This window comes from Vigna radiata, chromosome 6, assembly GCF_000741045.1.
Source record: "Vigna radiata var. radiata cultivar VC1973A chromosome 6, Vradiata_ver6, whole genome shotgun sequence".
NCBI lineage: Eukaryota > Viridiplantae > Streptophyta > Magnoliopsida > Fabales > Fabaceae > Vigna > Vigna radiata.
In genome coordinates, this window is record NC_028356.1 from 37,223,646 (window position 1) to 37,295,734 (window position 72,089).

General features: G+C 29.1%; 5 protein-coding genes across 5 annotated transcripts in view; 3 read left to right on the top strand and 2 right to left on the bottom strand.

The window, feature by feature from the left end:
* Nucleotides 1-19,476: 19,476 nt before the first annotated feature.
* On the top strand, nt 19,477-22,385 carry LOC106763804 (protein SHI RELATED SEQUENCE 5-like). The gene is made up of 2 exons (XM_014647955.2): nt 19,477-21,196; nt 21,664-22,385. The coding sequence occupies exons 1-2, from the start codon at nt 20,563-20,565 to the stop codon at nt 22,011-22,013; spliced, it is 984 nt and encodes a 327-aa protein (XP_014503441.1). The 5' UTR covers nt 19,477-20,562; the 3' UTR covers nt 22,014-22,385.
* A 6,453-nt stretch (nt 22,386-28,838) lies between these two features.
* LOC106765046 (cysteine proteinase 15A) lies at nt 28,839-31,487 on the bottom strand. The gene is made up of 4 exons (XM_014649532.2): nt 30,997-31,487; nt 30,776-30,895; nt 29,563-29,806; nt 28,839-29,377 (listed from the first exon to the last, which is right to left on the bottom strand). Exons 1-4 carry the CDS (start codon nt 31,447-31,449, stop codon nt 29,100-29,102), a joined length of 1,095 nt encoding a protein of 364 aa, XP_014505018.1. The 5' UTR covers nt 31,450-31,487; the 3' UTR covers nt 28,839-29,099.
* Nucleotides 31,488-57,179: 25,692 nt separating this feature from the next.
* LOC106765245 (protein WALLS ARE THIN 1) lies at nt 57,180-60,574 on the top strand. Its single transcript, XM_014649798.2, has 6 exons — nt 57,180-57,538; nt 57,817-57,879; nt 58,008-58,124; nt 58,327-58,762; nt 59,334-59,485; nt 60,109-60,574. The coding sequence occupies exons 1-6, from the start codon at nt 57,318-57,320 to the stop codon at nt 60,296-60,298; spliced, it is 1,179 nt and encodes a 392-aa protein (XP_014505284.1). The 5' UTR covers nt 57,180-57,317; the 3' UTR covers nt 60,299-60,574.
* A 5,431-nt stretch (nt 60,575-66,005) lies between these two features.
* LOC106763805 lies at nt 66,006-66,932 on the bottom strand. Its single transcript, XM_014647957.1, has one exon. It carries the CDS (start codon nt 66,930-66,932, stop codon nt 66,006-66,008), a length of 927 nt encoding a protein of 308 aa, XP_014503443.1.
* Nucleotides 66,933-70,752: 3,820 nt separating this feature from the next.
* The window catches only part of LOC106762899 (elongator complex protein 3), a 3,761-nt gene continuing 2,424 nt past the window's right edge, over nt 70,753-72,089 (top strand). Inside the window, exons 1-4 of the mRNA XM_014647017.2 lie at nt 70,753-70,865; nt 71,010-71,522; nt 71,625-71,694; nt 71,799-71,971. Coding sequence (XP_014502503.1) covers nt 71,053-71,522; nt 71,625-71,694; nt 71,799-71,971 — 713 coding nt within the window. The 5' untranslated portion in view covers nt 70,753-70,865; nt 71,010-71,052. The remainder of the gene's footprint in view (nt 70,866-71,009; nt 71,523-71,624; nt 71,695-71,798; nt 71,972-72,089) is intronic.

Consider the following 72,089-nt stretch of genomic DNA (forward strand, 5'->3'; position numbering starts at 1 on the left):
CTTTAATTTAAAAAGCCAACCTTAAGATCAACTATGCATTTTTAGTCATTTATAATATTTTAAAAGCTCATTGTTTGTTTGAATTATCTTACTTAATAAACATATATTATGATGCTTTTCTAGTATTAATGTTTGTTTGGATTCCCAGTTAAATTGTTTAGTTTTGTAAGATTTGTAAGTTTGGGTGTAGAAAATATATTTCAATGCTGAAAAATGACATTATTTATCGATGAATATTAGTCGTAGTAATGTCTTGTACCTGAGTCATGTCATTAGTGATAGACATGTCTGTCAGTAATTAACAAGAGATATATTTATCGAGAGATATATTCGTCGTTAATTGTCGGTAATTATCCAAAAGATATATTTGTCTTATAAAAACCTATATTCATCAGTAATGTTACAGACAATACTTTTATCGACAGATTTTTATTTATTGGAAACCATCGATTATTGATGAATTTTACAGTTTTTAATATATATTGACTGTTGGTAAATTCAAGTTTTTTTTATAGTGAGTGTGATAAGATTATTAGAGTTTTAAAAGTATAATATGTAGGAATAGTAATATGGGTTGACTCATACCGCTTTGGTCCATCTTCCATGTAAAAAGTAGATTAATTTCTTTGATTCGTCGTGTATATATATATATATATATATATATATATATATATATATATATATATATATATATATAACATTTGACGTAATAAGTTTGTAAGTCAACTGAAATAAATTTGTAAGTCGACTGGAATGAAGAGTTATTTATTTTAATTTTTTTCCTTGATTATAACATGTAATTATTAGGGTTCAAATTTTTTATAACCTTGTTTTAATTTAATTAAATTGGTAAAAAAAATTCATAAGTCTATTTTTTAAAATAAGTAATATTCATACTTTTATAATTTTTAATTTTTAAATACATGTTTATATAAAAGAAAATCACAAGAGACTTATGTAATTAAAACAAAAATCAAAACAAAATTTCAAGTAACTAAAGTTATGAAACAAAACTAAGAACTCATAAAGAATCAATCAAAACTAAACCTAATTAATTACAAATCCATACAATAATCATATTAGTGAACACGTTATATAAACATACTTTGAAAAAAATTCACACAATATAAGTTATGTAAACTAACTTGTTCGACTCTGTTATTGATTCAGATACAGCAAATTATGCGAGTAGGTCTAAACAGGTTAATGGATCAAAATACTAAACATACTCACTTTTTTTTTACCATCTCTACTTATGTGCTAAATTTATTTCGCAAATTGTTGAAAATTATCATGCATAATATATCATTAATAAAATAATACATTTAATTATTGACATAGAGCTATAAATATATTGCAACAGAAGTTATTCTCATCTCAAAAATTTTTTATTAAATATTTTGTAATTTATTATATTCTTTTATCGTACATTTAAGTATACATTCAAGTGTTGCCTTATCATATGTTCCATAACACAAATATTACACTTAAAGTAATTTAAATTAATGTGCATAATTTATATTGTATTGGAAAAACATATCTTTTGAAAAACTCCTTCTGAGCTACTTTTGTAATTAGGCACACAAATTATTAAAGTATTTATTTTTTAGGAAATTTCGATCATGCATATAAGATGTACAAAAGATAGACTCTAATAAATCTTGGCAATTATCAAACATAACATATATTGCAAAACAAGATAGATATGATATGTTTCTCAAAAAGAATAAATACACGAAGAAACAACACCACATAAAAGTTTCATATCAAATTTAAATAAAATCGATTTTATTACAGCAAAGTTGTGTTTTCTTTAAGCCGTTAAAATGGATCACAACCCACAAGTCAACTTGACTCACCACGGATTCGAGCTAGGTTAGTTTGAAAAAATTCATTTTTTTTTATGCGGATCAGATTTCAACCCGGCTCATTTAAACCTGACTCGTGCGGATTGAACCCATGATGGACCGGGTTGGCCCGCCAACCCACCTACCTAATTTTATTTTTTAATTTATTATTTTATTTATGAAACATTAAAAAATAAAATACTCTCTTCACTCATTGCGTATACCAAAAAAGTAACATCTGTTCTCACAAATCACTTTCACGGATCTTGCTCTCATTTACGGTGTTGTCACTCTCACTTCTTCACTGAAATTCTTCAAAGAACAGGTTTTTTGTATGTTTTTTTGTGTTTGTTTTTTATGACATTTGGATTATATTGTACTTTTTATTATTATTTTGAATTGTGTTCAGTTTAACATCATTTTTAGGGTTAAAATTAGTTTAATTTTGAATATAGAAAGTTTGTAATTTTTTTTATTTAAAAGAAACTCTAATTAAATGGACTAGTGAGCCAACACGTTTATCCACCAATCCGTGGTGGGTCGAACCGGGTTCAGATTTTTCTGGATCGCTAATAAATGAGCCGGATTGGGTGGACTCACTAAGTGACTAACTCGTAGTAGACCGAGCCAAGTCGAACCGGGTTACTCGTTTTCATAGCTATAGTTTTTTTTAGGACACATTAGTATTGTTAAGCAAAATTAATTACATACCAATATTCATCACCACATTAATAATCTATAATTTTGAAATTAAAAAAAAATTAACTTAGGAACAAACAAATAAACAATATTCTTTGATGACATTGACTACACTAGCTTCTTCACTTGTTGCAATATTGAAAATGAATAGGTTCTTCCTAGTTTATACGCATTATACATATCCATCAATTCCATTGTTCTGGTTCTTCCATCACTATCTTTTATCTGAATTCTTCAATCATAAAATTCAAACATCAGACACTATACTATGCCTCGGATAATGTTTTTTTTTTACACTTTACGACACAAAGCATCCTTCAACTTGCCCACTCTTGCCAGGGTGTCTCTAATTATCCTCTTTTTACACTTTTCATAAAACAATATTAAATATAAAAAAACCACCGCCATTACTTTTAATTATGGTATTAAATATTTCTATCATTCTTTTCTATAATCTTGTCTCCAAAATCACTTGCAAAATGCAATTAGTTCAATGATACCCTTTACCTCCATTTCTCTTTCTCTCTTACATAACCTAATTTTTTATACCAATAATTGAGTGCTTGCCACAACCAACACTTAACAAAAGCGTTGACCGTAGAAAATGATCCCTCGTAAATTTTTGTGATAGCAACAACTAATCATTGTATATACTAATACTCTCTCACTCCAAATATGTGAAATGAAACTCATTTATGAGAATTCATAAATAATAATAAAATTTAAACTAAATTCATATTAATTTTTAATCCAAAATCTTAAAAATAATAGATTTATAGATTTTTTCTCTTATATAATGTTTAAATATTTAACTTAGATTCTTTATAATCACCAAAAAATCAAGTAGTTCAATATTCCTTATTCGATGGCGGGGTTTAGTTTTCTTTCCCCTTCAAATTTCCTCTCTTGCATATAGGAATATTAACTAGAAACCAAGTTGGATTGTAGTCTACGCAATAGAAGTTCGGGTTGATCAAGAATATCTTTTTTTTCTTCTGAGAAATATTCATTAGATGAAATTTTAACAATTACAATGATTTGATTTGTTCCATAAATGCTTGAAAGTTATAGATGGATGGGTTAGAATTAGTGCACAGACTCGTAATAAATTTCAAGGATCAGATAGAGGAATGGGAAGACATGCTTTTTCATGAAGGTGGTCTAATAGCACAGTGAACAACATATCTGATCCTCTCCACCATACCCTTATTTAATACATAGATAGACCATTTTAGAGTCACCCTACACTATTTTCTCTTTATGATTAGGGTTTCATACTTATATTTGTGAGGTTTTGGTAAAGACGGTTGCAAATTCTACATAGATTAGAGGTAACGGTTGGAACTTTTACATAAATTAGAGGAAGATAATTTTATAATATAAATTTTATCTTATAAGTTAGTTTTATAATATTGAATTAAATTTAAAATTCATATATCATTGTCATGAGTTAAAGTTTATCATAATTTTTGTTTTATCTATTGTGTTATTAGTTTTCAGACCATTTAGTATTTGTTGAGTATATTGTTTTATATGTTATTAGATTGTTATCATACTATATATTAATGTCTAATTTAACACTTAAGATATATATATTGTTGGAAGTCCTACATCAACTACAGATAAAATTAATTTATAATATATAAGTGAGATGCAAACCTCACCTTATAAATCGGTTTTGTAAAAATGAGTTAAGCTTAAAACCCACTTTCATATATATATATATATATATATAAAAGACTTTGTATAAAAAATGATATATAATTGTTGTATAAAATTTCTTATTAAATCTCGATTACTCTATATCAATGGTCTCATAGATGTTTTATCGCAATGATAACCTTAATTTTATGGACAAATTCATATTCATTGATGAAGGTAATGATTTTAAACCTATATTTGTAGGTCTAGATATTTTGTTATATATTAAGGGTTAGAGTGCCTATCCAATTTTTTGTATAAAAGCTAAATTTGTAATACACAAAACAAACTGGGGACAACGCTAACAAAGGAACAGTTTTTTTTTTTTTTTGTGTGTGTGACAAAGTTAGCACCGATGATTGGGCCTCAATTTAGTCAATTCTGACATGTCTGTAAGGTCCAAAAGATTGGTCTTTCTGACCATCAGCCACAAATTCAAAATGTGCTACCTTCAATTTTGGACAGATGTGAGTAATGACAGAAGATGCTAATGGTTTGTGCAACCATGCCAAATTACAAGAAGTCAAATTTTTAGGCAGTTACCAAACTTGGCAATTAATCAGGTTTGATAAAATCTCAATTGAAAAGGGTTTTTCTTTTTAATTTTCTTACCAATTAAATATTTGTATTTATTTCTTTATTTCCACTTTGTTTCGTTTTAATATTTTTTTTTATTTGTTTCTTTTTCACTCTTTATCGAGCTAAAGATTTTTTCTTACAAGATATTATCCGAATCGACCTAATTAATTAATATGAAATTAGAAGCTTAAACAGATATTTGCAGTTTGCATGTGAAAGTAAAAAGGAGAAGGCTAAGGAATAATGACAAAAGAAGGAGAACAAGAAATAATGACAAAGAATAGAAAAGGAAATAAAGGAAGAGAGAATAGTAAAAAGAGGAAAATGCAAAGATGCAATCAACCCAAAAGTTTAAGCTATTAGGCGTGAGCTTAGAAATTGCTTTTAGTCACATCTCAAACACCATTTCTTGCCACAAAAATCCTTTCGACTTGAGGCGTGAATAAAGCAGAAGCTCACCAATACTGTGCTTTAACTTCATTTTTAAAGCAAGAATGATGCTAAATATCAAACAATCATTTGAACAATGAAGCCTCATGTCAAGAAACAATCATCCCTACAACACCTAAGAAATAGAATTTTTCAATTTATATAACATATTAGTATGTATATTTAGTTTTAATGCTAACATGATTATTTCATTTCCATGTAATTCTAGTATGTTAGTGTTCGGTCTATCTAGAAGGAGGTTTACTGGAAAGAATGAGTCTAATCAGATAAGGGATTGATACCACTATTTACCTAAAATCTTAAAGCAATGAGTTAATGAGTCTTTCACCTTTATATAGTACTTTATTTTTTTTTTATTTCTATCTAACGTGAGACTTGACATACACTTAGATTTTCAACCATTAGTTATGTTGGATATCTCTCGGTGTTGAGTTATCTTTAAAATAGTCATATCAGCAAAATCTATAACAAGAAGAATGCGACATAACATTATAAGCAACCCTACCAAGCAGAATAAGGCATTAAATTCTGTGCATGGATAAATAATATACATCGAATATAGCTTTTCTTCTCAGAGAAATGTTATTACCAAAAGCAAGGCACTTATGATAGAGATGGATCATCATGCATATTACAGTTCTAAACTTAAAAATGAAAATGTTTGTAACCTAGAAAGTGCTCCTGATTAGTATCATCATAGCAGAAAGAAAATATCATTAATACACTAACTGCATTGAACAGCATAATAACAGCTCTAGTTGTAATCAAGCAATAGATTATAGATGAAAAAAATGCACATGCATGACAAGAATTTCTTTCTCTGGCAAAAGTAAAGCATGTCTGGTTTTAACCTTAATTCATCCTTCTGGTCCAACACACATTGCATGTTAGAAAGACAACAGGGAGCATTGGTAATCGTGAACATGTTACTGAATCAGTAATAGAATTTCATCAGCTACATATATAAACATCAAATCTAATTCTTATACAAATCAGAGAGTTAAATTTTAGTTTTCGTTGGAAAATATGTAACAGCATCTCTGCTGTATCTATCTTTTTTCTTTTCTAATGTACATTTAGTGTTTTAAGGAATTATTTGAGCTTGTAATCTATCTTGTCCATTCAATAAGTTTATAATCAAATTTTACAATAATTCGCATTTTTAAATATATATATATATATATATATATATATATATATATATATATATATAATTATTTGTGTGTTACAACATAAAAATAAATTATTTACATTTACGATAAATAATGTAAATTGTAATATAAATTTGTTCTAATAATTATTGATATTTTGAAATATTAAAATTAGTATAGAAATATAGTTTTAAACCGACAAGAGAATTTCTTTCTTTTTTACTTTTGGTACAGAAATATGAATGCAGCTCTAATGTTCAATGAATTATAAATGAAGTAAAAAGGAAATAAATAACAATACAGAAATAAAAAAACGAAAAAAAACTTGTGTTCGAATATATATGGTTTGGAAAAGACAGTAGAAACACATAAATTATATGAAAATATTTTTTTTTCAACCTAAAAAATATTTTTACTCTAATATTTTTATTAAAACTTTCGTCTTTATTTATGTATTTTAATTATAATTATTTACGTTTAATGATTCATTTTATACTCATTAACAATTTCTTGTTTATCACTAATTGTCTTGAAATGACACGACTCATAGCATAAACACCACAATTCATTAGGTCATCGATGAAATCAAATAGAAAATTTTAAGGACATCACATACTACAAAAATCTCAGCTCATTAGGCTAAATTTGGGTTTATTCATTTTCTCCCACACTGACACAAAAATAGCTTTAACAGTATTTTATTTTAGGCTTTTGACATCCGACATCATAATAGAAAACATTAAAATCGACGTTTGTTGTCTTTGAACAGACGTGAATTCACGTATGTTGCATTTATAACAAAACATTAATAGACGTTAATTTATGGGCTTTTTTTAACAAAAAAAATTGTCGTCGTGAAGGTGAAGGAGTATACAGGTGCCGCTATGAGGGTGAGGAGAAAAATGTGCACAATAACGGTTCAAAAATCGTTGTCGTAGTTGTCCTAGAATGCACACAAGAATCCATTTTTGTGCTACTTTTGAGATATTTTCGCAGCTTATTGACGTTTGGGGAAGGGGATCTGACGTCTAATGTGTATTAGAGGTCGACCCCTTCTACGTTCGACATCTAATGTCTGCAAAAGTAACCTTTCAATTCTGATTGTGCAGCTTTTGAAAAGGATTTGATGTTTGATCTAGGGGACACCAACGTTTATTTTCGAACCTTTTTAACGTCTGATATAGGGGGCCCAACGTCTAAAGAAGAATTTGACATCTGGTTTGGGGGCCCGACATCTATGTCGTAAAAAAATTAATATTGATGCTTTAAATGAGATATTTTTAGATATTTTTAACGTTTGATTTGGGGGAGTCTGACATCTAAAGAAGGATTTGACGTCTAATTTGGGAAACCGACATCTATGTTGTAAAAAAATAAATATTGGCTCTTAAAATGAGATATTTTTAGACTTTTTTGACATTTAATCTAGGAGACTGACGTTTAAAGGAGAATTTGATGTTTAACCATGGAAGAACCGATTTCTATAATGACATTTTATTTAAAAAAAAAGTCACCAATTTTTTTTATGTTGGATGTTTGGTGATGTTTTCAACTTTATTAAACTCATTTTTATATGAGTTGTGATAAACTTTATATTATAATATATATGCAGAATTCTTAACATAACTTAGTGTACACAGCACTTGAACATAAATCAAAAGGGTGAAAAAAGAATATTTTATTTTGTTCTTCTTTCTTCTTCTGTCGTGAATGATAACGTAAGGAAGACATAAGAAAATGTTTATTTTGAGTATTTTTTTAACTAAAATAAAATAAAAAAAGGAAAAGGAAAAAGAGAGAAAAGACATTGTGAGTAAAGTTTTGTGTTACCTTGGTTGAGACATGATGACAATTTATCGGCTGAGAGGCCAACGATCGTACACTTTCGATAATATTCTTATTTTTCTTTCACTTTTTTCCCTTTAATTACATCACATCACATATTATCATATTATTTATTCATTTATTCACACTAAAAAAATAGTGTGTAACAATAATTTTGCTATAATCTATGTTCTCATGTACCATCATTTGAGTCACATGCAAGGTAATTTGGATTTTGGACCAACCCTATAACATAACTATAACTATATCTATTCGAACATGGGGACCATCCAACGTCAAATTTCTATATAACATTACATATATTATATAAAAAATTATTTTTCTTTTATATATGTTTATGTGAATTTGAGTACTTTTTCATCACGTTTTTAAGGGAGTTTTGAAAGAAATTAAAATTAAAAAAAGAAAAAAAAAACATGTGATAAGATATGAGTGATGCATGGATGTGATGATAAAGTTGGAGCATAGCATCTGAAGTTTGAATGGAAGAAAAGAAGCGCAAGGCTCGAGAGAGAGGAAAACGGGATTCTGCGATGGGACACGTTTGGATTCTTCAAAAGGATAACATTACTACAAATCGTAAGGATAACGTTTCTACTTCAAAATACTATATTAATAAAGAAACATAAAGACAAAATTATTTATTACTTTTTTTTTTTTATCAAAGTTATTTAGATTTTAGAAAGTAAAAAAATAATAAAATAAGACATCTCCCCTCCCTAATTCATGTAAATTCGATGACAATTTCTATAAAAGGCAAACAAATTTTATTTCCTTTGCCATATAAATACTGAAAAACTTTATACAAATTTAAAATTTTATTTTTATTTAAAAATTTAATACATTTTAATTTTCAAACTTTAAAACCAAATAAATATAATCTTTCAAATCTAAGAATGTTACATTAATATATTTTTTCTAATTTAACAATGTTATTTTTTTTACTTGTTAGACGATATTCCAAATTAACAATAAGGTTATTTACATTATCTAATACATTCTAATTCAAATGTTAATTTAAAATATCATTTATACACGTAAAATAGTTAATGACATTAAACTAGGAAGACTATATCATTTGTTTATAAAATTTAGTAAATTTAGAACATAAATAAATTTCTTTATCCCTTTAATGATTTGTTTATGATCAATTTGATATCACAACGTCTTTAGTATTATCATTTTAATACTAATTTACAATTTACATTTGATAGATTTTTTCTTACATAATCTTAAAATATTTGTAATACAATAAATAAATACTATTTTACTTGTAATTCAATAAATAAATACTATTTCTCATATAAAAGCTTTAATTTTGTTAGTTTTAGTTGAATTTTTTTGATAATCATTAAGGTAATTGATCTATGTATTTTTATTTATAATAATTATCGTGGTGTTTATAAGGAGAAAATTAAAATCAATATATAATTAACTTTGAAATTTACTCTTGTTATACTTTTTACATCTTGTTTTATAAAATTTAGAATTCAACCATTTGATATGCCATATAAAATAAATTCAATAAAAGGAATTTGCATATTTTTTTTCTTTTTCTTAATTTAAAACTCAAGATATTTTTCCACCAATTTTAAATTCTCAATAATTTGAATTTTTAATTAGAGAGAGTATAAGATAAGGAAACTTCTTAATTTTCTTAACTGGTTTATGATTAATATAAATATATATATATATATATATATATATATATATATATATATATATATATATATTATGGCAAAAGAAAAATTTAATAATTAGTTAAATATGTTTTTAATATTTAAATTTTGAGGTGAAATTAAAATTTATCAATGTTTTGGTAGAAATTTATTTCTAAATTTTAAAAAGAAATAGATATAGTCCTTTTAAGTCAATTGTATTATATTTGTTTTTTCATGTTAAGTGATGTTTCAAATTGATATTTGAATTGTTTACATTAGACATATGTAAGTTTAAATCTATGTATGTTATTTAACATCTAAAGAAAAATTTAACATTCTTAGATTAGATAGACTATATCAATTCATTTTTGAAATTTTTGAGACAAAAAATATAAGTTTGAGACATGTGAATTCTAATATTACAATCAAGTTTAGAATCTGTAAAAATGTTTAACATTTTAATAATTTGTCTAGGTTAAAATGTAAACCCATGTATCTCAATTCTAGTAAGGAAGGATTGGATTGGAATCAGATTTTGAGTGATTGAGTGAATTTGTAAATTTGAGAATAATATTTTTTTTTTGTTTATTTGAGTGAATTTGGAAGTAAACGATAGTGAATGTTAAAGTAAATTTTTTTTTAATTTGTCATATAAACTAAATCCTACACTAATTCTCACAAACTTTATTTCAAAATTCACTCTCGTTTACCTCCAAATTCACTCAAATAAACAACAACAAAAATTACTCCCAAATCTACTCAATCACTCTTTCCCAATCATTTCTAATCATCCCCAAGTGAACACACCCTAAAAAATTGAAATTTTTGATGCTATTCTTAAAATTTTTTCTGACTAACAAAGTAAAATGTAGAAACAAAAGCAAAAGAGCATAATAATTTTGTACTGGTTCGACTCTCAACTGAGTCTATATCTAGTCATCTTCTAATTCACTATTTTATAACAGTAAAAAATACAAATTTTTTTCAATGTATCCTTACCTCATTGTAATACACAAAAATTCTAATCTGGAGAGATTATAGGCACACTCTCTTGTAGCCTTACCTACCTAGCTAAAGTAAACACAAATATTATATAGAAATTATAAAACCTCGGTTCACCAATACATGCAGAGTTCACAAATACAAACACATCAACTTTCTTTGTTGATTATTCTTCCTTTTTTGAAGTCATGGAGACCTTGCACTTCTTCAAAACTATGATTGATGCCTCCAAGATTGTTTCATGACAATTCTTGATGTGTTATTGCTTCAATTTGGTCAAAAAGAGAATTTTTTTGTGCCTGAAAATGATTTAGAACACACACACAATATTAGCCTAGGTACAAATATGATACATTTAATCTATTATATTATTTTTATAATTGATTAAAGTGTACGTATTATTTTAATTTATTAGATTAATTCTTTAATCGATTAAAATAGAAAACATTTGCTTGATGTGTCTCTAACATATTTTAATCGAAATATACTTAATCAATCAAGACAGTAGTATAATATCAGATTTAAGCAATTTTGAGTCTAAGATCATATTTCGTATTCTATCCAATAAAAAATCTATTTCACATGATTTTTCATAGAATTTAACCTAATCTAACAATCTAATCATCCAAGAAAAAACATTAACAAGTTCATCATAAAAAAACTTTACCAATATAAGAGAACTCCCCTCTGGACATGAACAATTTGATATCACAATTTATAATTTTAATTTGAATTTACAACTCACATATAATTAAAATAGTACTTGATATCGAAAATAGTGTATAATAACTATGATGATTTTTCACCAATTAATATCAATAGTCTAAATGTTTCATTTTGAATATCCCTCAATAATCACATACAAATAAAACAGGTCCTGGAATGCAAAAAAAAAAAAAAATATTGTTCCAGTGAAATATTTTGAGAAATATTCTATAATCATATAGAATTTGCTCACAATGTTCTTCACATTGGAAGGATGAGTGACCACTAGGATAATACTCTTTTTTAAATAATTTTATCACCTTCATAACTAAAATCAAACTTTCAAATTCATATCTTGTCTGAGAGAGATATGAAAAATGAATCTAACATGCACAACCCATCATAATTCATATCATTACTCCCAATTCAATAATTTTTTTTTTTTACAAAATGTTTGACACCAACAATTAAATTTAAATATAGTTTTAAATTTAAAATTTCATATGTAATATGTAATGAACAAACCATACAAATTCTGTGTCTTTTGTTTATTTTAGTGTAAAATTATGTACAAGGTTGTTTGTGGAACTGTTCTCGTTGATTAATAAATTACTTGACTGATTTATAATATTATTTATTTAAAATAAAAAATAGTAAAAAAGTCATATTATTACCTCATAACATTTTTTTTAGAATGTCAAATAAAGTTCTAAATAAAAAGAGTTCTTGGATCTAAACATTACATTCTTGTTTAAATATTTGAGGTATGTGATACTTATATTATTATTATTATATTATTATTATGTATATAGAATATTGAAATATACATACTATTATTTATGATTTTAAGAGTAATGTGAAGTATTAATGATGAGTTAATTTCGATTGGTAGGTGGATAAACTATCTGTCTTGTAATAAAAAATTGAAGTTGGCTTTATCAGTAATATTTTAGATGAATCCAGTGTTAATTTCTTATAAATATGTTTAATATTCCTATGAATATTTACTTAAATTATTTCATTGTACTTATTGTATCAACAATATTAAAATCACACTTTCTAGAATTTGAACTTACAACACCAAAACTTTATAGAGAGCCAAAGTTCTTCTGAACTGAACTAAAATTATTTTGTTTTTTCATAAACTAATATATATAATATAGAATTTGATCGATTAATTGCTTTATCAACTCTTTGTCTAATTAGGGTTTTCAGAATAAATAAATGAAAAAAAAAGTGGCATATAAGCAAATAAAAGAGATAATAAAACCCTTTATGAAAAGTAAGAATGGTAAAACAGGAAACTAGCTAGGGTGAGTAACTAGACTTGTCAGCATCGTCATCCCTTATGTGTAATTCACAACTTAAATATATGTCTTTAAAATTAAACCCATACAAAAAAAAAATAATGAAATACCACTAATAAAAAAATGGAAAATGATGAAAATTAATTTAAGGAAATTCGATTCAAAATTTGGTTTGAAAATGTACAGCATAATCAAACCGTTTATTATATTTAAATATAATATTTATACGTATTATATTAATTAAAAAATCATTTATATGATAATTAGTATTTACACTTATTAAAATTAAATTAAAATAAAACTAAACATTACTACATGTGAATTATATGCTTATTATTAGAAAATGAAACCAAGTTGAATGGCTATCACTATTAGTTTGATGAGAACAAAAGACATGAAGAATGATGGCTACTTAAATAAGTTATCTTGTTGGGCCAGCCCAAACCGACCTTCAAAACGGTCTATAATTCAATCATGATATACACTAAATCGGGAAGATGAAGTTTGCAACATACAGAAAGAGGAAAGTTACATCGAAACCCTAAATAAACCTTCTTCTCCATTCTTTATACCTCTTTTCACCTTCTGCCAATAACATGCATCATAATACTTTTCCACCTTACATAACTTTTAATTACTAAATCAAATTAAAAATATAATAATAAAAAATAATAATTTAAAATCTAATTCAATTTAATATAAATAAACTATAAAAACATATCACTCGATATATTTTAAAACATTATAAGTCATAATTTTGTGAGAAATGAATTTTAAATCTAATTTAACCTTACAAAATGAGTAAAATAAGGTTTGCATTTATTTATATACTCTAAATTAGTTTTATTTCTAATCGATGTATGACTTTCAACAATATTATCGGATATTTTGAAGCGTATAACTAAGAGTGATTAGTGATAATTGAAGGAGTGATTGAGATTAATTAAGGAAGTTTTGTTTAGAGGGTATAATTTGCATAGTATGATTATGGTGTGTTTGTAAAAAAAGGTATTGTTGAGGTGTTTGAGATTGAGAGCAGCATTTTGAATTGGGGCACTAATTAGTCTAATGATAATTATATTGATTAAAGAGTGTTGGTCTGCATCTTTAATGCCGCAGAGAGAAGAAAGAAACAAAAAGAAAAGAACGAAAAGTTAGTAAAAGAGAAAGACTGCAAAGTTACTTGAGAGTGCGAGAATGTGACATAGTGGACAAAGGGGGCGGCCAAATAATGGTAGTAGTAATAGTTGGTGAAAAAAAGATCATTTCTTTCCTCGGGCCCCTAATAACAATTCTATTTATAATGCTAACTTTGCCTTTCCTAATCATATATAATACTCCTACTAAATTACCATTCGTTAACTCTAAACTAATTTTTATGCTTCTCCATTATTTACTTTTCATTGCTTTTTAACACAGTTACTATTCAAAAAAAAAAAAATCTTTTATTACACTTCTTTTTATCCCTATTTCATTTCTCTTTTGGTTGAATTGGTCGAAGATCGATCGTTCTTTTTTACTCTGTTCAACGTCAGATATCTTTTTCAAAGAGGTCTTTTGTTTTATTATAATAGATCAAGGTCATTTTATAGGGCTTATAGCAATTAAACACATTCATTAACTATTAACGCAGTATATTTTTAGACAATCAAACTCAATAATCAATTATTAATACTTTCTATTTGTAGAGCGTAAGACAATTTGACCCATTAATACCCGTTAATATACTTGCTAACAGTCCATAAATAACCATTAATTCCATTCCATATATTTCATATAGTATAATTTCATTCCAACACTTCAAGTTTTTCAAACATTCACCCTTTATCACAACAATAATGGGAATGAGCATTATAATTCTTCATCAAAAAATAGTATTTAAATTTAACCATTGTTAGAAGTTTCAATTTCGTTAGAAAGAAAGTCAATTTACAATAATAATCGTAAATTTAATCCTATAAATTAGTTTTACAAAATCAAAATAGATTTACAGTGAGAATTTATCTTAACAAAATTTATATTTTATAAGATATATATTGTTTAACATGCACATTAATATATAATAAAATATATTTTTAACTTCATTTCAACTATTGTTGGAAGTGAGATAAGATCAATTTAAACTTTACTTTACTAAATTGAGTTAGACTTAAAGTTTACTTCTTAATAGTTATATAAAATTAATTTGTTATATATATAAATATATATTTCACCTTATAAGTAAATATTATAGAATTGAATTTACTCTTTTATAAATAATGTACCTGTGATATGAAAGGATAACCATAACCAGCATTTTGTCTTCATTCTAGAATCTGGTTTAAATTTGGGAGTCTAGTTAAAACTTCTTAAACGTTTTCAAACCCTAGCATTGAATAGGAATGCATATAATTTACAGAATGTTAATTAGGAGGATGAATGATATGATAAATGTTAAAGTAATTTTTTGATTTTGAAGAGAAGTAAAAGGGAATAGAAAGATGAGATGAAAAGGAATTAGCGTACGGCAGTGCAACGCAGGCGATGAGACACTGTCCTTTGTTGTTGTTACATGGTCCAGTTATATAATTGAAGGCAATTATTTGTGGTCTTAAATTAATTACGGTTTGGGGGCGGTTCACGTGCTACTGAATCATTTTGAAAGATGATTTTAATTTTCATTTGATTTCTGAGACCCGTGGACAGCTCCAACACAACACTGTTAATTACTGCTATAGCTACTTCCCTTTGTCTCTAATCACAAAACAACCTTTTTAATTTGGATGTTTGGTTTTGAACTGTGTGTTGTGTTGTGTTGTGTTAGTGGCTCTCGCTTTCTACAAGTGACAAGTAGCTGAGCATAGCTAGCTGAGCATGAGGCTGCTTCATCCTTACAAATTGACCAATTCCAAATTTTCTTTCTTCTCAATCTTTCTGTTACTTGACTTTCCTTTACTACTATTGCACCATTTTTCTTTCTAGAAATTCGGTGACAAACTATATCTCACCAGCTATGCACACTGTACCCTATATGTGACCACAGACTCATGCCACATCACATCACCATACAAATTCATGCTGTTCAGTTTCAAAAGGGAAACTCTTTCTCCCCAACATTTTCTTTCCTAATAATACCTCACTGCAATATCACTTTTTTTACCATCCATATATACTATAATAATATAAACTTTTCAAAAAATTACATTATCACACACTATATATTATTCCATTAATCATTTTTCCCATTTCAAATCACATAATATATATATATATAATATTGTATTTGAAAGTACGTACGCATATGCATTGTCTATTCACAATGTCTAATTTTATACAACAGTAGTACTGATATATATATATATATATATATCTCCTTTCCTTGGTAATCAGATTGATGAAACATATTAAAATATTATAATGTAATTAAGAAAGAGTTCCATTATTTAACGTTGTGTGTGAGTTTTAGAAGGGTAGCTGAGAGAGTATAGGAAAGTTTTATTGGCATTTACTTACATGCATGTATGTCAACCCACATGAAATGACAAATTCTGCATTATTTAAAGACATTAAAGATGGTTTAAGAAGTGTGATAGCATTGAAAAAGGCATTTCATTGCATTTAACTTTTTCTCGAGCTTTAATATTATGTAGGTAGGTCTTCGCATAACGCGTCAAGTAACGTGTGTTACGTTACGCGTTAACTAGGTCAGACTCTTCTTCTTTCTTTCTTTCTTTCTTTCCATCACTCTCATAATGATCATGGTTGATGCTTTAAAAGACAAATAAATAGGATTTCAAAACCATGAATTTACCCGACTTGTGGAAGTGATGGAAGCAACAACAACAACAATGTCAATGAGATTCCTTAAAAAAAGATAAAACAAAAACCATGTATATATATCCACCGCCCAACATATATGTTCGAGGTTTATGCGTGATGCATCTTCCACAATGGAAGGCCTATAATTCAAGTTTCAGTTTAACTAAAGCAGATTAGGTTTTCCAAGTACACTGATCAAAAAGTGGAATCTCATCACTAATTTCAACTAAAGCAGATTAGGTTTTCAAAGACCCAGTTCTCACTTTATCTTGCAGTGAGTTTTAATCCTTTTTTTTTTCTTAATTAATCATCTGTAAAATTATATTTTATTTATATTTGTATCTGTTTCGATCATTTTGTAAATTCATTATCATTGATTGTTTTCAATGCAAAAGTTATAATTTTATTTCAATATTTTCTATAAATATTTATTTGAACTATTTCATTATTAGTGTAATATAGAAAGATGTATGTAGTTATTATGTCTTTAATGACACAACAATTATGTATAATAAAATTGAGAAAAATGTAACGCAAGCTGATCAATCTTTATTGAGTAAATGTAAGAGCATTTTAGTAATCTTATTTATTAATTAATTAATTTTTTCTTAATATGTCTGGTATTATTATAATGTGAAGTTGAGTGTCAATCATATAATCATTACGCCAAGAATTTTGAGTTGAAAACGAGGTTGGATTTGAATTGTTGATATTATTAATCTGAAAATGATTTTTTTTAATAATTTTTTAATAATAAGTCACGTGTTATTATTTTATTAATTTATTTAAATTTATTTTAAAAAATTATTTAAAACAGATGAATAATAAGTTATTATATATCTATTATAAAAAACAACATTTTCTTATGATTTAACCAAAAAGTACACAAGTAATTAGTGACATCACAGATAAACTTTTTAAAGCTTTTTTTTTTTTTTCACTTCAATCAATGATATCATTCCCTTTTAAATTCTTGGCTTATTGCGTTTTTTCTTCCAATTATCTTTTAATTTGTCTCCTAGTTTTTAACATGTTGCTGTTTTAGTGATACACTTTTACCTTTGGCTTTCACCATTTTAACCAGATCGACAATATGGTTCGCATTAGCTCAAAATTACATATATATTGCTATTTGTTGTAATTAAAATATTTTCGTCTTAATAATATATAATGTATTTAATAAAATGTAAATTATTAAAAATATTAAACTTGATTTAGAGCTATCAAAATTTAGCGATTTTTAAAAAGGAAGGATAATATCATAATACGTACGAAGAATTTGGAAATTGAAATCCCAAAAGATATTAAATTAATACAAAAAGTGCATTTTTTTTAAACTTGAGTTTGAAAGGAATGCTCCACGCACATAAAATGAATCCACTGGATTGTGTAGTATTAGTACTAAATATTATATTGAATTTAGTGATATATAACTATATTTTAAACTGAAATTAATTATTATATAATTTTAAGCTAATTATAGCAAATAAAATCAATCGAAACATCTTTAATTTGGCTGGTCCTCTTCACCTTAAGTCTAAGTTAAACGTAATTGACTTTGAATCGTTGAATATAATTATAATATATGTCAAATTCATTTTAATTATATATATATATATATATATATATATATATATATATATTTGAAAATTTAAAATTGTTTTTCCAACTTTAAAATAGGGACTTAAATGATTATAAAGTTATTGTTTTTTTTATTATTTATAAAACTTTTTATATGGTTAACATCTTCTCATATAATTCAAAGTCGTTGTTAATTCTAAATATTTTAACTATATACGAGATTTCATTCCTTATAATTCTATATAGTTGTATTTAATAATTTTCACTTACTTTACGTGATCAAATTCACAATTTCACAAAGGTTTTAAAAAACAAATTTACAAAAAGTGGGTGATATCGTGCATCAACATCTTATCTATTATCAACAACCAAAATAGTTAGTTTATATTATTGTCTCTTAACATATTCAGGAAATAATTATGTAAATGGGTGTAAAAATATAAATTGCTTAGTAAACTCTATATACCTTAACATCGATTTCATAATAACAAGATGATTTTATGAAGCTTCACTATATAGAATGCAATTGTCACAATTTTTTACTTAAAATACTAAACTGTCACGAATACATCCCAATAACTACTTGATAATTAACCCACAAAAAATATCTAAAAAAAAGTAAAGTCGTTAAAAAGTCAGCATTAACAATTAATTTTTAAATTTTTGCACTTAATTACTTATTTTTTAGAAGGCTTAAAATCTCTTTTCAACCTTTCTTATTTTAGGATAATTATTTAAATGGAAGAAGATTTACCACTTGAGAAAAATTTTCAAGATAAGAATTAAGACAAGATTAGAGAATTCTCAAGACTTTCATCCAATCTTAAAAAATAGGGTTTGACTTTTTTTTTATGAGCATATACCGATTTTGAAGAGGAAAAAACACACATCAAATGTTTAGAAACATTAGAACATCAAAATGTAAGCTAAATTTAACCCAACTGATTTTATGTTTTTAATATTCGATTAACTTCTAATCAATCCTAACATATAAATAGTTGCTTAAATTAGGAAGGTACTTGTTAGTTTCAGAGGCACGTACACTGTTTATTAAAAAAAAAAAAGATTTTATTGTTTATTAATAATGAGTTAATCTTGAAAAAAAAAAAAATATTTGATTTTATGGATGATGATGATGAGATATGAGAATATGGAAAAAGAATATGATGTGGGAGAGGCGTCTGATGGGGAAGTGGAGAAAGAATTGAGCGGTGATGGGGACGTGTGAGGAAGGTAAGTGCATGTGCGTGACGCAGCGTATTGGGTTTCCTCTGGTGTCATGTGTAGAATATCATATGTGGTCGCTTCAGACCATAAATATCGCAAGAAAACAATCTTAATTATGGCCACGCTCAGACAAAGTACCACCGGGTTTTCCGCTGCAAGGACGAATAAGAAAAACCCAGTGAGGCGACACGTGGAGAATCCTGGACCCTCGGATGGTCGAAATTCCCGCAGATGTATCGAATTCCAGACTCAGAACTTGGCAGTCCCAGATTTTGTTGTTCCCCCGTCTCACATCAGAAACACCAACACCAACACAACAAACACTCTCAGTTTGAGTCTGAGTCTGTGAAGCACAAACACAACAAACAACATTTCTTTCATTTCTTATAATTCTGAGCTGCTTCCACTTCTCATGGCGGCGTAGCAGACACTCTAATTCCCTGCCATTATTGCGCCACACAATTTCTTTCATTTTCTCTCTTTTTCAATACCACTTTTCCTCAAAACCTGCAAAACCATCTTTAAATTTTACTCTTTTAAATATCTCACCTTGCGCCTTCATAAAACAAACAAAATTCATGGTCATTATAGTTTTTACGGTTTAAAAACCAAAGTAATGGGAATTTAGAAATTTGGGATGTGCACCTAATTTCTGATTTAGTCAGAAAAAAAGGGAAGAGATCAGAAGATCATAGTTGAGACGCCCCCACACGGTCTGGGCACAGTGACAGAGTGAGAGTCAACAAGACCCACAGAAGAGAAAAATTTTTTTTAAAAAAAAAAAAGAAAAAAAGGTTTGAGTGGGTGGAAAATTAATAAGTATTAGTATCGGTCAGAAAATTTATTAAAGATGCACTTTATATGTAAACCAAAAATATTAGTATTACAGTTGCGGGGTGTATGTCTGATAATATATAAACCTGTGAAGAACTGTTTAAAGATTCGCGAAGGTTCTTCTTTCTGATATGGATATTATCTCTGAATTGGGGATCGTAGAGTGCAACAGAGCATGGCTGGGTTCTTCTCTCTAGGAGGAAGGCATAACAAAGCAGAAGACGAGGAGGATCACAGACAAAACAACAACAACAATAACAGTCAATTTTTGTTCAGAAACGTTAACGACGAGATCTACAACACCAACAAGGGCTTTGAGATATGGCCACAATCCTCGTACCACCACAACTTCACCAACTACTACTCCTTCGGTGTGGGCCCTAGTCGCAGAAACAACACCGCCAACAACAGCTCCTCCAACAACGTAAACGACGACGTTTCTGTCTCTTTCTCGGATGACTCCAACCGCTTCGGCTTCACGGTCATGAGGTCCGGAGGCGGCGTGGGAGGCGGCGGAGGCGCCGGCATGAACTGTCAGGACTGTGGTAACCAGGCCAAGAAAGACTGTTCGCACCTCAGATGCAGAACCTGCTGCAAGAGTCGAGGGTTTCAGTGCCAAACTCACGTTAAGAGCACTTGGGTTCCCGCCGCCAAACGCCGTGAACGACAGCAACAACTCGCTGCCTTGCAGCAACAGAATCAACCACCACAGTTTCGTGGAGATCACTCCAAACGACACAGGGAAAGTATCGAAGCTGTTGCAGCCGGTGGTTCCCTCGCTTGTGCTCCAGTTCCTATCACCACCACAGGTAAAAAAAGAAATTACGATGAAACACCATATATACACACATACGATAGAAAAGTTCATAAAATGAAAATCCTTCTTCGTGTTGTTAAACTATATAGGTATTTGAGTCTATTGGATGAGATATTATTGCTAGAGAGATCAAGATACAGTGAGATCTCAAGCAAGTATAGCCTTCTATGTCTGATACCTAACATCTATGGTCCATATCACTTCACTCTGAAAGTGAAATTCTCTTCCATAGTTACCCATCACCACCTTGCTTTTTTTTTTTTTTCTTCCCACTCTCTCTCTTTCTCTCTCTTTGTTATTCCATTACTGTTAATAAGTTAATCTAATTCCATGTGATCCGTTAGAGGGAGAGAAGAAATTGGAGCTAGCTAGCTAGCTACTAGCTTCTTTGATTTACATGAACGGTTTAATTTGATTTGTGGTTCTGATGAATCTGTGGGTTGGTTGGTTATTGGTTAGGGTTGGAGGTGGGTCAATTTCCACCGGAGCTGAACTCGCCAGCGGTGTTTCGATGCGTCAAAGTGAGTGCAATGGATGCACCGGACGAGCGTTACGCGTATCAAACCGCCGTGAACATAGGAGGGCACGTGTTCAAGGGAATTCTCTACGATCAAGGAGTGGACGGTCCTTACGCCAGTGCAGGTTGCGAGGGTTCCTCCGGTGGCGGCGGTGAAGCTCGGCCACTCGCTCTCATGGCCGCCACAACCACAACAACAACAGCTGGAAACCCTTTTGACGCTTCACTCTACCCCGCTCCGATGAATGCTTTCATGGCTGGTACGCAATTCTTCCCACCCCCAAGATCCTAAGGACGTTTCTCTCTCTCTCTCTCTCTCTCTCTCACACTCTCTCACTCTCTCTCCTCTCTAGCTAATAATGATTGAAAGTTGAAACCGGGTATTTGTTTTTCATGGACTCTTATAATTAAGGTTAAGGTTGTTGGGTGTTATATGTGCATCGATCTTAAGTTCTTAACATCATCAGCTGAAGTAGCTGCTACTAGCTAGACTAGTTAAGAGTTCGTCACAAATGATTACGTCGAAGATGATGATTCACGAAATTAAAGGGAGCCTGTTTATTTTGTTTAGTTTTGTCCGAATCTCAGTTCAGATTTTCATGTTGTTTCGTTGTTATCGAAATACTCACTTCTCATTCTCGATCAATTCCAGTGCACATCATACACTCTAATCTAATCTACTACATACTATATATTTTCATTCGGAGCTGGCAGCATTTGGATGTGTGCTTTCTTCTTCTTCTTCTTATTATTATCTTTATTATAATTATTATTACTGTGTGATTAATTTGATCTGATTTGTTTATAGTATTTTCGTTATTGTGGATTAATAATAAGAGTGTGGTTGGTGCTGAACTCGAAGCTGCTTTTCTTTTCCCCCGTTTATCCGTTGGTTTGCCGGATCAAAATGGAACGAAATAGGTTTCGTGTTTGGTTAAGCATAGAATTTTAAAAGCATATATTCTTTTTAACTCTTGGCACGATTTCTGGGAGAAACAGGTGCGTCTTTTCTTTGTCTCCCATGCATTTGGCCATTCGCAAACTTGGCCTAGTGCAGACCAGTCCCTAAAGTGAAACCACTTGCATATGCAATTCAATCACCTTTTTTTTTCTTTTTTTTTTTCCTTTTTTTCTTCTCCCGATCCATCTACATTTATATATATGTTGCATAATGTATTATTACGTATAAATGGAGAATTACAAGCAGCATTTACACCAACTACTTCTCTGAACACACAATAAAATTGGGCACTGGAATAGACATCCATCATCCATGGACGTCTATTCCTTATGCTAGAGATGGAAAAGCATTCTTCTTTGGCACAAAATGTTTAATGCTTCTCAAAGTATGTGCATGTGAGGTGTGTTCATATTGCATACAAGTGGCTACTGCCACCAATGATATAGGTCAAGGTACATATGATATGATAGGGTTAATGATACTTCCGTAGACTGCTGGTTTTAGTTCATAAGGAAGAACCAGAAAACTTTTCGAAAATTTCCCTTGTTTTGTAATAACTGACCCATAACATGTGCTGCACAACCTTCAGCTGATTGAGACCATAGCGGTCTCTTTCTTCTTCATCTATACTTTTGTTCTTTTGTATTTATAATAACCAACCTCTTTCTTTCAATGCCTTCTGGATTCTTTTTATCAGTCTTCTTCATCTTCATCTACCAACACACACCTGCATCTCTTCTCACCCTTTCTCAAATCAAAATTTTGTTCTCTTCTGCTCTCTCTCTCTCTCTCTCTCTCTCTCTCTCTCACACACACACACACACATTACTCTTTATGATTATATTAATATTAAGCTTTAAAATTGCCTCAGTTTCGTGGCTTTTGTAGGAGACATACAGACAAGGGCATAAAAAAGAGTTATAGCCTTTATTTCCTGTGAGCACTCCCAAAGAAGAAACAAAAATTGTTAAATTGCAATGTTTGTGATGATAAATGGCTTAAATCTCGTATTTTCGATCGCAATCTAATAGTAATGCATCAAAATATATAAATCCTCTCAAAACACTCAAGTAATAATAACCTGCAAACAGTTATGCAGCACATGCACAAACTCTGTAAGATAGCAATGAGTTTAATATAACAAAATCATTGTTGGTGAATAGTGAAACAAAACTTAATGCAATTAAAAGCTTATGGTGGTAATTGTTTATTGAAATTCAAGTGAACATATATATAACTATAGTTGGACTCAAGCTAGATGATTGTTAATTTTCACAAGCTTTCTCAAGAATGTTGATCGTGCCTTTTTCAACTTATTCTGAGTGAAAATATCATGTTATATATTTATTGTTATCTCTGTGTTATGACATGAGAACACTTTTTCTCTCACAAGCTTCACTCCATATTCTAAACATTTATGATAAAACCGAGTGATATTAAGTGTGCCATGGTGCATTATATCTGATAAAGAACTAAAAACATTGTCATTATGCAATTTTTAATATCAGTTCTTCATCATAAGAAGTTTTACTTGATACATTCTTATGACAATATTATCATGAGTTAGAGTGTGTTTTACGTATTAATTATAATGTGATAGGATTTTATATTTAAACTAATTAGAAGAGATAAAACAGTTGCTTATATTATACATACTTATTTGAAACCAAGTGGTCCATCAATTCACGGTGGGTTTATTTAACTAGTGTATCTGTGATTGAAAAACTCAGAATAATAAACAAGAGATATAGTGATATATATAGATATATATGGTGTGTGTGTGTGTGTGTGTTAATCATCATCGTCTGGAAAATAATGAAGAGCATATATATATATGAAACGATCTGTTATTAGGAAATTGGTTTATAGTTATAAAAGGATTATTCATTGTTGTCACAGTAGCTAGGGCAAAGATTTAGTTTGTGATTGCGCTGATAAATAGGAACCTTTTCATGGCTAGACGACATGCTGTCTAGTCAAATGCCTAGTCATACAATTGTATATTCCTTTCTTTTTTGGGTGCAAAATCCTGTGCTTCGAAAAATATAGTTCCCCATGCCTGCAACGCTTTATACCCTGATTTATTTTATGCAAAAGGTAATTGCTGAGTCATTATTCATCACGGCAAAAAAGGAAATTTAATCGAATATATCATCCCTTTATACTTTCTAAAATTGATTTTCTTCAAAAGAAATTAATATATTTTTGTACAACGAGACAACAAGGGGTCTGCTTACAGAAAAACTATACACAGAAACATTTGAATTTTTTTATTTTTCATTTTTTTGTTAATGCAGACAGAGAGAGAAAGAAAAAAAGAAAGAGAGAGTTTGGTTTTGAAATGAAAGAATGTGATATTTGGGTATTAAATTGTTTGAATGTGTGCTTTGCTGTCTTTGAGTTGGGGTCAACAATTATTTGATAGGACACGACCTACCATTGTCCACATGAAATTGACTTCCATCGTGCCAAATTTAATGTAGTTGAGAATATTAATTATTATGCAGCAATGACAAGAAATGGTATATATATTATATGTCCTAAGATTGCGGTAGCCATAACATATATACAGTAGCGATAAACAAATCAAGGTGATAAATCAATCACTGTTGACGTGAATTAAGGTTTTGAAAGATTTAACCAGAGCATAGAGGAAAAGCCCAAATTAAGGTTGTTGTTGTTGATTTGAGCATGATTAATTACTGACATTAACGTGAAAAGTAACGAAGAAGAGTACAGAATTCACGGGAGGAGCTTGGTCTGAATCCGGACAATGGATGTCGGAAGAAGGGTTATTATTGAAAGTGTGTTTTGAATAATAATAAGAATAATAATAATAATAATGGTGGAAAAATTGAGGAAGAGAGAATAGCTAGGGTTTGATATGATGGTCACGGGCTAGGGTTTGTGCAATGAATAGAAGGGAATATAGGTCATAGCGCGGGGCATAGCAGGAAGGTGTTTTTCCCTGTGTTTGATATCTGTTCAGCTACACAGTGGTCCAAACACACTCAGCTACACTGCACCAAGCTTGCATGTGACATGTGAATATGGGAGAGATGCAAATGTTCAACAACTCCTTCTGGAAAAACACTAGCCCTACCTATTCATTTTTTCCACCATTTATATCTTCTTCATTAATTAATACACATTTATACAATAAATAAATAACAAATTCTAAAGTTTTAGGTTGAATATGCAATGAATATTTTGGTGAGTGATTAGAGGGAGTGCTAGGTATCTGTCACCCACGCTCATCTCATCAGTTTGGCAAAACCATACTTTGACTAAACTGTTGCAGGAAATGCTTCTGTTAATAGGGATGGGCTTTTCAAAGTACATCATGAAATGACACACCAATAATAAAACTTATGGATCAAAATCTATGCATAAGATATTCAATTTTATGTTTAGATATTATTCGACCATATATCATATAATAAAACTTAATTTTTTTAACAGGTATAGTTTTATTAAACTAAGATTTTTCAAGATTTAAAAGAGTCTCAAACAAGAGTACACAAGAACACGACAAGAAAATAAATGTCAAAAATAGGGATAAAAAGTTATTTACTATATAATATATATCCCCAAGTTAATTTAAGTTTTCATTTTTTTTTTCTTTATGCTGTTCATTTTGAGAATGTTAATAAATAATCATTAAACATCAATATTTCACAGTTAAGAGGCTAAATATAGAAGTTATTCTTTACAATGATCTTTACAATGTTGAAATTTATATAGAAGTAAAGAGGAGAGTAATTGATGAAAACATAGAATAAGTTAAGAAACCTACATATTGTAATAATGACAAAAAAGTATTTTAATCTATGAAGATATTATAATTTATATAATGAGAATAAAAAAAACTAATAAAATTCAATATAAAAATTTAAAAAAAATAAATTACATATATTAGTATAATACCCAAAGTTTAATAATGATATTTTAAGTTAACCATCAACTATAAGAAAATACGGACATTTAATATAGTTAATATAAAAATTAACATTTTTTTTATTGCATTGATTAATTTATCATTAACATATCAAATATTATATATATATATATATATATATATATATATATATATATATATATATTATTTTTTTAATATACTTGTTTCACTTTTTATATTTCAAATATATTATTATTGCATTTTAAAAATTAACTTTATATTTACAAATTCTTATTTGAGATTATTACTATAATCATAACTTGAATACAAATTTTAATGAAATATTTAATATTATTAATATATTCTTTATGTATATATACAAAATTTTATATTTTATTAATTAGATAGTCTAATATTTTATTTTATTATATTTAAATTAATATTTTTATGTTATATTTATTATTATACTATTAAATAAAATATATAATATATAGTATAATATTGGTTATAATATATTTTTTAATTTTATCAATTTAGAGAAGAAAATTTATAACATTTTTCAACTATAGAAATATGGAATCTAGTCAAAATATTGAGAATATTAATTAATTATTATAAAAAACATATTAATCTTTTTTATAATTACTAAATATATATTTATTATAAAAAATAAATAATATATAGAGTTTAAATATAAATTTATGTCTTAAAAAAATATATATAATAAAAAAATTCATAAATTATCATTCATATATTCATTATTTTAAACTGAGATATTTTATTTAATTTGAATTCAAATTTCAATAAAATTTTCGCATACGAAAATTAAATAACTTTGGTATATACTTTAAAAATATGTTTAATTAATAAAAATATAAAAAAAATTAACTAGAAGAATCATTTAATTTATTTTATTTTAATTGTCATTCAAAACGAATGATGTTAGCTTTGTACAGATTTTTCTACTTTCTAGAAAATGGTATTGATAAATTTATTAAAAATAGAAAATATAATTTAGACTTACAAAACAAAGAAAGTAACAGAAGAAGTAAGAGTATTAGTAAAATAATACTGTAAGAAGATTTAATTATTGTTTAGAAATATACTACACTTGACAGGTTTCTGAACTCTAATGGTGTATAACTACTTGTTTCACCAACATAATATTTTTTCCATTATATGTGTTCAAAATCTCATGCTTTTTCTTTGATCATCTTATTATTTGTGTTGAAATTGCTACCTGAAATTTTAATCTCCTCTGTCAGTGGAATTTCAACTAAAAATTTTAACAAACACCAACTTCATTCTACAGAAACAGAAACATTATTTTTATTGGAAACAAAAGTGTGGAACTCCTAAAACCTTGCAGATTTATCTGACTAATGATGTGCACATTTTCTTTGATTTCTTATAGAACTGAGATTAATGTCATTTGGAAATTTATGAGAGGATATATATTTACTATTTTTATTTGTAGTTTAAGATTATTGTGTAATCACAAACTTTTGAAATGCATTTTCCAGTTTATTTATTATATACTTCAGTTTTTTCTTGTTTCAGTCATCATTCATATTTGTCAAATCTTTTCTGACAAAGTGCTTCTTGTATAACAAAAAGTTATACTGACTTTAATAGATGGGCCTTGAACTCATATCTTTCCTCAAAGAAATTCATGTCTTGATGCATCATATTTACTTTGAATTTCTTCTTCACTTTTACTGCATGTTTAGATTTGTCCAGCGTTTTTCTTTCACAGAGAGCTAATCATTCAATTATTTTATTCAGTAAGATCTGTTTGATGTTTTCCTTCACAAAGTGCTACTCATTTGCTATGTTACAGTTCAGATTTTTAGATGGGCCTCCAAGTAATGTCCAATTTGAGTTCCTTCTTGTATGATTTGAGGTCTCTTTCTCAAGATAATATTAGAAAATGTGTTAATTTTCTTTAAAACCTGGCTTTTGATCTGATCAACTCCAACAATTAGAGAAGTCCAAACCTGACAATTGTACAGAAAACATAGAACACTAATATTAATGTCCCAAGTGTCAAAAGCTTTTACTGTTTTCTATGATCGTGAATGCAAACTTTTATAAGTGTTTACATGATCATATAAAGCACCATTTGAGGTCCACAGGTATCCCCTTCATCACCCTTCAGTGTATCTTTTCAATCTTTCAAATAGTTTCCAGTCTCATGTATGGCATTCAATAAACCGAGAAATCATTTTATAACCTGAATCCCTGCCCAATTAGCGTAATATTTCAAAAGATACAATGCAAATTAATAAGTAAAAAGATTTTACACTGAAGTATTTCCAATTCATTTACTCTGCCAAGTTGCCATAACAAAGAACATAGGCACTGGACTGACAAGCATACAGAATTACATACTGCATAAACAACATGATCTTAGAAGTTTACAGATCCAAACGATAGAGTTCATAACATAAATATTTATACAAACTATCCTAGTCCAGTATCACATCACACAACCAGAATGAGATATTATATCCTAGTGTTTACTGCCTGGATGTATGTATAGCACCTACAGTTGAGACCATGGAATCTACTCCACATACATTTCGACCTCTGCAGATCTTGTAGTATCCATTCTCTCCCCAGCTCTCGCCCCACGAATTCTTAATGATCCAGTAAGGCTTTTCCTTAAAACGAATGGGAGCATATGCACCTTCACCATAACCCACTAAAAGAACCCCATGATCCAAACGCTTCCCACAGATGTATGGACATGAGACACCACCAATGTATGTCTGCATATAAACTGCATTGATGGCAACTGTACCAAGCAAAACAAAGGTCAGTATTTCTATAATTCCCCATTAAATATGTGTCTCGTAATTTTTTTTTGTAACAAAAAAAGTAAAGATCAAACAGATATGTCTACATAATTCCTTTATGGAGCAGGAAGGGGTAGGAGTAAGGGTGCCAAATCTTTTTTTTTAATGAGAACAAAAAAGGTACCTGCAAGAGGGCCATTCTTCACAAGATTTGCAGCAATTTGATCTTCATCAAGGGAAATCACACTGTAATTAGCTACAGAAGCTGCAATTTTGCTTTTATCAAATTTGCAGGAGCTATCTCTTCCAGTGTATGGATAGTCCTCTTCTCTCTGTACTCCCCCAGCCCCAAGTATGTACTCAAATGCGTTGTTCATCAAACCACCATTACAGCCTGCGTCACACGCTCCATATTCTTCTGGATCACACTGCAAGATTCACAGCCGTTAATTCATCATTATATATCAGAGTGGTGGCAAATTTTAGTACTTTACTGTCTCACCAACTACCAAGGTACACATGTGATCTAGACACAAATGACATATTACACTAACAAAGGATTCTAATAACTTTGAAATTATAGAGTATAAGTGGATAGCATGGTTACTTTAAAACTTCTACAGACACCATAAAATTAGCAAGAAAAAAATACAAAACATCAACTGGAAAAGAAGATCGATGTTCGAAAAGTTAGAATACACGTCACATTCATCAATGTTCCATCACATAACACCATTACATAAATATAGTAGAATTTTCATTCTTATTAATATAACAGTTGAAAATAAAGTAAAATAGTAAAACACAGTAAATATCATCTGAAATTTCCAATCTGAAATTATGTCTAACATGGACATGGCTATTATTTCGAAGTGTGTTAGCTTATGGTCGGGAAAATCATGTCTTGATCGCATTACTGAGCATCAGGATTATGTTATTGTGATCAAAACAGTTTTTAAAGTCGCGGAAATATTTATAAAACCAAAATGAAACAATTATTTACTATAACCTATGATTTTCCTTTACAACCATACACCGTAAAATAGCGTATCATAAACACACTCAAATCAGATGCAATAATGTTCCGATACACTTTATATTATACAAAATCACGTTGATATATCAGTTAAACCGACTTTAAATGTTCAAAAGTCTTTGATCTCACTGGAAAAAATGCATTCGAGTCCAAAATTGATTTTGACTCGAAACAATCGCAGACAACTTTTGCTAGAAATTAAAAGAAATTTTCTTAAAAACACTTGACTTCAAAAATTAATTTGAACCCCATCAATTTTACAAACACTATGCGATCATACTGCAAACACCAAAAGGCAAGATCGAAATCCAAAAGGGGCTAAAAAAAGAAGAGGAAAAGACACAAAGAGACAGAAACGAACCACGTGGTCGCAATCCACAAGCTGTTGCTCACTAAGACTCACGAGCTCACCAGTAGCCAAAAAGTGAGCTCCTTCCAATGCCCCCGTGGTACTGAAAGACCAACACGATCCACACGCACCCTAAACACATAACACAAATTCAATTTCACGCCAAATAAAAAACCCATCAAATAATACTAATAAAATAACAATTAATTTATTAGTATTAATATGATAATTACTTGGTCCTTGACGTTAGTGACGGCTCCTTTGTCTCTCCAATCGAAATCTTTTGGGAGATTGTTGGTGGGGAGGATGGGGGCCTTCTGCGCGTTCGCCGGCAAGCGGAGCGGTTTGAGACCGAGGAACTGGCGATGGAACTCCGCCGGAGTGAGATCGGAGAATTTGGTGACGCCGTGGACGGCGGAGGGGTCGAGTTGCGCGTGAAGCCTCGCCCTGCGCAGGTTTGACTTGAATACTCCGAAGCGATGATCGTGCTCCTCCTTCGTCGCGTAGGTTTTCCCGAACTTCGCCTTGAAGTTCGAGAAGTGGTGCTCCGCGTTCAGCAGGTGGTCCTCCACCTCGCCCTCTGGCACCACCTGACGGATCAGGATGTCGTCGGCGTCGGTGTTGGCGCCAGCGGCGACGGCCACGGCGGCGAAGAGGAGGAGAGCGCAGAGTGAGTAGCGAGCCATGGGGAAGTCAAAAGGGAATGGATTGGGCGAAGAAAGAACTGGTGGACATTTAAGAGAAGCGCGGCCAATGGAATTTTGACACGTTTCAAGGGCGTCGTTTTCTAAAACTTGGGAGTGCACTCCTCGTCTAACACTATCCCCTAATAATCCATTAAATACGTGTTCGTGTGATATACGCAAAACGTATATCCTTTGTTTTGTTTATTATACATCATTAAGCTAATATTTTATGTTATAATGATTATATTACTAACTAATCAAACAAATTAAGTAATTTAAGTGTTTTCTTTGGCTTTTTTATCTCGATTTAATTTATATATGATCTAACATTAACATTTATAAGAATTTTACCACCTACTAATTTTATTTATACGATTTAGATTAATACTAGTAATTATAACATCGATTTTAGCTACTTATGCCAAACAAATACTCTGCAATATCCGCATTGGACGTCCATTTTCTTTTTATTATTGTGCACACATATTATTTATTATTACATGCCCAATTTGTATCCATACCTAGAATACGTATACTCATAAAATACAGTATACATGCAACATGATCAATACAAACAGCATGAAGTCATTGATTAATGCTTTCCCGCAAGGTTTCTACATCATGGCAAAGTTATTCAAATTTTCATCCAAAACCCAATCAGCCAGAAACAATTCCCACACTTTTCCATTTACCTTTTATACATTATTAAATATAAAGAAGTAATTTATTCAACAAAATGATTGAAACAATATCAAATATTAAATAAGTAATGAACAAAATCTTTATATATAGTTTTCACAATATTCAACATGGTATCAGAGTCAGGTTCTTTTGAGAAAATTCTTGTTGTTGTCTCTATTACTACACCCGATGTTGTCGAAGGTGGTGTCATTTACCATTGTCGACAATATCGTCATTTATCGTTGTCGTCTACTCCTACCACTACTAAAGTTCTAGTTTCGACCAACTATCACACAATTTTGATCATCTCAGTTAGGTAACCACCGTATCGTCAATGATTCCTTCTCCTACGTGCTTTCAGAACATCAATGTTGCTTTTTTTTCTCTTTCGGGTCTTGATTGGAGAATCTTGGATTTTTAAGATTTCTCTCTCATGTTCATCAATGGATTCTTCCATTGTTGTCTCTTCTGACTTCCATTTTGTCACCATTGCGTTTCATTGGTCCATGTATGCTTTTTCTCCCTAGTAAAAATAATTTTTGTTAGTTTATTTATAGCCTTTGTGGTTCTTCAACAATGATTTTTTTTATCCACTAGATGTCAATAATACATTCCTCAACAACGATTTGCAAGAAGAGATTTACATGGAGCAACCTTATAGATTTGTTATTTACGGGAAGTCTTCTGAGTTGGTACTTCATCTTCTATGTCATTGTTGCTAGATTTAGGAATAACTCTAGCTAAACATATTTTCAATGTACATGTGGTGGTCTTGAACAAATTTAAGTAGATATGGTTTCCATTATGTTTTTTTTTTATGGTTTTGTATGATTTCTTCTCTCAAAATTGCGACCAGTTTCTTCTTTCTAATCCTCTACAACCAAATGGAAATGTTTTTCTTTTTATTCTCCAAAAAGAAGCTCGACGTGAAATTCTTGATACAAATTCAACTTTTTCTCCTTCTAATAACTTAGTTTTCTATGTTAATTCTTTTAAAAAATTCCAATCTAATAACAATAAATATAAAAGTATCAAGAAGTCAAAACCTAAACGTAGTCATTGTGACGTGTTTGGTCACACAAAAGATAAATGTTATAAGATTGTTGATTATCTCCCAAACTATTTCAAGAGTTTTACAATTATGTACATCATGTTGTTACTCAACCTAATAGTTCTTCAACTTCTTTATCTATTTTAACTCCTGCTGGTGCCAAAATTGATTCATTTTCTCACTACAAAAATGTCTAGTGATACTACTTAGAGTGATATTTCTACCATTGTAATAGATAATGACATGAATATTGATGTGCATTTTATACATCAAAATTTCTCAATTTTTGTAATAGTACCACTAATGAAACTTGACATAAACGCTTATGTCACACACTTATTATTGCTAATTAAACTCGTTTAAGTTTGATTGAGTCCACGTATTGTTGTAGCACTTCCTTCTTTCTAAGCAAAAAGACAACCTTTTCATAATCATAATAATTTTAATTCTTTTATTTCATTCATTTTGATATATATATAAGGACTTTAAACATCCTACTTATCAAGAATTTTGCTATTTTCTCCATTTAGTTGATGATAAAAAATAGTATTTCATTTGGATTTATATGTGCTTAAAAACAAATATGACTATAACAAATTCATTCCTAAATTTTTCTCATATGTTAAAACTCATGTTAACACCGTTATTAAAGTTTTTGAGTCAGATAATGATAAAAAAAAATTCTTTCAAAGATTTTTCTTTCTAATAAAGGTATTTTTACATTAGTTTTCTCATGGTGAAAGACGTTAACAAAACACTGTGATGGAAAGAGAATATTTGAATATTTTAAACATTGTTCGATCCTCACGTTTCATTCTAATATTCCTACAAAATTTTGAGGTGAGTGTTAAAATTACTTTTTTTCCTAGTTCTATTTTGGGTAATATATCTCCATATGAAGTTCTATATGATAAACTACTTGATTATTCTACTTATAAGACTTTTGGCACATTATGTTATGCTTCAATTCTTCTTTCAGGTAGACATATATTTAGTCCTAAGGCCACTACTACTATTTTCATATATATACCCTCATGGTTATAATAACGATATAATCAATTAAAAATAATAATATAATAATTATTATTATGTTTTAGAATATTTAAAATAAAACAAACATAGAATGTATGAAAACTGGATAAAAATAGTTTTTTATTAAAAAATATTCTTATCTAAAATATGAGAAGAAAGTACATTTAACAATAATACATTGTTCCAATTTTATCCGCACATAAAGGTAAAAGAAGGAAATTTGGAGGAAATTTAAAAAGTATAACAGGTGAGGTTGAAGATAACGATAATCCATATTTAGCAAGGGCATCTGCTACCGAATTGGTCTCCCTAAATGCATGATTCCAAGTAATGTAATCAATATTGGCACCCATCTGCGTTATTGAAGAAACAAGAGCATAAAATGGATGTCTTTGATGGATGAGTCTTCGATTAATAAGTTGGATAGCGGTTAGCGAATCACTTTCAATAATCAAGTTTTTATATCCCATTGATATCCCTATTTCCATTCCAAGCTTGATTGCAAATAATTCAGCTTCTGCTGCTGAATCAACTCTTAACACGCTTGAGAAGGCAAAAATAAATTCGCCCTGAGAATCTCTGATAACACCTCCTGCTGCGGCCTTTTTTCCATCCCAAGTATAAGCTCCATCACAGTTAATTTTAACAAATCCTTTTGGAGGTGGTATCCAACAAACCAATCTTTCAACACTTGAATGATCTCTCTGCAAAAAAAAATGTTTGTTCATGATAAATAAATTACAAAATATAACAATATAAAAAAATCAAATGAAAATTCAAATTTTTAACATCTAATTGAAAGTAAAAAAAATAACAATAATAGCATAATAATAATAATATATTTATTATTATTATTATAGAAATAAATAGTTATAATAGAAAATGATTTTTTGTCAAAAAAAAAAACGAGATAAACATGTTTCAAAGACATAAACCATTCAACTTTCATCATAATCTTTTTCGGTATTTTTCTTTAGTAAAAAAAGTAGCATCTTGTTGAAGGCACATCCTATAACACTAGATTTAGAGCGAAAACTTTTTCAATCTCTTTTCTTTGTTATACTAAAATAACATCAATAGCCATATGACTTATTTTTTTAATTCAAAACTAATATTAATTTGGAATAAAAAAATAGTATGAAAATTTTATCATTATTAATATTTCAATGCAAAAAGATAAAAGAATTCTACCTTATCACGATGAAAGTTGTTGTTTGTCGTAAGCCACCAATGTAAATTTGGACATTCTTCACCCTTTGAACAATTACCATTTTTCCAATCTTCACATGTAGTAGGAGATGATAATCTTTCACAAGTTTTCCTTTTTATCTCCATATTTTGTAGCAATGAATAAGAAACAAAACTTAACTCTCTCAGAAATGGTGATTTTCAAGAAATGAAAATGGTGATTTTGAAGGAAATGAAATGATGATTTTGAAAGAAAAGATAGTGTAATAGGTCTTGGAATGACTCATTTAAATAGAGAAATGAAACACTATGATATGAAAAATTAAAGATAAAAGAAAATCAAGATACGGTAATAAAATAAAAATAAATCACAAAAAGATAAAAGAATAAAATAAACTAAAGATAATAATAAACTAGTATATTTAGGAATGAAATAACATGTATATTCGAATATTTATACTTAAGGAAACTTCATTTTTAACTAATTAAAAATGTATTTTCTCTTAATTAAAAAAATAAAAGTAGGTTAAAAGTAATAAGAGTTAATTAAAGACAGAAAAGAATTACGACTTTCTCGTAAAAGACTAAGTCAAAATAATAACAAGAATAGGAATCAACCTCGTATTTTTTCTTTATTTTTTTCTTGTCTGTTACGTAACATATTATATTTTGAGAGACGTAAATTTTTTATACTTATTTTCCTTTTATTTTTTCTTTTAAAAAATAAAAATAAAAATATAATTATTTTATTTTTATATTATATATGAAATGAAATGTATCGTGATATTATTAATATTTTTTCTCCTTTCTCAGATAAATTTGATTTAAAATACTTAAAAATCATTGAAAACGATAGCTTCGGCAATTTATGTTTTTATGTATAAATTCTATAATTATTGAAAATATTTATTTCAATATTGTCTCTATTATTTTTCTTACTATGACATATTTTAATATTGTCCTTTCCCCTTTGTTGTTGTGTGTGTTTCCACTACTGAAAATTTGATTCTCGATGCCAAAAATTTCAAGCTTTGGTAAGATATTTTCCTTTTATTTTTGGTGTCACTTTCACTCAAATAATTTAGTCCATTTTTCAAAAGAAGCATCTACAAGCAACTTGATCACTTTCCCTATTACTTTTAATAAAAGTATACATATATTTTTAAATTATATTCTTTATCGATGCTAATCAGAATTTAATTTAATAAAATATTTTTAACAGATTAATCAAATAAGAAAAGTTTTGTAAAAGTAATACTAGATATGTACTTCATAAAGTTGACTGACACTAAATATGTTTTTATTTTCTTACTATATACTTCTTTACACTTTTACTTTTTTACATTAAAAATTTAATTAAAATTAAAAGAAAACAATTTATAAAAAAAATATTGTTTAATTAAAGGAGTTAATTGGATGATAATTTGAAATTAGTATAAGATACGTGCAGAAAGAGGGCTCTACAGTATTAGAACGAAACAAAGTAATTGGTATCAGAAATTAAAGTAGATGATGACTATGTTTCTGTCCCTTTCTGAAAAATCTAGGTTTGAAAATTGTCCATATTACTTTTGGATATAAAAAATCTTATATCTCATTTTCAAACCAAACCTAGATTTTTATAGTACAAACTGTAAATATTTTTCATAGAATAGTTAGTTTAAGTGGAATATACACATTCTAATTATATCATATATTGTATACATTTCAATTCAAATAAAATATTTCCTTTGTATATATTAATAGAAAAACACCTACAATAAACGTATGTATTTTTTTTATTTTAATTACTTGATTTATTTTAAAAAAATAATTAAATTTAAATAAGTAATCATTTTAAAGAATAAAATGATAAGATAATAATTTTAATTTAAAAATACTTAAATTTAAATAAATGGTCACTTAAAGAATAAAAAAGGTAAAATAATTATTTTAGTTTGAAAAAACGGTTAAAAGTAAAATTGAAAAAATTATGTACACAAAAAGAAATATTTTTATTAATGATACATAATAATATTAATAAAAGTGGTTATATAGAAATACAATGATTAATGACACCACATTCAACTCAATTTAATATGTGAATAATTTATTTTTATCTTAAAATTAAAATTTAATTAAATATAAAATAAAAATATTAATTATCTTTTTCAAAATGCTCTAAAATTCAGTTGTTGTTCCAAATTAAAATTGATTGTGTTTATAAAAAGTACTCTGATTAGATTAGATTCATATAGATAATTACTTTGATTAATTTACGTAATGTTATATTAACATGATTTAACGGTTAATCTCACAATTTATTTTTAATTTCTCAAAATCTTAACTGATATAATATATATAGTTATTATATTATCTTATTTTATATTTATCTTTTATTTTTATCTAGTTTGTTACTATTTTTATTATATATATATTATGACAAAAATTATAAAAGTAAAAAAATCACAACATATTATTTGACAGCGTAAAATATCTATATCTTCCCCTTTTGTAAGATATTTAAAAAAAAATCATTTTAACTTTCATAAAATAATAAATAAATATCATTGTGATTAATTTTGGGGATTCAAGGGGCTTGACAATGTTTTCCAGCCCATTCTGTTATCTGAACTTAAAACGCCGTAACCACTAGGCCCACTAATTTACAGCCCTATCTTATTTCAGGCCCAGAACAATTAATAGCCTATATTTTTTATTTATCTTTTGCTTCTAACATGTTGAGATAAGTTTCTCTCCAATAATTTTAAAAATATAAATTAATTTATATATTAATTAAATTTAATTAATTTAAAAATTATTTAGTACAAAAATTTATTAACATTCGAAAAAAATTAATTTACTAAAAAAAATAGAAATGCACATAAGTTACTCTATGCATATGAATTCTTTTGTCCTCTTTTATACATATTGATTTGGACAACTTGGGATTTTGGTAAATTAATAAATCATCAATTTAGTTTTTATGTGACATTCTCTCTCTTAATAAATGTAAATGAAATATTTCTTGTCTTTTTCTCTTGAAGTCTATCTTATGGAAAAATATAATAAAGAAAGAAAGCAACACCTAATAAAATTGATATAAATAGATATTTTTGTTTGCATTTTAAGGGGAATTGGTTCCTTTTTCAGATAAATTCCTCTGTTTTTTCTTCTTTACTATATCAACCACAAAATACATATTAGCTTGCCTTATCTTATCTAGATGAAAAGGAAAAGTGTGAAAGAAATGAATATGCTACTGTATTTGATAGTAGAAAAGGAAGGGAATAAGAAGGAATTGATTTTCATGCTCTCCTATGTTTTTGAATTATTTAAAGAGAGAAAAATTAGGAATGTAAAAATACAAAATAAAAGAGAAAAATAATGAAATGATATTAAAATTTTATAATTTTTTTCTTGCTTATAGTATTCATGTATACCAAACAAATGCCACTTACAACAAACATAACTACAAATAATTTTTATCTAATTTCCGTCGAGAGATTTTTCTCGATATTAAATAAACATAATTTACATATCTAATTCAAGATAATTCAAATATTTTGGAATAATATTTTGAGTGTTTGAATAAAACATAATTCAATTAAATATGTTTGGTATTGAAATTTAAGATCATAAATAATATGTTTTTATGTGTATTATTCGAATCTTTGAGTGAGTGAGAATTTTTACATTGAGTGAGTATAAATATTAATTTGGATAAATTTTTATTTTTAAATCAGGAATGAGTATGTAAGGTCTTATAAAATGATATTTTAAAATAATTAATGTGTTTAAAATAATGAAATTTGATTATTTTAATATTAAACACATAATTTATCTATAAATTACATTTCTAGAGTTCTCTCATTTTTCTCTAAGTTATCTTACTCTTGGTTTGTCTGTTTGAAGAATCAACATGGTAAGATACTTGGTAATGAGCTCTTCAAAATCAACCGATCAAATTTTCAATTTAAGTAAGATGGTTTTTTATCCCTTTTATAGGATCAAATTTGTTTTTCTTTTGCATGTAGGCCTATCTTTTTTGTATGTGCTTTTAGAGTCATTTATAAGATTTTTTGTTTTCCAATGGTTTGAATGGTGTACTCTAATTATGTTTGTGTTGTTCCTAAAGGTAGATAGAGCCTTGGTTTTGAGTCTCCGAGTTATTTGAGTAGTTATCAAAGTTAAGAGAAGCTAATTGCAAGTATTCTAAATTTATGCAATTGTCTGAATTGAGTTTGTATGACAAATTGTTATTTCGATCCACATGGATTGTTCAAATTAGGGAACGTAGAATCTTATTTAGGTTGTATGAGGAATTTTGGTGAATTCAATTAATAGTATTGTAAATGTGATGGTTTGGACTAAGTTGAACGATTAGATACCATATTGATATGTTTATGTTATGTTTGAAGCATTGGAATGAAAATTGACAAGTCTAGATGTGCATAATTGCAGATTTTTTTGGTAGTTATGCATAATCTCTGGCGAAGGGATGTATCGTTGGGCAACGCTTAAAACAGAAAGTTCCCTTACTTGGTGGTTGCTAGGGGAGAGTATTTTGGCTAAGCAACTCTAAAGTTAGATAGTTCATTGACTTGATTGTTAATGAACGTGTCTGGCCTTTATTGGGAAGAAGTTAGGGTTAAGAGATTGAGATGAGAAAGAATGATAAAATTGGGTTGGAAAAGGAAAGCTATAAAAAATACATTTTATATCAATTACACCTAGAACCAATACACAAACTTCAATTTATTACAAAATTGCTATTGTGACACTTTTTATGCTAATTATTAGTTTAACGATTGAAAAGATCTTGCATTATTTACAAAATTGTCATTGTCTCACTTTTTACACATGATAGATTAAAACAGGTATAAATAATGTGATTTAAACTACCGAAATTAAAATTTTTATACCAATTTTAAAATTTCATTTAAAAAACTCTTTGACCAATGTCTTAATAAGAAAATAGTTTAAGTATTTATTTATAAAATTTCAAGTAGTCCAAGAACCTATCTAAACCTAGAAAGTTAATTAAAATCTCACTATCAATTTAACTAAACAAACTACGTTGCATTTGCGAAACATAAATTTGACTCATTTAACTAATAAGTTCAATTAATCTTGTGTTTTAATTTGTTTATTTAATCAAATAAACCAAATCGGATTAATGAATATTAAACGAATACTTTAAAGTGATAATTTATGTACCAGCCATTACATGTAAAGTTAAATAAAGGATTTTTCTCATGACATGATTACTCAAACCTCGTTGGTTATATATATATATATATATATATATATATATTTCCAAAATTACAGAAGATATTATTGATTAATTGAATTTTTTTTATCGTAATTGAAATTAGAGTAAGGAGTTAGGTTTGCGATGAGCACAAATGCACACACCATGTTTTCTATCGTGCACATTTAGGATGAGATAGTCAACCTAGAATCTTTTTTGTCTGCTTGGAAGATTTTTGTGCCAACTTTATCTCTTATCTCAAATATTCCAATACCATCTTCACAAAGTTCACCAAAAGGATTAAGTTAGATTAGATTTATTAGTGCAAAAATAAAAATTTCTTAGTGTATAATATTACACGTTTGGTATTTTAAACATATTGATAGTTATATATATATATATATATATATATATATATATATATATATATATATATATATATATATATATATATATTCTGTATTAATCTCGACTCATTGTTATCAAATTAATTTAATAAAATAATTAATAAGAAAAAAAATTGTATCATCTTATAAAAGAATTTAACAAATTATTTGAGTCATCGATCGATTATATACTGTGATTAAGAGTATATATAGAAATTAACACAAATCAATTTAGTAATCACGATCAAGATGTTATTAGATAATAATTAAGTCAATAATAAATAAAAGTTATTTATAATTTGTATAAAAAAAATCTAGATAAAATAGTTAAAATAATTGATTGTTGTATTTAATGTCAAAGTGAGTGAATTAGTTAAGAATCGAAGTACCTTTGCATGTATTTACTAAACAAAACATAGAATTTAACAAGAAAAGGAAGAAAAAAATTGAAAACCAAATCACTTAAAAGTTTCTAATACTTAACCTTAAGTAGAAAGTCATGTAATTAATATACGTATATTTCAATATTTACCCTTAATGATACATTTTTATTAGTGTTTTGTACGTTGTTTTTTCTACATATAAAATTTTCTAATATTTATGTAACTCGTAAGTCTACTAGAAAATTGCAAACTATCATATGCAAAAGTTGGAACTGTTTACAAAAGAGAAAAATGATAAATAAGCAAACTATCTTTTTAAAAAAAAAAAAAAATCCTACTCATTAGGATAAGCTCTGATATTATAGTTGAAGGTGAGTTGAAATTTAATTCATATCCACAAAATTAACTTATAAAGTAAAAATCGTCCTTATTTTATAAACTATAAATTAACTTAACATATTATAAAATTAAATATTAGGAATAATGTAGTCCAAGTTAAATGTTGTATTCTTGATACTGACAATTTTAATAATATTTGTTATCAAAATGTTATTTTTGAGCATATCTAAAAATATGCTTGATTAACTTAAAAGTGTTTAAAAAGTAATATCAATATCCAGCATGATTCAAATAGATAATGATAATGTTAGAACAATAAAATCGATATCCAAGGCGATTAATTTAATTAATTAATTAATTCCCACATAAAGCTTAATTATAACGAAATATTGTAGGGTCAAAATGGCACGCATGAGACAAGTAGCATAAAAACACTAAGATTAATGCTTTTTTTTATGTCTCTTTTAGATTATGCTAAACAAAGTTGGCTGTTTCATTATGAGACTTTGACAACTGTCTCAATTTCTTTTGTGATGGTAAATTTCAAAATAATAACGAGAATTAATATTAGAAGAATTAAAATTAGAAGAAACAAACAAATAGTAGTAACTTTTTTTTGTTACATTTTTCTAAAAAACAAAATCTCATTCCTTCGAAGAGAAACATGTAACATTAAATTCAGAAGCTCATGATTTTTTGTTGTTTTTAGTGGTAAAGGCAATGAAGTGTCTTGATTGATTGTGGTGGATAACCTTTGTGCCAAAAGCCTCGAACTAGGAACATCCAAGAATCACTGATTTTCATTGTTTTTCTGAGAAAGATCCTACAAATGTGTCATGAGTCAAACAACACAATACAAAAAAAAAAAAATTCTCCAACCACCAGTAAAAACAATAGTATAGAAAAGTGTTATTAGGTATTGGTCGGTTAAATTACTGACTTAAGTATTAGAATGTCTTTGATAAATATTTGTCTATTTGGAGTTCAAACATAAAAAATATAAAGAAATTTGACTAAATGTTTTCAAAATAACCTAAATTGATCCATGAAAAAATCTTTAGACAAAATTTTTCGACTCCACACCATAAACAACTTCTATATTTTCATTTTTAAACTCTAAATTTAATTTTGATGAGATTTTGTTTAATACACTCTTCTTTACTAATACTATTGAATTTGGTATGAAATAATATAGTAAAAAGAACATTTTCAATGAATAACTCAATTTAACCAAAAAAAAGTTGTGTGAAATTATATCCCCTTGCAATAAATTTGAGTTATCTATTTTTGAAATAGAATAGTCACTTTTTACAACCGTCTATATCAATGTTCATCACTTTACCATCACAGAGTTGACCAATCTTTTATAAAGCACACACTACCTCAATATGATCAAACCTTAAAAACAGTTAAGGTTTTTCTTTTAGACTCTTCTCGTCTGCATATTCCTTTAAAATATCCAACGTTCCACCTCCCACTACAAAATAAGCATGATATCATATTTTAATGTTAGCAATTGTGATTTTGTTATATAATATAATAAATAATAATACATATATAACTGAGTTTGTCAGTATAATTATTGTGTGCAAGGTAACGTTAATTTCATTCAAGCATTGACTGACCCACCACTCATGCCTAATTGAGACCATATGATTTCGTGATTGACTTGTCACTTTGGTAGTAATTGGGTATATGTCATCCAAGTTCAAGATGTTCAACTTACCACGCAGCCTCCTGTAAGCATGCATCTCAAATTTATAATTAGGGCAAGGTTCGAGGAAATTAAACCAATTATATCAAAATGTAATAGTATTAGAAAAATATGAGTTTAAGTATATTTTAATCTTAGTAAAATTAATTTACAAGACAAGTGTTTCCAGGTCGACAATTACGATCAAATTCTTTTATATTTTTATTTCATTTTTTAATATTATCGGTTATAAAGTTATTTTTAGTTCTTCGTTTTTAAATTCCAAGATGAGTAACTGGTATATGTCAGACACTCAAATTAGTTATATATGTCTGATTGATTATTACAGTAAAGTCTTAAATTTATAATAAATAAAATTATCTATCTCTTTACTTTACATGTGTATTTATAAGTTTTGAAATGAACTTCAAATTAGGATTGACCTAACATAATCTAAATATCAATAAATGTGTTTTACTTGTAAATATATTCAATTAATGTCCAATTTGTAGTAATTTGGAATTAGAAATCACCTTAAAGTATTGTTAATAAAACGTTGACCGTCCTGTCAATAATAGAATGGTAAATCATATGGTACAACAAGGATTATCTCCACTTAAATAATCTAAATTCACCATATTTTTAATTAGTATTTTATATGTAAGACTATATATTAGTTAATAGTTTGATAATATTTCAATGACAAAAAACACAATATATTAAATACATTTCATCATAATAAGGTCTAATATTACATTATATTTCAGTTGTGAGGGGTCGAGGATCAGCTTCCCTAACTCTACTTTTGCTTCGAGTCTCGGTCGTCCACTTTTTTTAGCTACCACTCTACAACTGATCGGTATATTGATGGTTGACCTGTAGAAAACACTCAAGTCAGATATGTTTTTTATAAGTGTTTAGAAGAATTAGGTCATAAAAAGTGTCATTTAACTCCACATCATATAAAACTCGTGGTAGCAATTAAATTAGACCATTTAATTGACTACTAATAATTGTTATAATTCTTACTAACCGTCCATCAATAACTGTTATCTCTCGTTAACTATTCTTTAATTATTTCAACGACTGTATGTATCGATTGACCTAGTCTACTGTCTCTAGTTATCGTACATTAAAAAGTGAATTACAAAAGCTAATTAATTTATATTTAAGTATTGTCTTATACTAAATAAAAATAAGAAAATTAAACATATTATATAAAATAGTCTATAAATTATTTTAAAATTTTAGATTAAAAATAGTGTGGGTTTGTTGTATAAGTTAAATTCATATATTGACTTTACCGTGAATCTCTTCAAAGAAATCCATCATTGATATGGATAAATTGGTCTTATTATTTTGTTTCTAATTCACTAATGCCAGTAGACTTTAGGGTATCTATATCCATGCATCTCATAATGGTAAAAATGAGAAATGAATTTACCTGATCGTTAAAGGATAGTGGTACAAGGTTTGAAAATGGTGTTGGGCATGAGGAGGAACAGCAGCATCCTTTTGGAGGATTCCTTTATTTTTTTTCGACACTTTAATGATAGTTGTTTAGTATTGTGCCATGCAAACATGTTTTACCAACCAACATATTGCGTGCGATTTTCCGGTCACCGGATATTATTAGTTTCTTATAACATTATTATTACTCATGATAATTTCCACTGATTGACTACGAACAGCATTCGTTCATTGTTGAATTGGTAAAAAAGTTAATTAACTCTGATTTATAAAGTCGAGAATTATATTTGTTATAAATTGAGCAAGTGATTGATTAAAAGGGTATTTGATATTATTTAAAATAAAAATTTGTTGATTTGAAGTGAAAATAGTAGAGTAGGTGGTGAGTCTAGTAGTAGAGTAGAGAGTGAAGATTCTGTGGTGGCGTGGGTGGATCTTATTTTGAGGATTCTCTTGTGTGGTGCAGAGAAAATGCGTAGAATAGGTTGTCAGAAATGTACTTTGTGCAACCCAAAAGGGTGAAAGCTCGTGCAAAGACAATCACCACCACAACAACTTAGGTACTACCCGACCGGTTCATGCAGCCCGGTCAGGTTCACTTTCTTTTCACCCTTCTCATAACAATATTCTTTCTTTCAAATTTTTTATTGGAAAGAGGAGAATATGTATCAAGACCAATGCCTGTCTACGTTAAAGATTTCACAGTTCAATTAATTAATACGGTAAAAACGTGTTTAGATCGTGGTGTATTCATTGAACATTTAAGACTTAATTATGATAATTGACTGAGAACCAAAAACTGACTTGAGTGTCGAATTTAGACTTTACAAAAAAAATTCAACAAAATAGTAAAAGAAGAAAGATAAATTGAGATAAATGACTCATTAAAAGTGTAAATATAACAAGTCTGCAATCTAATAAGTTTCCAAATATGAATCTTATTTTATATATTTGTTTTTTATGGTTTAATTACATTTAGAATTCATTTCTTAAAAATTCTAGTGAAGTTTTACATTTTTATTTAAAAAGTTAATGATAAAAAGGATAATTTAATTTGTATTCATTTGTGATACTTTTTAAAATCGTTCTTATACTATATGGTATGAACGACAGACCGAATGCGCACCAACACATTCCACAGGAAGGAACTGATTTGTAGGCATTCAATGACATTAATGGGTAATAAAGGTGAGTAATGATCATATCACACACATTGCATTTGTGGCTAATTAACAGTGATATCACTCTCCTTACCCCAGATATAATGAGATCAGCGAATGATGAGACATAAAATATATTGCATTAAATGACAGATTAATGGGTTGGACAAATACAAAGCATATAAATACAGAACTAATGATCAGGTAAATTCTGATTTTTCTAAGATTACAGTAAGACCTTTGAGAACAACTCATTGCCTTGAGCATTAGAGTGTTTTTTTGCATGTCACCCCTTACTGAACCGATAAAAAAGGAGATGAACGATTTAATCGTTGCGCATTTTGGTAGAAAGGAAGCGTACAGAGTGTTGACCTCAGACTCATTTAACATAAACAGTTCTATTATAATAAACAAAAGAGATTTATTACTTCGAAAGTATATTTATATAAGGTTTAACATAACCTTTTTTTTAATACTCAATTGTTGTTGATTTATTTTTATATGTAACTCAAATTTTTTTCTTTTTCAATTCGTGAGATTTCTAACTTATATTTAAATATATAATAGTCTTTCTCTCAAATATGAGTTAAGTTTTACTATAAATACCACTATGACATATTTATCTTATCAAAAAGAGAAAATATTTCACACTTTTTATTTTAAACCTTACTACAACGGAACATATTTATTTTTGTCTAAGTAAAACACTAAGATAAACCATCTGTTTTAATTCTTACGTTTGAATGAATTCCAAACATTTTCTGGGATTGGTTTATTGGAAAAAAAAAAAAAAGTGGTAGTGTGAATGATGAAATAAACAAATTAAAAGAAACACATAGTTTTGTTTCTTTTAAGAATTACCAAATGAAACATGAAAAAGGCATATGAATAAATATCATGAATAAACATTGTAAACTTTCTTGGATAATATTATAAATTATAATATTACACATCTTGCTTACATGTATTACATACATGTGTGTTAGTTTACGTTGAAAATGTATTGGTGACATCGAACATTCATGACAAAGAAAATATTGGAAATATAATAATGGTCACTCACAAACACTTTAACATTTAAATTACTAATTGTATGTGAAAATCTTACGTAGAATATAAATAAAACCAATTTAATTTAAAATTGGATATAAACATTATTTTACAAATCTGTTTTATAAAATTAAATTAAATTAACAGTGTGTAAAACAAAAAAGAAACAACATATATCAACTCCAAGTATTTGGGTGAACATTAAGCACTACTACCTTTTATATAATTTTTTACTCTTTACTTTTTTACTTTTAATTTATTTTTAAAAGTAATAAATGTTTTCTTCTTAGAAAATATTAAATTTTTAATTATTGTTGTTTTCATATAGTTAGTTCTTCTTTTCATCCTCTTTTATAATTCGTTCAAATAAAGTAAAATAAACTTTTTATTCTTTTATAAAGACTCCTATCCACCGAAATAATAAATATATATTTTATTTTACTTCTCTTCCATATTTCTGAAATTCATATCTTATTTATTTAATTTATAATACAACCAAAATATAAATGTTAAATATCAGTATACATGCACAATAAGACTACCTATTGACTTGTTATACATATGGTTTATTGTCAATTAAAAATAAGATAAATTTAATATATGTAAGTGGAGTGCAAACTTTATTTTACAAGTTGGTTTTGTGAGGTTGAGTTAGACTTAAACCCACCTTTTAATATGTTCAGTAAAGAATCGATAGCAATCAGATTTTTCTTAAAAAAATATGATTTTTTCCTTAAAAAAAAACTGAAAAGATGAAAAGGTGTGTTATATGAATGAATGTGGTTGTGTTGTTTGAATTTTAGAATGATTATGGTCGCATTTGAGGGGGCCAACATGTCTGTTAAAGTGAGAAGGTTCGTTTCAGTAACCAACCCACACTTTGTGCTAACTTTGGGAGTGGAAACACTTCTTTTAGCTCCATTTTCTATTTCTAGTGAGAGTGACTCAAGATTTTCCCACTTAATTACATACCTAATTAATTATTAATTACTATCTACCACAAAATCAAGAAATAAAATGTTGAAAACCAAAACGAATCCTCCTACTTTTTTCCTAGTTTCACTTTTTTAAATGATGGATAAAAACAAGTACACCAAGAAAGGTATCTTTACTAATACATTAAATTATATAAATGGAATTTAATTATTTTGAAAAGGGTCAAAATTATTTTAAGAGCGTGCTTTTAAAATATATTTTTTTTCTCGAAAAAATATATGATATTTAACCTTAATTTTATTAAAATAACATCAATTGGGTGAAGTATCGTATTTCTATATTATTTGTTTTAAACTTTAAAATTTTTATTACAATTTTATCTCTTAAAAGCATACCATATGGAGTGTTAGATGTAAAAGCAGTTATAAAATGAAAAAAGATCTCTAAAAAGCATACCATATGGAGTGTTAGATGTAAAGGTAGTTATAAAATGAAATAAAGATTTTAAATAAGCATTTTAAAGTTGGTAATTAAGGAACTTATAATCTTTTTGATCTTAATTATTATAAGAACTAAAAAATAAAGTATCAAATTTGATAGATATTTTAAAATAATAAGATTGAGTATTTTAATGTTAAAATAATAATATAAATATAATTTTATAAACTCGTCTCATTATCTAAAACACTTATCATCTCTCTAAAAACTTTTTCACCAAGTTTCCTTTTCTCCTTTCCAATATTTATGACTCTTGAATCATCTGTTTGATTATTAGGAAGGAGGTCACGGTAGTGAACTCTGCAATCCTTACCGATCAACTTCTATTCTAGAACAAGTAAGTTTCTGCTCATTTTCTTTTACTTCTTAGTTTAGGCCATGCATAAGGGTTCCTTCGCATGTGTTATTTGATTTCCTTTTCTATCTCTTTGTTAATCAGAGGCCTTGAGGATTTTTCACTTATCATGTTTTTGTGGGTTGTAGGTTTTTCTAGAGTTCCGTGAGCTAGAAACAAGGGTAGTGCATCGTGTAGAGCTTGGTAACATTTCTGATAAGGTAAGAGAATCTAGTTTTTGTTTTATTTTTAATTATGAAGTATAAATTGATAAGTTATTAGGGTGTGTAGTTATTGTATGTTGAATTATTTTGACTTAAATAATTGTTAATGTAAATTGTTATTGGATGAGCATGTTTGGCCACATGATGATCGTTAACATTGAATGATTCTGTGTTAGACTTAATTTGTATTATGAATGCTAGTGTTGTGAGGTTGAGTGGTGTCAATTTGGTTATAATGTTGAGAAGAAGTGGATTAGGTTGAGTTATAAGTTATTTTGATAAAAAATGGAGGTTTTGATATGTGAATTTTAGAAGTAAGGGTCAAAGGAGAGGAACAACAATTTATGACATGTTGTAGGGTCATTAGAAACTTGTTGGCATCTTGAATTAACAAAAATCTGAAAGGGAAATAAGTAGGAGTCAATAGGGTGATTTTTGAAGGTTTTAAGTTTAAATTTAGAGGTTATGGATAATGCGATTTTAAAGTAGAAGGTCTGAGGCAACGAGGAATGTTTGTTTTAGTTGGGTTGAGTTGAATTTTCAAGGTTAAATGAGTTTAAACATGGTTTGAGTTGGATCATACACACTTGGATAGGTTAATTGATGTTTATAATACCAAATGGAAGTTGTAGATGTAAGTAGAAGTGTATAAGTTATGACATGTGAGGTTGAGGAATGCAAATTCTGCAGAATTGATGTTCTGCAAAATTCTGCAGAGTAGTTGGGCGAGCTCCCTCGCTGGACGGGAGAAGCTCTTTGTTTGAGCTCTAGCAGGGCGGTGAGAGTTGCTCGTTGGGCTAGCTTGTGCCCGTTGGGCACCATGATTCTAGCTCCGGGTGAATGGGTTTAGGCATTCTTGGCTGTTTTTATTTTCTTTTCTCTACTATGTTTGGATATAAATGGTGCGATGTTGTATTGTATTATCAGTAATATGACTTGAAATGTATGAAGGTAGTAAATGACTTTATGTAAGTATGGAAAATTGTGGTTTATAAGAGTTTTAGGGAAGAATTCTTAGTGGTGGTATCAAGTGTTGTTGTATGAATGTAGGAAGCTCAGTCTTGGGGGTTATCCTAATACTTTAATGGTAATTCATTCTCAATTAAAGAGAACTGATGAATGTGGTGAAAGTAGCAAGAGGTCCTAGTCTAAGGTGCTTCAGTGTGACATAAGACATAAGGCCAACCTCACGTGCGTGGTAGGGTGAAACTCATTGACAATGATTGTGCAGAGCAGTAAAAACCACTACAAGTGCATGATCCATCACAGCTCGATATTCATACTATATATGAATGATCAAGTTTAGGTCAAAGACATGATTATGATGTTTGATTAAATTTGTCTGAAATGCAATATAGATGATGAAATCTTAATATACCATTCTTGATTCTTTTAATCATTAACTTATACTTCTTTTGTATTTTTTTATTGATGTTTATTATGTAATTGATCTTTGGACAATAATATTTAATGGGTATGAACAAAGAAAAATGATATTTCTTTATAATAGACTCTAAGTATAGATAATAGAAATATACAAATACCTTAGTATAGTATAAATACTTCATTTTAATTGTTTTAAAAAATCAAATTTGTATATAGTTTTCAGATTAGTAATTTATATATAAAATTTGATTTATAATTATGTTTAGATAATTTTGATGAAACTTTATGATTAACTCTTTTATTTTATTGAACTTGTGGTATTTTTAAATAATATATTATGTTGTTTAAATGGGATGTTGTAATAATTATTTAATGAGATTTGGTTGTTGTGTGGATTTTTTTTTTTTTTTTATGTTTTCTTTTTGTTTGCTAACGTTGAGATTGCTGCTATGAGTCAGCTTGCGTAATGTTCACATTTATATATGTGAAATCATGAACCCTAATTAATTTATTTTCGGGGTCCTCTCTGTCTATTTATTTATATATTTGAAAAAAAAATTAAAGTAAGATTTCATAAACATTGTTGATCGATGCCATTGTTACTTTAGTTATGTAATCATTATCCATTAAATGGTTAACATTATAAAAATGTATATAAGGTACCTGTGCACGCAGTTATGAATATTTAATTTATAAATGTAATATATATATATATATAAACTAAATAGTTCAATTTATAAAGAAAAATATTATCTTATATGTGTTCATGTTTAATGTAAATTATAACAAAAGAATTACAATTTTATTATAAAAATTCACATATATTTCATCTCTTCATTAGATCATAAAGTAAAATTAAAATTTTAGAAGTTTATGGATTTACAATTTGTAAAAGTATTAAATAGTTTTTATTATCCTTAATAAATCATTAATTTTCTAATAAGTTTTGTTTAATACATTGGTTTTAATAAATTTATATTTTTCTTTTAACTGAAATAAAATGCTTTAAATAGTGCTTTAAGGACTAAAAGTAAAATAAAAAAAATAAAAAATCATTAGAGATATAGGACATGAATAAAAATAACGAAGCTTTTTAAATTCATTAGTTTCTTTTTATCTTTCTCAATATATTTTCTTTTTAGTTTCTTGAAAAAAAAAATTGAACTTTATTTTCAATATAAAATTGTATTTATATCATTATAATTTACGATATCATAATTCTTTTCTCTACCATATCCAGTAGATAAAATTAATATTTTTGGGGAAAAGTACTTAAAACACACTAAAATATTCAGTATAAAATTTATTAAAACATATGAATTGCAGGATAATAATTTGGTTGAATATTTATGTATATGACTTATTACATATCTCAAATATAAACAATTAAAATAAAAGTTTATACAAAAATAGATAAAGTTATTTATATCTTATGGGCTCTCTGGAGCACTTGTGCCAATAGATTATTGGTTTCCATGTTAAAACATAATCAATTGCAAGATGTCCAACACAAATAAAAAAAAAACTAAAAAAAAAATAAAGTAAATTTAATTATTAAATTAAACATACAACAAATTTTATTCATACAGCATATATAATAACATATTATTGTTAAAAAATTAATATTATTTAAACTCAGATACAAATATTTTATTTGTCTAAAAATGATTTATTTTGTAGATATATCATTTAGCCTTTTTTATATATAATTACTATTTAAAACATATTTCACTTTTTCAAAAATTCTTTAAGTAATAATTAATTTTAATGACAAAAATATGTTTATTAATTAATTTCTTAATGTAGATGTAAATAGTTAGTGAACAATTTAAAAATCAACTTGTAATAAAAACTATTTTACTTCTTAATTTATAGAATAATTACAACTTTTAATTTATAATAAAAATTATTTTAGTTAATAAATGAATCTTTAAACTAGTTGAATAATTATTTTTTTTAATTATTAAAATTGATTATTATTTAAGAGTTTTTTAATGTTGTAATAGTTATTTTGTATCTAAATATATCACAATGTTTATCATGTTTTTTTTTCTTAAAAAATTCTCATTATTTTTATTCTCTTCTTGTCAACCTCTAACATTTATAAAAAAAATAAAAAATAACAAAATGAAGGGATCTTCAGTTCAGAATTCAAACAAATTTCCTCGAGCCTGTTATGATCACTTTGAAAGATAAAGTTTATCTTCTAAATACTCAACAAAATTTTAATTTAATTTTGTGATTAAATTGAGTTTATTGGACATTAATTAATTCGATGTAGTAAAAAATAGGTTTAATAGGTTCGGAGATCCCTATATTTGGAGGTTTATTTCAATTGGGTCCTCCAATTTTTGAAATGATCAATTAGGTCCCTAATTTTGTCAATTTGAATCAATAAAAACCTTTTTGTTAAATATAGTTAACGCCATGAAGTTTTTGAACATGTGGCATGCTGACGCTTCCAGATGGCATCGTTTCAAGTGCATAGGTGGATTATAAAAGAGTGAAATCCCTAAATTAAAAGGGTGTATTTGAAGGTGAAATCCCTAAATTAAGAGAGATTTCACCCTTTTATAATCCACCTATGCACATGTTCAAAAACTTCATGGCGTTAACTGTATTTAACTTTTATTGATTCAAATTGACAAAATTAGGACCCTAATTGATCACTTTCAAAATTGGAGGACCCAATTGAAACAAACCCCAAATATAGGGACCTCCGAACCTATTAAACCTAAAAAATATTACTTGCAATAGAACATTTAGAAATGAAATATATATGTATATGTATGTATGTTTTAGATGATTGGTGAATAAAATATTATAGGTAGGAGGAAAGTATAGTATTATAGCGAAGGTGGTCCATATGATATGATATATTATGTAAGTGCTTACCATACATGCTTGATGATAATGTATTATTTGAATTGGCTAAGAGGGTAAGTGGATTCTCTTTCGTCACTCTCTTTTAGTTTTTCCATAATATCACAATTATACTTTTATTATCATTAAATATAATTTTATAAAGAGATTTTTGTTAGATACAGACTTTGCACTCCACCATTCATGATATAGTCTTAAAATTCAAAGTGATCAACATAAGATAATATAGATAATCATTAAAATAATATTCATATTACACTTTCAATGTTTTCAAATAAACTTTCCCTATTGTAGAAAATTATTATTATTATTATTATTATTATTATATATATATATATATATATATATATATATATATATTATCTCTTTAGTTTATTTCTATTAAAAATTTTATTTTCAACAAAATTTATTTATATATAACATACTACCATCGCATAAAAAAAAAACCTCATAAATACACAAAGGAGGATAAAAAAGAATGTTTAAAATCACATATGCATGCATATATTAAAATTACATAAACATATTTTTACAAAAGATATTCATAAATTATCTATTTTAAATTACTTCTAATATTAAACAGGAGTCTTTACACGTATTATATTTAAATATGTTATACACACGTAGAATTAATTATCAGCAAAATGTTCATAATTATATTTTTTTGAAAATTGTTTACAATTTGATTGTATTTTATTTAATATATACATATATTTACGAAAACGTAATGATGGCTTTGTATTATAATTTTAGATATAAAGTTATATAATTTATTTATGAATAGGGAAATGACCTATAATTATAAATATAATAATAATCACAAAAATCAATAACAAAATTATAAATATCAGTTGTAAATATAATTAACAATTTTATAATAATAAATATTTCTAAAACTAAAAAATATTTTTTTTTATTTTGTTCATTTTTTTGTATTAAATTAAAATCAAATTACATTTTAATTTTACATTTATTTCAAAGAAATCACACTTGAAGTATAAAAGGCATATTAAACAAAAGAAAAAATATATATTTAAATTATCTTTAAATATGGTTGTTAAATAATATGAAACTATCGAATTAAAAAAAAACAATTATTTATTTTTAAAAACTCTCTCAATTTTCACATCTAATATATATTTGTTCAGTTTAGGTTAAAACCACTTAGGCGTCCCTGTTTTCGTAATGTCTTCTCATGTTGGTTCCATTCTTATAAAACTTCCCAATTGGGTCCTCAAAAGTGCTAATTTGAAACAATTTAACCCCTACCGTTAAAAATTGTTAACGGCCGTTTAAATTTGATGACGTGGCATTATAAATAAATTTTATATTAAAAACTATTAATGAATATAGATTTTATAGAAGGGCAAAGTGAGAACTTTCTTCTTCCTCCTCCCCAGAACCTGAATTCATCTTCTTCCCAAATAACATCACCTAACAGTACTACCAAACATTAAAATACTAGATCTACAAACTCTAATCTTCACAAGATCACAAACCTACCCAGATCCCAAAAATTCAAAACCCTAAGATTTAAAGGAAAAAAGCTCAGATCTATTATCGGAAGAACTCGGTGATTTGGGTTCGAAGAAGAAAAATGGAAAACAGAGGAGACCATTTTCACCATTTTCGCTCTCTGGGTTTTCTGTGGGAGCCACCACGATAATCTCACGTCAGAAAGGAGCAACTCCGTTGTCAACCACCACGAAACGGTTGTCGCTGCCATCACAACCACTGCAAAAGATCAAACCAGATCAAGAGCACAAGATTTCCCAAACCAGAATTTTGACACTCAAAACTTAAACTGGGAAACAAGAACGGAACTTCTCAAAATGAAAATTGAAATTTCATTCGACACCCTACTGGAGCCAATTTCATCCATTAAACATAAGGAATTTGATTCGCCCATCATCTTCAACTCGGGCACAAGAAGCACCATCTTCCCTCACGCTCAAACTCTCCCACCCTCTGTATGCATCCAATAGATTCAAATCAAAACTGAGAAGACCAAATGAGCCCCCTAATCTCCACTACGCTTCCCCATCATCACACACCAATCCATCCAAATTCTTGGATTCGAAGCATCAAATCCTCTCTTCCGGTTCATCACACAGTATATACATACAGAAGACGAAACCCAATACAGGGAGATGGCTACAATTATCAGAACAAAAGAAGTAGAGGGAGAAGGGAGAAGCGCCACTGACCCTATGAAGCTCCATCGGCTCTTGGCAGCGTTGGCGGCGGGCTCTACTGTGACGGTGGCGGGCTCGACAGAGAGTGGCGGGCTCTGCGGCTTGACCAAGAGACCTAGAAGAGGAAAACGAAGGGGAAGAAGAATGGTTCCCCTGTGAGCAGACCAAACCAAACCGGAAAGGATAAGAAAAATCCCAAATTGAATTGGGGAAAAAGATCGAAATTAGGGTTTTATAAAGGATTTGATTATTTTTGTTCGGTCTGAGGAAAAAGATCGAAATTCCGAGATATGCAAATTTCTGTTTTGGGGTTGGTTTGAGGAAGAAGATGAACTTTGGGTTTTGCAGAGGAAGAAGATGAAGTGGGAGCTATGTTTAGGTTCTGCGAAGGAAGAAGAAATTATTTTCTATTCCAAATTTACCCTTCTAAAATCCTGATCACACAAATATTTATTAATAATTATTTATATAAAATTAATTTACAATGCCACGTCATTAATATTTAAACGCCGTTAACGATTTTTAACGGTAGGGACTTAATTGCTTCAAATTAGCATTTTTGAGGACCCAATTAGGAAGTTTTATAAGAACGGGACCAAAATGAAAAGACCTTACGAAAACAGGACGTCTAAGTGGTTTTAACCTTTCAGTTTAAAACCTTTCATAAATAATGCAAGATCATTTGACCAATAGAACCATCTTTTACAAAAATTTATTGAATCACTAAATATTAAATTATGATAAACAAGATTAGCCTCTAATAATTCTAATTGAAAAAATCCGTAACATAAAACTTAGAAAGAGTGCAAAAGAATTGAAACAGAAATTGGTGGAAGTGGGGTTTGGACTTTGAAAAATGAATGGAATGGTGGTATCCACCACCCTGCTGTCTGCCTTTTTTGTGTTGATGACGGCTAAGCCATTGTTCAATTATCGTCATTCATGGCATGCTGCCAAACCATAACCTGCTAATCTGTTCAACCAAACAATAATCTTCTCACTAAACAAAATATAATACACTTAATATATTGATACAAATGTAATTAATAATTTATTAATTAGCATTAATTCTTATTCAGTTCAATTTACTTTCAAGGATTAATGACATCAATCTTAAAGAACCGATATACACCATAATACTAGGAATTGGTAAGTTCCATAGCGATCTAACAAAAGATAAAATAAAAATACTCAAAAAACAAAAAATATCAAGATAAATATTAATCATAATTCTGATACTATATTAAAAATTAATTTTAAACCTAATTTAACTTATTTAAAATAAATATTAATCATAATTCTAATATTATATTAGAAATTAACTTTAAATCTAATTCAAGTTTATAAGGTAATATTATAAGATAAGAGTTACACGTTTCTTATTTATTATTATTTATTATAACTTCCAAGTGACAGAGTGAGAGAGTTGTGTTGTCAGGCAAAGAGGGCAGATTATAAAGAAAATGTGGGAGACAACTAAAAACATTCCAATGGTATCAACAGTTGACATAACGTCTTTTTAGGGAGATTGTGGGCCATGCCTATTCCTTCTATTCCACACTCTTCTCTCACACTTCTCTATATTTATAGACCCTCTTCTCCCGTTTTCTCATCAGCACTTCCTACTCTTCTTCTTCTTCTTCTTCTTCTACCCTTTATAGCTCACACAACACTACCTACCTACACCTCACTTAACTTCTATTTTGGTCTAAACCAGTTATACCCTTTTGCAGTAATCACTTCTAAATGGCTGATTTAGGCTCAGCCTCTTCCAGGAGAATGTGGTGTTCCATTCCTGAAAGAATGCAGCTGCATGTGGCCATGCTGGCCTTGCAGTTTGGCTATGCTGGCTTCCATGTAGTCTCAAGGGCTGCCCTTAACATGGGTGTCAGCAAGCTTGTTTTCCCAGTCTATCGTAACATCATTGCCTTGCTTCTACTCCTTCCCTTTGCCTACTTCTTGGAAAAGTTAGTAACATCACATCTTTTAAACTTCCTGTAGTTTTAGAAACTTCACAGTTATTTAACCTACATAAATCAGTTGGACCATTTTACTTTTTCATAGAATTTGTGTACACTTCTGCATAATAAATAACAAAAACCACATACATAAGTATTATATATAACATATATAATATGATACGAGTCTTTACGTTCATTTGGAGCAATCTATGTTAACACTTTCTCTATAAACTTTCACAAGTAATTCATAATCTCACGTGCAGCTTTGTTTTCCCTTGTTTCAGGAAGGAGAGGCCAGCTATCAGTTTAAACTTTGCCTGCCAGTTCTTTTTTCTGGCACTTGTTGGGTATGTCTAATTTATCAAGCCATGCAAGACTAATTACAGTTAAACTAAATTAAGGGCTTTTTTGTCTTTCAATTTCAAAATATAGGACTTTCCTTTGATATGATATATACAAATGTGGCATTAAACAGGATTACAGCAAACCAAGGTTTCTACTTGCTTGGGTTGGAGAACACATCTCCTACCTTCGCATCAGCAATACAGAACTCTGTCCCGGCAATTACATTCCTCATGGCAGCCATTTTCAGGCAAGCCCTTCTTTAATTAACCACTTACTATTGCTACATATGACTTTGGAAACATGTATATAAACACATGAACTTGATACATACATATATATATACTTCTTACTTACTTTCATACTTACCCTTGGTATATATAAGCACATGAACTTGATACATACATATATGTATATATATGAATGATGAAAGTTGGTTTGCACAATTTCAGAATAGAGCAAGTGAGATTGAACAGAAAAGATGGGCTGGCAAAGGTGGTGGGAACCCTTTTGTGTGTAGTTGGGGCCACTGTGATCACACTTTACAAAGGTCCAACAATATACAGCCCAGCAACCCGTGTGAACAGCATGAACAGCAACACAATGACAACACCAGTGTTTGATTTTGGGACACTCTCACTGGGAGATGCAAAGGGAAAGAACTGGACCCTGGGATGCTTGTACCTGATTGGACACTGCTTGTCTTGGTCTGGTTGGCTTGTGCTGCAAGCACCAGTTCTGAAGAAGTACCCGGCTCGTCTCTCTTTCACTTCCTACACCTGTTTCTTTGGCCTCTTGCAGTTCCTGGTCATTGCTTTGGTCCTTGAAAGAGATGCACAGGCTTGGCTTTTCCACTCTGGTGGAGAAGCTTTCACAATTTTATATGCGGTTAGTAACTTTTGTATAGAATATTGTTGTGTACTTTATACTCAATTGTAAAAAAGTACAAAACTTGCACACAATTCTGGTAGTATTTCTAATTAGAACAAGAGTTTTATCAGTTTTACAGCTAATTCACTGTACTGTCATAAAAAAAATGGTTTTGAAAACTTAGGACCTTGTGCTTGTTCATTGTTTATTCAATGGTTTGGAATAACATCATTTATAAAACTTGCTTTATCAGACACAGACATACATAAAGTGACCAGTGACCAGAGACCAGAGTCTGTCTTGTGAGTCAGATAAATTAACATGATTCATCCATGTTTTTTTAGAGGAAATGAAACTGATCAAAAGCTGATCGTTTTTCTAACTGGCATGACTAATATTTGTAATTAAAAAATGAATTTGAAAAGTGCTGCATGGGTTTGAGGCGTGACATTGTATACAGTACAAAAGTGGTTATGAATAATGTTCTGTGTGAATAATGATGGGAAAACATATATTGATGGTAAGATATGAAAGAAAGAACTAATTGAGTTGTCTTCTGTTTTAATTAAGTTTTGATAATGGGTTGCAGGGAGTGGTGGCATCAGGTATTGCCTTCGCTGTACAAATATGGTGCATTGAAAGAGGTGGCCCTGTGTTTGTTGCTGTGTATCAACCTGTTCAGACTTTTGTTGTCGCCATCATGGCAACCATAGCTTTAGGAGAAGAGTTCTACTTGGGAGGGTTAGTCCCCACTACACTCTAACCATCCTTCACTTTCTTCATCATTTCCATCATGTAACGAGTTAACACAACACAACAACATAGATAAGAAAAAGTTTCAAAAAAATGTTCATGCACGAAGATAAAAAAGGTATGCATGTGCTCATGGTTCAAAGAAGAAATTGAAATTTCCTTGACTCATACAGTGCACAAAATGGATTTCTCAGTCAAATTTTGACTAACACTCACACACTAAACATAAACTTCATCTTTCAATGAACAAGAACTTTGACTGTGTATTTCCTGCAATATGCTGAAATGGCCTAAAAGTATGATGAAGGGTATTTTTCTTGTCTGGGGACTGAGAAAATGACAAAAGGAGTTTCTGCAGTAAACGACAATTGCAGCTAGAAAAACAAGTAAATTTGTTACCTTTCGGTGAGACCTGAAAAGGGGTTTCTGCTGAATGATTCTACATTCCAAAGGGTTAAAAAAGTTTGAAGAATTATAGCATAGGACATGTTGAACAGAAGATTGTGTCTCGTGTGCTTCTTTAAGTTAACTTTTTGCATAATTTACCCTTTTTTTGTTTCTAGAATGATAATAATGGTTTGGTTCTTGGCTGAATCTGTGATGTCACACAGGATCATTGGGGCAGTGTTGATTGTAGCGGGACTGTACTTTGTTTTGTGGGGTAAAAGTGAAGAGAGGAAATTTGCTAGAGAACAGCTTGCTATTGCATCCACTACTGATCACAGCATCATAAGGCCTGCAAGCCACGCCAAAGCATCACTTGCTCAGCCACTTCTTTCTTCATCAACAGAGAATGTTTGAACCAGAAAACTCAACTTCATTTACACATTACTAGTCACTACTGCTACTACTACCTTGTGTCAGCAAGCTTTGTGTGTGTTCCAACTTCATCTTTTTTTCCTTTTCTTTATTCATCAAAATGCTTTTGAGTAGCTTCTTTAGAAGGAGAGAATGGTGGGAATGATTGTAATGGTGGATGCCACTTAAAGTGGGGCCTGGAGCTTCAAATCCTCCATATGCTTTTGTATGTCAATTAATTTATGGTTTGATTTACGAGAAGAAATTTTGTTATTTGGATCCTGCATGATTAAGAAAAACTGACAAAACACTGAAAAACTCTTGCTTTGTGAGTAGGCTAAGCAGTGAAGAAGATGTTATGACAAACCAAACCAGAGATAATTACCATCAAACAAAATCATCATTGTTGTCGGATTCAACCAAAACCTCTTTCAAAGTCATGAAGATTTATTCGTAGTTAATAATGTATGATGGGCCAATGAGCTTAATTTGCATTGTCTATGTTGTCATAAAATCTGACAAACAAATAGATACAGAGTTGGTAAGATACTGCCACGAGGCAACAAACTAACATCTGTCATTGTTAATTCTTCTAAAAACATGGACAACTCAGACAACATTCTAGGTGAAAATTATTAGCATACTCAACTAACATATCCCAAAAGGCTTATATTTATGTGTGTGTGAAACATTGAGATCCATGATCATATATTAAGTTAATTCTCCCATTTACTTTAAGTTTACTTTATACTAAGAACATGAATTGATGTTTTTCCTTTTGTAAGGTTATCTTTTCTACCATCTTTAGCTTTTCTATATGTCAAAAGCAAATAATATTTTTTATAACATTTTTCGAATAACATTTTAATATTATGATTCAAAATTATTTTATAATCAATAATAATAATTAAAAACATCAATATTTATCAATCATAATGACACGTAAATCATATTAAAATATTATCAAAATATTATTATTCATGTCAAAATAATAATATAAATTGACCATTGTTAAAAACTCTTGAGAAATGTTTAAAAATAACTCTTTTTCTTTACATTTAAGTTATCAAAGATAAAGAACATTTAGTATCAAGAAGAGTCATCATCTTCTCACTTTAATGATCAATTTTGTTCATAATTACAATAAAGGTTCATTTCACTCAATTTATTTATTTATTTTATAATATTTCAGTCTTGATTATAATCTCAATCTTTTAATCAAACTTTGCTTCTATGACCCTCAATCTTCCAGAGATGTCAACTTTTCACAGTTTACTTTAGGCAAAAAGCAAAAAAGAGTAGATTACTTGTCTATTCATTTCACTACAAATAAATTTTAAGAAAAATTTTATTGTACACTTTTCAAGTTTTCTACCCCTATTTATTATTTAATAAAAATATTGTTTTTTTTTTACTTTTCTAGTTGATTTATTGTTAATTATTTTATATTTTAAAGTAAAAATATTATTTTATTAATGTTGGATAGTTATTGAAAAGAACATGGAGAGTGGTGTCGTCATTGGAAATTCTAATTCCTTAAATTAACTTCTTATAATCCGTTATTTTTTGTTTTTAAATTATTAGATTAAATTAAATCATTATATATGAATACACCAATACATATGTATACTCATTTAAATTTCCTTCTAGATAAAATAGAGTATGTTGTTAATTTTTTCAATTAATTTTCTCATATATAAAATTAATTTTACACGTGGTTTTCCATGTGTAATAAATAGTTATTTAAACACTCACCAAAATGTAATATATTTCTATAGACTATGTGATTCAAATGTGTTATTGATTAATTTTAGTTGTTTTATGATCTTAGCAAATTCTTTAATGTATAGTTAAATTATCATGTGATAAATATAGCTTTAAAGAGTATCCTTGTGAGAAAAGACCATTTATATATATATATAAAAAAAAAATTAATCATCAGAAGTGAAAAACTTTATAAGGAATCTGATATTAATAGAAGGCAACAAGCCTGCTAAAAAAATCACACCTTATGTTTATTTTAAAACCAATATCTTTTCACGTTTTAAAACAAATATTAGATGAAAACTTATTTTCTAGAATCAATTTCTAAATGATATTTTATTTTACATTTTAAATTATTAATAAAAAAACTATTCTTAAATTGGTTGTTTGATTTCAATATTAGTTTCACGTAATTAGAATTTTTTTGTAAAATCATGTGATATTTTAAATCAATTTCTAAATGATATTTTATTTTACATTTAAATTATTAGTAAAAAATATTCTTAAATTGGTTGTTTGATTTCAATTATAGTTTCAAGTAATTAGATTTTTTTTTTTTTGTGAAAATAAATATAAAAATATATTATAAATCAGTAATAATAATTAATTTAAATACTAATCTTAAAATGTAAGTTCTTGATGATTATTTATTGATTTCAATAATTTAAAAATATATACGAATATCACAATAAAAAATTTGATACTCGTACCTTCAATCAAAGTATTTAAATTTAAAATAGGGAAAAAAAAGTACATCACATTTTTTAAAGACATTTATTTATTTGTATTTTTCTTTTTTTGGTTAAAAACAAATTACTTTGAAATAAGAAAAAAAAATTCATAAGCATAAATAAAATGGAACAAATATAAAAAAAAAAAAGAGGAATTTATCCATTTTTTCAGTTTTAATCATAATTTAAGAAAATTACACCATAAACAATAATGAATGCATTTGTGTAAATAAAATTTGATGGGTGATAATTAATGGGCTAATGTTGGATCAATAATTGCTATTTTGGATCAAAGAAAGCCCATAGTCATCATGTTCAACCTCTGATTGGGTGAACCCCTGCGAAAGCCCAATCATATCAATCCGAGTTATTACTTTCTTTGTGTTTTTTTTTTTTTTCCTTTCAATTTTGCGTCAAATTTTCAATGGTGGCCCATGCCGTTGTTTGGGTTTTATGCCTTTTCATTTATATATATAAAAACTATATTTTAATCCTTACAAGAATTAAAAAGGTTATTTTATATAATATATATAACATTTTAACTTAGTATAATTAAAATATTCAGTTTAATTTTAATTATAAAAATAACTTATTTTTAGACAGCATTTTATCGAAAACTATATTCAGTTGCTTTGTATATCATTGTAACGGAGAAAACTAATCCAATCACTTATTTTTGCTAACCTATATTTATTTTTATTGATTACTAGTAAAAAAAGCATGCGCGCATATATACTTTATTTTATAATAATAAAAAATAAAAAATATTTATTTCCATTATTATTAAAATAGAATATGTTATTAAATTTGTAAAATTATATCCTCAAAAAATAATTAGAAAAAACACTTAAAAAAATTAAAGGTAAAATAATTAATAAAAAAGTTTCTTTATACTATTATATAAAATATATTTAATTTTTTAGTGTTAATATTTTTTTTCAATTTTACCTTTTTAGTAATAGTCGTTTTAAATTCAAATAATTATTCAAAATAAAAAAATCTAATTTTATCCTTTTAGTGATAACATTTTTGTATTCAAATAAATATTTATAATAAAAAACTATTTATATAATGAAAAAAATTACGAAACTTTTTTTTATGTTTAATACCTATTTTGATATCTATTTTCGTCTGTTTTGTTTAAAATAGTCATCAATTTTTTTAGTATTTAAAGTAGTCCTAATTTTTGTAATTTTTATTCAATTTGATCATTTTTTCTTATGCATTAAATCGTCCGAGGTTTGGGGTTTTGGGATTAGGGATTTGAGTATGATGTTTAGGGAACAAAGTTTAAGGTTTAGGGTGTACGATTTATGGTATACAGTTTAAGGTGTAGCGTTTAGGGTGTATAGGTTTTGGAGTTTGGGTTTTAGGATCAAGTTTTTTGTGGTGTAGTGATACACGGTGGTTGACGAAGTGGTGTTGCGATTTCTACTTTAGGTTGCTCGTGAGGTGGTGATGGAAGCTCGCGATGGTACTCACGGTGACGAAGAAGGAGATGTAGGTGGTTGTTATGGTAGGCGAAAAATGGTGGCTTGCGACGTTGCCCCGACGTGGTTCGTTATTGGTAGGAGGTGGCAGGATTCTAGGTGGTGTTGTGGTTCACGGTGTTTGAAGAATAAGAACATACTCGTGGTGGTTACTATGATTTGGTCTTTGGTGACTACTGCGATTTGGTCTCTGGTGGCACAATGATGAATAAGAATGGCTTGCAGTGGCTCAGTGTTGCTATGTAGTGGTTGACAAATATGGAAGGTGCAAGGATGATGAATTGTCAACGAAAGGAAAGGTGATCTAGTGGTGTATAGAATTGTGGGTGGTGAAAGATTAAAGATGATGAGGTGAATAGAGGCAATGGGTAGCAAAATGGATCATATCATTCATTAATGACTCATGTGAACAGTATGTTTTTAACGATTTAGACATTGTTAGAAAAAATTACCAAATTAAACAAAAGTTACAAAAATTAAAACCATTTTGAACGTCGAAAAAAATCAATGACCATTTTGAATAAAAAATATAGTTTAATTGATACAACAAAATATAAATACACATATACGAAATATTTTTCTCACTATTATTAATAAAGATAAAATGAATGATGAATTATGTACAAAAAGAATAACAAAAACATTTCTCTTTATTAATAATAAATAATTAAGATAAAAGAGTCACTAATTATATCTTGATTTGATTAATCACGAGTGTGGTTGTAATGATAGTAGACTCCGGACATGATAAATTAAGAACACAAACAGATATAAGAATAGTATTACTTGTATGTTGTTGTAATGTCTTTTTTGTTTCTAAAATGAGATAGATTTCCTTGAGAGTAGGTTTTATAAATTACTTTATGTTAAATAATCCAGGGAAAATTATACACCACTCATAATATGCTTGATTATACCATTATTCATGTCATGAACTTATTATAATTAATTTTTGAAACTAAAGTTTATGTAAACAAAAAAAATATTTATAATTAGTTTGATCTTAATCTTTGATGAGATTACTTTAATACTGATATTTTTAAGATATTTGTTTGTTATTTTGTATTTAAGCTAAAGTTTGTAAACCAATATTTTTAAGATTGATATTGTGGAGCGAGTTTGTATTTGAATGATGATTAACTTATATATGTTTCTATATATATTGATAATTAACTCTTAATACCTTATTTGTTTTATATTTTTCATGAACTGTAATTACATTTTAGTATTTCACCAAAAAATGTTATAAATTAAAAAATAATTTTAAATTATATATACACGAATGAACTTTATATATGTATGTGAATGGTGAAACATTTGCTATACTAATTTAACCACTGATACTTTATTTCAAAACCATTAAAATTTAATTTAGAAAAGATAAATCAAAATCTTGAAAGTGCTTCTATTAAAAAAATAATCACTAAACGAAACTTTTCATGAAGTCAATGCGGCAAGAATTCTCCAGTCAACTTTTCATACAGCTCACCAAAATTAGCAGCTTGACACGGAAATGCTCCTACATTTTCTCTTTTTCTAAATTCTTTGACTGAAATTTAATAAATAAATAATAAATGGCGTAAAATAATGGAAAATATTCTCAGATATTTGATTCAAGTTCATCACTCTTATTGCAATTACGTATCATATACACTTTAAGAATTAGTTATTCCATAAAAAGTATTTTAAGATAATTTCGCTAAATAAAAAAAGGAAAACAAAAAACTACAGTTCTGAGGATGAATCTGCAGCAAAACCTTGAATATCATCATCACCTTGAGTTTCCTTAACGTTGTTGATGTTGTTGTCGTGTCGTCTTCGACTATCAGAGTAGAACACGGTGGTAACAACGTAGCTAAAAACAACCACCGCCGCATAAAAACACATAAGCAGCGGTTTGTTCCAAACGCCAATCTCCGTATTCTGATTCTCCAACATGGCTTCCACTTTCCGGTTTATAAAACCCGAAACAAAAACAAACAAGGCTGAGAGAACCCACCCGCACACCCTTCCTCCTTGAATTAAACCCCACCCGACCCGAATAGCCTCCCATCCGACCCGATCCTCGACCACGGAAACCACAATCCCAAGACTCATAACCGATAAGAGGTACACCTCAGCACCCGACCCAATAATCCGAGTGAGGAACCGGATCAGTAGAGGTGACCCGAACGTAGCTGCAGCGAGGACGCGTGGCAGGAGGGAGAAGGCGATGAGGAGGACGTAGACGAAGACGAGGGTGACGGCGGGGCCCTTCCAGTTGGCGGCCCGGGGAGAGATGGGTTTGCCGTGGGCGGCGGTGTGTATGGCGGAGAGGGCGGCGGCGAGGGAGATGGGGAAGGAGAGGAGAGCATAGAGGAGGCGCGTGCGGAGGAGAGAAACGGCGTTGTCGCGCGACTCGTGCCAGACGTGGCGCGCCTCGACGCGCGTGTGGGCGACGCTTGCGACGGCTTCTAGGTGGTAGATTTTGGAGCGGAGTTGGTGGGTGGAGATTGCGAGCGTGAAAGTGAGGAAGGAGAGAGGGAGCGTGGTGAAACAGAGAATGGAACAGAAGATGAGTTTGTTGGTGTGAATGATTCTGAGAGAGTCCCATAGAATTTTCAGTGGCGAAATTACGAAACTCAATATTGCGTCTTTCGCTTCCCACATCATCTTTTCTTCTTCTTCTTCTTCTTCTCACAAATTCACACAATCTCACCTTTTTCCTTCTCTTCTTCTTCCATCTCTTCCTCCCACTATTCTTCACTTTTTCCTATCTAAACCTATTCAATTTTTAATTTTTTATTTATTTATTCATTGTTTAATTTATTTTTCATTATATTTTTAAAGTATTCAAAATAAAATTATTTTGGTCCCGTGATATTTGGGACAGTGGTTGATGTTTTCAATTAATTAAATGATTAATGAGTTAATGCATCTATGGAAGGAAATTACGTTATTGACATATGCTTTTCTTCGCAGGTCTCATTTTTTATTTTATTTTTTTTATAAATACGATCTATTTAAGTAGGGTGACAACATTCATATGACTAATGATTGGATAACGCCGTGAACAAAACACCAAGACTATAGTTTTTATGATATATATATATATATATATATGCACACACACACTATGCAGGCTTACATAAGTTGGTCCGAAGTGAAAATCGAATTTTAGGGTTTGATAAAAAAAATTGAGAGATTGGGAAGAGAGCGTGGGAAATTACGATTTCTCTGTCCTCTCTCTGAATGGCCAGACAAATGGAGTGCGTTCATTTTTATTTTATTCACAATCATAAAATAAATAATCTAATATTCATAATTTATTTTTTTATAATATACATTTTAAGATAATGTTTAATGTCACATTAAACCTCCTCAAATATTAGTATCAAATACCGTTTAATAAATTTAATAGAGTTAATGTCATATTAAAACGTTATTTTTAAAAGCTTGGTATCAAAAGTTGACGAATTTCTTTCACAGTTAAATTTTCATTTTTTTTAGAAACAGGAAAATAAAATACATTGTGTATAATAATTAATTATTAAAGTTATTAGTATAGGAACATAGAGAATAGTATTACAATATATAAGTCTAATATATAAGTCTATTAAAATAATGAAATTAATTATTTTATTTTAAAATAATCTTATAATATAAATAAAATTTTATAAATACTTTTCATTATTTTAAGAACACTTTATTTTTCTAAAACAAGATTTCCTTCCATTTCTCTCACTTTTCTCTGCAATTTCTTACTCCTTATTCACCTGTTCAACTATCAGAAAGTGTCTAAACAATTATGGCGTTGAGGGCGATCAATTTCTTGAACCTTGATCATGCAATGGATTCTGTTTGCATGCATCAAGTAGCCTTTCCCTTCAATTCTTGACTTCAATTAGGTCTTGAGGTTGGTTTCCTATCAACAATCAGTGAGTTGTAGGTTTTTGTAGAGTTTCCTTCTGGTGCAAGCATCGGTAGGGGTTTCCTAGAGCAATGTTGCGTTTCTCTAAGGTAAGGGAAGCTGAATTATTGTTTTAATTTAGTGATTTAGCAAGTATGTATGTTTAAACTAGGCTTCTTGTATTGATTGAAAGTAAATTTAGGTTTTGAGCAAGTTATCATGTGTGTCACTTGAGTTTGATGAATGAATATTGATGGTTTGTGATAATGAATTTAATTGGATGATGTTTGATGTATTATTGGCTAATTGGAATGTTAGAAATCTGTTATGAGAGTGGTTAGTTGAAAATTGAAGTGATTTATACTTGTTTAAAGTTAGTTTTGAGGAAGTGGGTAGTGAAATTTTGAATTAGGAGTTGGGTGTTGAATTGGTGAGTTGGAATAGGCTAGTTAGGTCAATTGGGACTTACTTGAGTCCCTAAGTTATTGAAAACAATGCCAAAAGTGGTAGAATGAGATTTAGGTCTCTAAGTTGAAAGATTTGGTGTTTTGAAGGGGGAATTGGTTAGTAATCACTTTAGAATGAGGTTTTAGAAAGGTTTAGACACCCTTGTTCAAGTCTAATTAGGTGTATAACAGTTTATAAGGGTTAGAAGTTGGGAAAAATAGCTGGAATTGGTAAACTTGGTGTAGGTTGCGTAATTATGCAGATTTGGTGCTGCAGAATTATGCAGACTCGCTGAGCGAATCCTCTCGCTCAGCGAGTGGTTGTAGAGGTGGTCCTCTGTCTAGGGACTTTTGCTCAGGCCTTGTTCACTTGAGTGGATTTGAGGGAGAGTAATTGAGTAGATTTGAGAGGATTTGAAAATAATTTTTTTTGTTATTTATTTGAGTGAATTTGGAGGTAATCGAGAGTGGATTTGGAAGTAAAGTTTGTGAGAATTAGTGTAAGATTTAATTTATATGACAGATTAAAAAACATTTACTTCCAAATCCACTCTCGATTACCTCCAAATTCACTCAAACAAACAACAACAAAAATTATCTTCAAATCCTCTCAAATCCACTAAAGTGAACAAGGCCTCAACGAGAGGGTGCGCTGAGCGAATGATTGGGGTCTCAGAACACTGTCAATTTTATTGGGTCAGTTTTATTCGGATAGCGAGTGGATTCGCTCAGCCAGTGGTTATAGAGGTTGGTTTTATGTCTGAGGACTTTCGCTCGGTGAGAGGGTGCTCTGAGCAAATGGTTGAGGTATGGGAGCACTGTTAGTTTTATTCAAATAGCGAGTGGATTCGCTCAACGAGTGCTTGTAGAGGTTGATTTTCTATTTGAGGACTTTCGCTCAGTGAGAGGGTGCGTTGAGCGAATGATTGAGGTCTGGGAGCATTGTCAGTTTTATTCGGATAGCGAATGAATGCGTTGAGTGAGTGAGTTGAGGGTTTAGTCCACTGTTTGGTGGGTTTTGTTTAGCGAGAGTATGCACTGAGCGACTGGTCCAAGTTTTAGTTTACTCTTTTTTTAATTATTCTTGTTTGATTTGAATGATGTGGTGACTTATTTTGGATTATGTATTAATGTGTGTACTGAGTTATGTAAGTATCAAAGATTTGAGTTGTGATTTAAATAGGAATAAAGTATGATCTTAAAGTGGTATAGTAAGATTTAGTGTGAAATCTCTTGGTGAGATTCAGTCTTGGGGGTTATCCTGAAACTCCAACGGTCTTTCATTCTCAAGTAAAGAGGATTGAACCATGTCGTGAAGAGTAGCAGGAGGTCTTAGTTTCGGGGGCTTCCAGTATGCCTTAAGACCCAAAACAAACTAACATTGTGAGTGTGGTAGGATGAAACTCGTTAGCAATGACTTTGCAAAGTAGTAGAGGCCACCACAAGTACATAACTCGCATAGTTCGACAATCATTCTAAGTCCGGACAGTCAAGTCTAGGTCATAACATGTTAAGATGTTTAAACTAGTTTATCTTGCACGAATACTTATGTGTATGTTGTATGTTATATTAATGTATGAACTCTTTTATATCTGGCTTACCCTTCTATTTGTGATTGTCTTTTGTATGTGTGGTGTTTTTTCTTTACAATGATCATCTTGTGGGTGTGAGGAGAGGGAGATGAGGTTTCTCTGGAATAATCTTTGGATGGAGGTGAAAGAGCAACATAGATTAGTTAGATATGTAATATATATAGTTTTGATAGTAGACTAGTTGTATGTATGTAAAGTTTTAAATTTTATTATTGTTTTGGATGATTTACACTTTATATTTTAACTTTTAGTTATTTTATTTTATCATATTTGTGATAACTCTGTGATATAGTTTTACATTATATATTTTTGGGTGTTACAATTATTATTCTACAGTAGAAAAGTAAAACATAACAGAAATTAAAATTTAAATATCTGTATTGAGTAAAATACGTAAGGGAAAAAAATACTTTTTCTTATTATATTAGATAAAATAATTAATAATACAATACTTGTATTAAATAAAATAAGAATAATTAAATCAATTTTATGATGAACAAAATATATAAATATATAATTTCAAATATTTTGTTATCCTTTCTTCCACTAAAAATAGTTTCACTTCAATTGAAATTACAAGTTTAACGTACCCTTACTGTGTGTTTGGAGAAGGAAATTAAGGCGATGATGTTTTTAGTTCAGTCGATGGTATCAAAGGGTATGGGGAGCTAATATTATATGTTTCGTTTTGCTTGGAAGTGTGTGATGCATTGTTTAATTTCTGTAGCAATTATGATTAAAGATGCTGCTCTGCTTGATGCCTGTGGGATTGGGTTTTGAGTAATGCCTCATTTGTTGTCAGGTTTTAGTTAGGATACACTCGTTGGGTGATTAATAAGGGATTAATGTCTATGGCGGCGGCGGTGGAGGCGAGGAAGGCCCCGCGGCCGGGAAAGGGCGGTTACGAAGCGCACGGTCTGAGCGAGGAAGAAGCGCGTGTTCGAGCAATCGCGGAGATCGTGAACTCCATGGTAGACCTCTCCCACAAGGGCCAGAACGTGGACCTCAACGCGCTAAAGTCTGCAGCGTGCCGCAAGTACGGCCTCGCACGCGCGCCTAAGCTCGTGGAAATGATAGCCGCGCTCCCCGATGCGGAGCGCGAAACTCTCCTCCCCAAGCTCCGTGCCAAACCCGTCCGCACCGCCTCCGGAATCGCCGTAGTTGCCGTCATGTCCAAACCGCACCGCTGCCCGCACATCGCCACCACCGGGAACATCTGCGTTTACTGCCCTGGCGGTCCCGACTCCGACTTCGAGTACAGTACTCAGTCCTACACCGGTTACGAACCAACCAGCATGCGCGCGATTCGTGCGAGGTAGGGTTGTGGTGCTGTTGTCTTTTAGTTTAGGGGCTAGGCTTGTTTTATTTTGTATACAAACTNTTGTGCTAATTTTTNGCGTTGTGGAACTTGAACTAGGTATAATCCATATGTTCAGGCAAGGAGCAGGATAGATCAGCTTAAGCGTTTGGGTCATAGCGTAGACAAGGTTTGGAGCTCATTTTNGTATCTCTGGAATAGTCCAATTCAAGTGCATGAAATTAGTGTAGATGTGCTGTTTAAGTTTCTTATAATTATGGTCATTGTTTTCAGGTTGAGTTTATCTTAATGGGTGGTACCTTCATGTCTCTTCCAGCTGATTACCGTGATTACTTTATAAGAAATCTTCACGATGCTTTGTCTGGGCATACTTCTGTCAATGTGGAAGAGGCAGTAGCTTACTCTGAGCANGGAGCAACCAAATGTATTGGCATGACAATTGAAACGTAAGTTGTCTTTTAAGTAATTACATCTGCATTAAATGTGAATGTTTTGAGCCTTGGTCTGCTGGTCATGTGCAGTTGTAAATGAATGATGTTCATTTGTCTTTTCTTTTGGTTGCAG

Excerpts from the sequence above, each read along its gene's own strand:
- LOC106763804 (XM_014647955.2), top strand. The coding sequence starts at position 20,563 with ATGGCTGGGTTCTTCTCTCTAGGAGGAAGGCATAACAAAGCAGAAGAC. Across the intron at positions 21,197-21,663 it reads AGTTCCTATCACCACCACAG|GGTTGGAGGTGGGTCAATTT; the intron begins GTAAAAAAAGAA and ends GTTATTGGTTAG.
- LOC106765046 (XM_014649532.2), bottom strand. The coding sequence starts at position 31,449 with ATGGCTCGCTACTCACTCTGCGCTCTCCTCCTCTTCGCCGCCGTGGCC. Across the intron at positions 29,807-30,775 it reads TTGTGGATTGCGACCACGTG|TGTGATCCAGAAGAATATGG; the intron begins GTTCGTTTCTGT and ends TGAATCTTGCAG. Across the intron at positions 29,378-29,562 it reads GAAGAATGGCCCTCTTGCAG|TTGCCATCAATGCAGTTTAT; the intron begins GTACCTTTTTTG and ends TGCTTGGTACAG.
- LOC106765245 (XM_014649798.2), top strand. The coding sequence starts at position 57,318 with ATGGCTGATTTAGGCTCAGCCTCTTCCAGGAGAATGTGGTGTTCCATT. Across the intron at positions 57,880-58,007 it reads TTTTTTCTGGCACTTGTTGG|GATTACAGCAAACCAAGGTT; the intron begins GTATGTCTAATT and ends GGCATTAAACAG. Across the intron at positions 58,125-58,326 it reads CTCATGGCAGCCATTTTCAG|AATAGAGCAAGTGAGATTGA; the intron begins GCAAGCCCTTCT and ends GCACAATTTCAG.
- LOC106763805 (XM_014647957.1), bottom strand. The coding sequence starts at position 66,932 with ATGATGTGGGAAGCGAAAGACGCAATATTGAGTTTCGTAATTTCGCCA.